The sequence below is a fragment of the Corvus cornix genome, chromosome 9 (genome assembly GCF_000738735.6).
Source record: "Corvus cornix cornix isolate S_Up_H32 chromosome 9, ASM73873v5, whole genome shotgun sequence".
Taxonomy (NCBI): Eukaryota; Metazoa; Chordata; class Aves; order Passeriformes; family Corvidae; genus Corvus; species Corvus cornix.
Genome location: NC_046339.1, coordinates 2,740,129 through 2,812,217, shown reverse-complemented (window position 1 = coordinate 2,812,217; position 72,089 = coordinate 2,740,129). Strand labels below are relative to the sequence as shown.

General features: G+C 45.6%; 1 protein-coding gene across 1 annotated transcript; it reads left to right on the top strand.

Annotated features, from left to right (window-relative positions):
* Positions 1-38,594: 38,594 nt before the first annotated feature.
* SLITRK3 (SLIT and NTRK like family member 3) lies at positions 38,595-52,727 on the top strand. The gene is given in 8 exon segments (XM_039556872.1): positions 38,595-41,342; positions 41,344-42,037; positions 42,040-42,106; positions 42,108-42,375; positions 42,378-42,419; positions 42,421-42,573; positions 42,576-42,781; positions 42,783-52,727. Coding segments are annotated over 8 exon segments (2,826 nt in total). The 5' UTR covers positions 38,595-40,244; the 3' UTR covers positions 43,081-52,727.
* Positions 52,728-72,089: the final 19,362 nt, after the last annotated feature.

Genomic DNA, 72,089 nt, shown 5'->3' with positions numbered 1-72,089 from the left:
ACTTGTATAACCCTTGTTAGACCCCTTTAAGTACTCCCCGACACATCCCCACTGATGCAGAGCCATTTGTGATAAAAGCCCAACTCTTTTCCTGTATCAAAATGCACTCATTGTGCAGTAATTCAATGGCATGGCTCTTCCTCTTTATGAGCTCTGAAAAAAATCTCATTAAGAGTTTCACAAATTACCACCATAACTTCTGCTGACGCGCTCGTTCGTCCTCGGCTCCGAATAAATCCGGTTGACAACTTTAATGGAACAAAGCAGGGGTTTCCCAGGCTGTGATTCAGCACTCAAACACCTCGGTGTCATCTCGAGCCTGGAGGTTTGACAGAGCCAAGGTGTGAGGTGCCACTTGAGACAAGCTGGGATGGGAGCGTGAGGGAAGTGCGGGGATGTTTTTCCTCCCCTCTCTCGGATCTACGGTTTCAGCACTCTTCACCATCTGGTGGAACACTTCAGAGAAGAAAACAGTTCTGCAATATCTAATTTTGCCATGTTTTTGGAACATCATTATAATGATCTTTGTGTCATTTAAGTGTGATTACTCGTCCTCCAAGGCTTTTCCTGTTTACACTTAAATAGTACTGGAGCATGGCCAGATATGCTTGAAATGAAATGGTACAAAATACTACATTTTTATCATAAAGGCTTAAAAGCAACATTTACAATTAGGGGACACAGCCCGTACTTTGCATTCTGGTAGGTTTTTTGTTTTGATCTCATTGTAGTAGTAGATAAATAAAATTAATTAAGCAAGCATAATTACCAGTTAAATTTTACAAAATCCCGAAGAAATGGAAGGCCTAATTCAAAGTGGCGGTAATGGTGTAAATAATTAAGTCAAATTGTTTTCATTTTCATGCTGCATATTGTTTCCTTCAGCATGTAATGGTACAAGGCAAAGTGTACGCAGTGCTTGAACTAGACAAATAATAGATAAATTTATTCATAAACACTTTGTGGATTGTAATTAGAAGTTCACTGCTGCAGCGTCTACAGCACCAGTCTATTTTTTCCTTCAGTTTCTGTAAATATTTGCCTGGGTAAATTTTTGTTTTGAAGAATGTAGAGAGAAGGAGAATACATCACAAGAAGTGTTGCAAAATCATCTTTGCTTCTTGGTTTGAGTGGCATCCAGGGTCCCAGCAGCATCCAAGGTCTGTGTCCTCAGCATGGCCCAGGTGGTCCTCTGCCTGCAGCAGGCTGAAGGAGGCTGGGAGCTGGGTGTGAGATTATTTTCCTTTCTCTCACTGCTTGGTGCCCTAAATAGAGCTTTTCCAACCAGGAGACACAAATTACCTGGCAGATCCTGCCAAAAACCCCACTGGACCTCAGGGCTCCAGCAGAGGTTTCCTGGACACGGGGCTGGGCACACGCAGTGATTGTGCAGGTTAAACACACTGTGGGAGGAGAATGGGATTGTTTCTCTTCAGGGCTGGTGAACTTTTCCTCAGTGAACCCATTCCAGGGAGAGCTGTGATAATCCAGGATGGGTGGAAGCTCAGGAGATCCTTTGGGGTCATTGCTCACCGTGGCTCAGCTTTGAACACAGGGCAGTGATCTTGAAAGGAGCATTTGGGGAAAGCCCCCCACCAGCAGCTCCTGGGTGAAACCCATTTGTGTAACCACCCCCCAGCTTGTTTGCAGCATAGCACAAATTTATTAAAACAGTTTGGAAAATTCAAGGACACAGAAGGTGAAACCTACTGGATAAATCTGCCATCCAGGACCTCCTCAATGCATTCCAGTTGACTGAGATCAGGGATTGCATTAGGATTACCTGCACTCCCTAAGGTTTGAAGGACCTTATTCTGTCCCCATGCATCCACCTGGGTACTGTGAGTGTTATTAAGCAATGGAATAAGCAGCAGAAGAGACTGTGGCACTGCTTGGATCTGGCACATGCCAACACCTCGACCACCCGAGCACAGAGTGCAGCACCAGGCACTGCAAACAAATCCCCACAAAGCTCTGCCCGGGGGTCAAAAAGACTCCTCGGATCTGCTGATTCTTTCCATGTTCTTCCAGCTGGAGGGAGAGCTGAAAAATACCGTGGAGCTTTCCTTCACCTCTCGCTGCAGTGGAGCAGAGCTTCTGCATAGCACTACTGGCCTCTGCTGCCAGCATGGGAGAGGAGGCAAGGAGAGAGGCTTCCCACACCTCTGCCTCTCCGGAGGGCCTCCTGATCCCTGAGTATGAGCTGCAGGAAAACCAATCTTTCATCTTTGCCTTATTTTCATGCTTACAAATAAAGGTCAAGGCTCCCGTGCTGTAGCTGGTGCCGAACGAGCTTTGAACAACCACCCTGAAATGTGACTGTAATTAGTTTCCTTTCAATCTTGATGTGAACAGTGATCTTAAAATGCCAGGACTGTAGCAGTGCATATGATTAACAAGCACACAGAAAGGCAGTCTATGGAAAAATATGGATAGAAATGAACAAAATGCAAATGTTGCACTGCTTTAAATTTTATTATCCTCCCAGCTCTTCATAAAATACTGTAGGCACCGTTTGATTATATTTTTAGTCTAGGGAATTAATTTTTAACTAGGGAACTCGTTTCTGTTGTATGATTACTCTTCTCTGCAATGGCCTGTAGGTCTGAACTAAAAAAAAATCACAGTTTTAATTGCGCTAATGATGCCCAGAACTCAAATTAATCTCACTTACGTGTGTGCCATGCCATGCAATGTGTGCTGGAGCTGCAGGCAACGTGTGCATCTTTTCATGGCAGTGATTCCTCCAGGAGCCAGGTGTAAAGCCTGGCCAGGGGTAAGGCTGTGTCCTCGCGGTGTCACCATCTGGGAGACTCCTTGGAGGCAGCTGATTCTGTGCAGCCAGTGGAGGGGAAGGAAGAACAACAGAACCAGTGATATTTCCTGGTCACTCCTCTGATTTCACCTCACTTGGCTCAAGGGTAACTTGCAGCAGAGCCTAGGGTGAAGGGTGAAGAGGAGTTCTGAGCACTGTGCTCTGGTCACATCCACTCACAGCCCCTGGTCCAGCTCCTGGCTGCACCTGGGATGGGTGGGAACTGCTCCTAGGGAGGCAGAAATTCCCTCACCCAGCCAAAAAGGACCCTCAGGGCTGCTCCCCTGCTTGGAGCAGAAGGAATTGGAAGGAGAGAGAAACAGAAGAAATTACGTGGGAAGTATTTTGCTTAAGAAACCACCAGGCTGTATTTTCTACCTAGGAAAAAAATATTTTTTTTCTAACGGCCAAGTAAATTCATTTTGTCAAAATGCAGGTCTTTAAAAAAAATCAGAAGAATAGAGCTAGAAGGCCATGGCAGAGACACAGAGGAGATAAAACAAAGACTCTTCAGAGGAGGAACATGGTTTAACACTCTGTGGCTCTCCTACCCTTCAGGCTGACTTGTCCTGCAGCATCCTGACCCAGACAGGCAGCAGTGTCTCAACCCTGACATTGCTGTCTGAGCCAAAACTGCACTCCAACACCTACTCAAACATTATTTATTCTCTTCTCCAAACAATTTGAACTCAGATACCCCTATTTTAGAACAGCATGATACCTCAATACAGCTGAGAGTGCCCTTACTCAGAGTTTGTGGTACCCAACACCTTGAGAGCACAGCTCTGCTCGGTTACCTCATCCCAGTACCTTGGGCTCCCACTCTCCACACTGAAATCCACTTCAAAGAGCGCTGAAAATCCAATTGTTTGCTGTCAAAAAAGTTTCCATTTTGTGATGAAAGATGTGACCTTTCTTTTTGGATTGATTAGTAAACATGAGGTAAAATGCGGGAGCACGCCAGTGTTAACTTGATACCGCCACAGGCTCTGTGCATCAAATATTTCTGCTTTATTCTGAACGTCCTGTTAATGAGAAAAATATTCAAATCAAAGAAATGTGTTTCCTTCGATTCTCTTCAGAGTGTAATTTGGAGCTTCAGAATAGCATGCTCAATTATGTCTGTTTTATTCCTAAATTAGGGGAAAAAAGCATCAGAAAATTATTAAGTAAACCTCTTAGCAACTGTTAAGCAACATCCAGTATTAATTGTTTAATCACTCTTTTATTACACTTACTCAAAGGATTTCTTCCACAAAACACTTGGGACATCAAATTCCAAAGTCAGGCAGATTCCAAAGGCACGATGATGGGGGACATGGGCAGAGACTTTTCCTTAAAAAGTGCTGGAGAGGCTGGTGTGAGCAGGAGCAATAAGCAGCATTTTCTTACATGTTCTGGCACTTCATGGAATGTCTGGTAAAGGCCGAGCAGCAGGGATGTGCCGATGCTGCAGAGCCAGCAGCAGTGGGGGCTCCTCGATGCTCAGCAGCTCCCCAGGGTGGGCGTGGGTCCTTTGGGTACTGGGTTTGTTTCACCCAGAGCTGGTACTTCCTGTCTGGATAAGGATTTATTCATCCTAGCTCCCCTGGGCTGCTGGGCAAGCTTCCCACCCTGCCATCCCACGCTGCATTTCAGGGAATCTCGCCAAGCCAGGGCTTCCCCTCCAAGGGCTCCGCAGAGCGTCCTTGGGGGGCCACCAGCCCACGCCCGGCTCGTGGACACAGCACAGGAGCTGATGATTGCTGAGGCACCATCCCAGCCATCCCCACTTCTTCAGGAGACTGCCCGAGGTGAGGAGGCTCCTGAGGCTTCCTGGGAAGAGTGAACAGCATCAGCACAAACCCAGCTCACGGAGCGAGCGCGGGCAGAGGGCTCACCCAGGGGCGTTTGGGGGGCAGGCAATGCAGGCCTGCTTCCCAAATTTCCCAAGAGCCATGAGGAATTAATTCCTCAAATACAACACATGTCAACAGTATCAGCTAAGATGGCACATACCACAGGAAGCACGCAGTCAGTGCTGTTCCTTCCTTCTTCTCTTTTGCACAGGTTGAATTATCCATATTTGCTCTGCATAGGTTGCATTTTCTATAGGTTGGATCTCAGGGAAAGGTTCTTCCCCCAGAGGGTGCTGGGCACTGCCCAGGCTCCCCAGGGAATGGGCACGACCGCGAGGCTGCCAGAGCTCCAGGAGCATTTGGACATCACTCCCGGGGATGCCCAGGGTGGGGTTGTTGGGGTGTCTGTGCAGGGCCAGGGCTTGGACTGGATGATCCTTGTGAGTCCCTTCCAGCTCAGGATATTCCATGATCCTATAGCAGCTTTTTTTCCTCAGCATCCTCAGGGCAGAGTGCTGAGACCACCACGCAGGAGGCTGTGGACATTTGAGCCGTGAAATGAGCCCATGTATTCCCGAGGTGCACCTTCCATCATCAGCATTACTGCTGGCATTTACTGCCATTCCCATAAAATGCATCTGGACAAATGTTGTGAACTGCTGATGCAGACTGCACCACAAATGCCTGAATGAGAAGAGTCTTGAAAATTCCCTCTGCAAAGGGTGGGAGGACAAAGGACCATGGATCCTATTAATTACTGCCATAATATGAACTTTTCTTTTGGCATCTATAGGTTTCTTTTCAGAATCCTGCAAACTATTGGTTTTGTTCCTCATAAGGAGGAGAAGCTTCAAGTCCACGTGCCAATTTGTTCACACTTCATCAGCAGCCAGATCTTCCTGAACTACCTTCACCACCACCCCTGAAAGCCTCTTTAATACCTGGAATGAGGATCTCTCATCCTAATTTCTGCCAGGACAAACTGTGCCCGAACACACCATGGCTCTGTAGCTGTCCAAGCCCTGTCCCATGGGTTGGAAATCACCATCTAGGTCAGGACTGATGTTTATAAAAATCCATCTATGGTAAGTTCTGCACCTCAGCTGCCTGGCTTATACTTGATTTCTTGTCTCCACAAGCATGCACATATTTCCTAAACCTTTTTTTCAGAAGTATTACCATAAAACAGTTCCTGCAAGAGCAATAACAAAGCGTCCATATTTTCAAGTCCGTCAAAAAGACTTTGTCACACTGCAAAATTTAGGTGTCTTCAGAGATAAGCCTTTTGCTCCCTAAATAGTCCCTCTCTAAACATAAATACAGAGTCCAAACACCTTCTTGTGTAGCTCACAATTCCTCTCATAGAAAAACTGTTTACAGCAATCCCATCAGCTGTCAGTTGACAGCACTTCTGTACCAAGTATGTGATTAATCCCTCATGTGAAAGTCACGAGTTATGTCAAAATAAATGACAACCAACCAGTCTCACTACTCACAGCAGGGGAGGAAATGCTGAGAAACAGGAGCTGGGGACAGCAAAACCATCGACAGCACGAGGACCAGGTACACGATAAGAAACTTTCAGATTTCCACCGGATGCTGTTCCTCGGTGAGTTCACATCCATCTGTCAGGCTCATTTGGGACCACGCGCCCTGATTTGAGCTGATGGCAAGGATCTGAGTCAAATAAGTGAATATTTTTGCTAAATGTTGTCTGTCATATCCTGTTTACTCCGCTCTGGGTTCCCCGCCATAGGTCCACAATGCGGTGTAACCTAGCGTGATGCAGCAGGGATGATTTAATGTGACATGACAGAGCAACATTGCCGCAGCTTCTGGAATAAACACCTGATTTTAGCAGTTATTTCATCTGTTGGAAGTGGTTTCTTAAAACAGATAACCTGGGTCCTACTACATTGCACTTTGCTCTTTGTATATCTCTAATATTTTCCATAACACTTTGGTCGTTTTCTTTTATTCCACTGGCCACATTCCCTTATGGGATTGGGTTTTTGTGGTTTTTCTTTTCAATAGAAGTTAAAAATAAACTTCCAAAAATTGGGGGGAAAAGAACTGCTCTAAACCATGATGGAGACACGTGGGAAAAGTTCTTATTATGGAAGGAAAACACTGCACTCTATTAACAGCAAAGAACACATTTAGCCACAGGTAAAAATAATAACAACAGGAGCAAAGTTTAGAAGACTTGTTCTTCCTTCAGAAACTTCAGCAGAATGTTATAAGTGAAAACTGGGTAAAAATCTTCTCTCCTTGGAGAAGTACGGACACAGAAAAGGCAAATATTTAACTGTTGATTTTGTACTTGCAGATGTGGGTTTTATGAATGGGAACATTTGCAATACAAAAAAAAAAGCCAAGGTTTGGGTGACCCTTTCTAGAATTTTGCTTCATTATCCTTGACCTGACTGACAGAAATATTAGCAGTGGGGAATAAAACTGCTGGTTTAGTTATTTAAAAGATGAAGTAATTTATTCATCTTGAATATATTTTCTCCTTCTAAAAATCCTTCCATCTGTGTGTGAATGTGTGAGAGCTAATTAAATTGGCAGCCATGGCTCTGTACTTCTCATTTGGAGGACCTTCATCTCAAGCTAGAAGAGCTTCATCCTCCAGGACCTCGTTAGAGAAGAGGGAAAGGGAAGAAATACAATTGCAAAATTCAAAACAGAGATGGATTTCAGAAAAAAAACCCCAAAATAATTAAATTTGGATCACCCCAGTCTCCTCAAAGGGAATACAGCTGGTCCCATGAAGCCCCACAGGTGGCTTGTGCACGCCGGAGCTGGCAGAGGGATTTGGAATGTTCTTTGAGTACCTGGCACGTGTGATGGAAAAGCCACAACTGTCACTGGGTCCCTGTGAGGATTCCACCACCTGTCCTTCCTACCCCTTGCCCAGGACAAGATGCCACCTTGAAGTGTGACAGGCAAGCCTAAGATTAAATTTCAGAGAGGGATCACAAACCTTGTCCTTTGATAGGACAAATGGAAATGGCTCCAAGTTGCACCAGAGGATGTGGGCTGGATGTTCAGGAGAATTTCTTCACGGAAAGGGTTCTCCAACCCCGGCACTGGTGGAATAACCACCCCTGGAAGGATTTAAAAGATGTGTAGAAGTGGCACTTGGGGACAGGGTTCAGCGGTGGCCTTGGCAGTGGTGGGGGAATGGTTGGACTCGATGGATCTTTGCTAATGTAAAAGATTCCATGAGTCTATAATTCCATGATTCCATGAAATGCGGGCTGGGCTTCTGGCCAGCGAGGAGGAGAGGGCCTTGAGCCCTGCAGGGAGGGAGAAACAGGCTGATACTGCACAAAACCTGTCCTCCCATGGGGACTGTGCTGCTGTGTCACCCTGTGGTGGCCCTGGGGACCCCGGGGTTCCTCCCTGAGCACAAGCAGCCCCGGCAGGCAGCGGGAGCTCGGTGCTCCTCATCAGAAACAGGAGCTACACTGGGATGCATTTTCTCCAAATGCAAAGCACCTTTTGACCTTCAGTAAAAATTAAACACTCGGAGGGATTGGGCAAAGCAGATTTTAATTTATAATAAATCAAGGCCGCCGTTGCCTCTCTTTATACAAAGGCCCCGAAGAGCTCCGGCGCTATGCGAGCCCTTCGAGCTGGCAATGTATTTTAATGTATTTATTTGATGATGCATTCATTCTTTCATTCATTCATCTATTCAGTCATTCATTCAGACACTTGTTCATTCATCCCTGTCCTTTTGCAGGAAGAGAACATAAGCCAGCAGTGGCATACTTCTTCACTGTCCTGATTTACAGCCACGGCTCTGCGTTGGTATCAATAAATCTCTTTGGCCCTCCTCAATCCAGCATTATCCCTCATTAGTGACTGGGATTTAAAAAAGAGATTAAAAATAATATCAGATTATAGATAGATGGGTAGATATGTGTACTGCTTGCAGTGCTTTGATTAAAGTGCTGAGTTGCTGATGGTTTTTTTTCTCTTTTATTTAAGATCTCTCATATTCACAGTTCTCTGGACCTTGCAATTATTTTCACAAACAATCCCTGATATTTTATTAATTGGCCCAATAATTTTTCTATCAGTGCTGGGTAATAAGGTCCCCCACTGCCCTCCCAGTGATTGTTGATGTCGAGGGCAGCTCTGCTGAGCCTGGCTCTCACCTCTACCTTCTTTGCCTCTGAGAGATCTTTCGGAGTTTTCTGGCCCAGGGAAATATTTATTTTAAAATATTTTAAAATAACCTTTGTGGGGCCATCCCAGCTCTGGTTGTGAGACTGTGTGGGTTGTGTCTAGAATCACTTCCCCATCACTGCTCTTCTCAGCCCAAACATGCATATTTTATCTGCTTCTGAGTATGCCTTAAACATGGGAATATTTTCTCTGAGGAGGACTGAACTGAAGAGGAACTACTCTTCGAGTTGGGATTACTCACCCTCTAATAGCTGCTGGAACAATTTTTCTTCCATATCTCTGAAATACCCTTAATTAATCTTGCCAACAACTTGCAACATAATTGTGTCCCTAAACTGTTAACCTTGAAAAATATTTGACAGTGTATTACCATCTCATAAACTTGTTATCATAGGGAATAGAGTAAATCCATAAATATCCTGGTTTCCCTTGAAAGTCCCAGAATAATTCTTTGTTGTCAGTCCTCTTTTTTTCCCCTTAGTTTTATTTTTGACCTGGTGGCAGGAGACGCAGCAGAGAAAAAGGGCACGTTAGAAAGAACAAACCAACAGCAGTTTGGAAGAAGAAAAAGTGGTTATATATTATGCATAACACAGTGGGTTTCACACAAAGGAGCTGTCCCTTGCATTTCTTTCTCGTTTGCATGTCTTCAGGGCACCAGAGGACAGAGACACTGGGTGGCACCAGCTGCCATCTGCAATCGGGTCACAACTGGTCCCTGGTAAACAAAACAGATAAAAAGACAACCCTGCAGTCCACAGAGTGCAGAGCCGAGCCGGCCCATCCACAGCTGCTGCTCCCTCAGCAAACAGCTCCTGCTCGCAGAGAATGATGATGTCACACAGGTTGGCACCGTGCTCAAATGCCAGGTTCACCTGGGCTGAGACACCAGAGATGTAAGGCACATGCACTGCCCTGACACCAGTGACCTTATTAAAGCCACGGCCATCCTGGAGAACTGGGAAACTTCAATTAAAGTGATTAACATGTCTTCTGTTGGTTACAAGCTCAGGAGCTCTGTTCTGTTTAAGTCTGGCACCCACTGTTGGTAACAGTGATGGGCCTCTCCCAGGCCTGTCTGCTGTTCTTACTACGCTGCCATTTGAAATCATCAGGAAAAAAAATAATCAGAAGCTTAAAAAAGCTAAAGCAGACAGGCTGTTTCAGATTATTTCAGTATGTGTGCTCACTGCACCAGCCCAGTGTTCCTGTTAAAACCACAGTCTGATTTTCCCCCTGAAAATCAGGTTATAAACAAAAGGATTAGATAGAAACAAACCCAGGCAGAGAATTTAGATCTGGGTTCATATATGAGCTGGAAATGATGGAGACGCTTTGGTTTGAGGCCTTCTCTATTGCAATAATAGTTCTTTCTAAATCTATGCATCCTTTATGTATTTTTATATCAGGGATTAACTGTGTAACTTAGAAGAAAACAGAAATTATTTTACAATTCAATTTGAAGGAATCTGAAGGCTGGGATCTGTAGGGAAGGCAAGCACAGCTGCGTTTCTTATAACTTTCCCATTAGAATATCCTAATTTCCACACTGCTGCTCCCTCATTTTCGGTGTGTTTGTAGGTATTCTCATTTTTGGATCTAGCAGCCCAGAAACTTGAAAAGAGGGAGTCTGGTTTTCACTAAAGGAACACCTTCTCACTTAATTCAGATACTCCTGCAGTTTGTGTTTGCCAATCTTCGTATGAAGTTTAAAAAAATGCTGCTAAATGACATTATAACATGCTTGTGATGTTGTAATATGTATCCCCAAAAGAGAAACTCAATATATCATATATTCATAAAACTGTACCTAAAAGGGTTCCAAGACAGATTTTGGACAAGGGCCTGGAGGGACAGGACAAGAGGCAATGGTTTCCTATTGACAGAGGGCAGGGTTAAGGGATATTGGGAAGGAATTCCTCCCTGGGAGGGTGGGGAGGCCCTGGAATAGAACTCCCAGAGAAGCTGTGGCTGCCCCTGGATCCGTGGAGGTGTCCAAGGCCAGGCTGGAGCAACCTGGGACAGTGGAAGGTGTCCCTTTAGAGGTGCTGGATTTCCTCTTTGAGGGGGGAGATTTGTTTGGCTCACTCCTTTTCACACATTAGAACACTTAAAAAGAGGTTTTTACTTCTCACTAAGCACAGTCACCAAACAAAGGGACTAAAATGAAAAAAAAAATCTAAAAAAGCTTTCCAGGTATTTTTACTTATTCAAACTTATTCAAATTAGCTTGTTCTAACGAGACCAATTCCATCAGCAGCACAATACCAATCCTATCAATATATTTACCCCAGGAATATCTTTCTCCCAGGGATCCATCACTCTGCAATTCCAGCTCCTTTGGGAGGGTTTAGTTTTTGCACAGAGTTCTGTTTGTCCTACATGTGCCACAGCTGCCTACTGAAGCACCAGCAAAAGCAAAAGCTTTGGGGAATTCCCAACAATAAAGTTGAAATCTCTTTCCTGGTTAGTATTCAGCCTCACTATAATATTTAGCAGACATTTTCCCATCTCCCAGTTTTCAATAGGCTGCATTTGTCAGCATGGAGTAGCAATCAACGTGTATTTGCTCATGTATTTATAAAAGTCAGCTGTGTGCTTCCCCGTTATTTCAATTCTTCCTTTAAAAACCCTTTGCTTTGTCTTCAGCAAGACAATTCTGGGTGTATTTGATGTGTGTATGGTTGGTGTGCAATAAATCCATGAGTATTAGCACAGGTATTCCATTAATAGCTGGAATGAATTATTGATGTAGCCCCTTATTCCATTCCCACATTTATTTAATGTTTGCATTACAGTGTTAGATAAGTTATCTTTAAAATAAAAGGATTGTTATTTGTATCTCTGCACTTAAAATGACAATTTCCTACTGGGAGATAAATTCTAATGCCACTGAATTCTTGAGAAAATCATATATTCTGCAAACCTCTGAAGGTGATCTGAGGCAATTGAGCTGTGAATGGACAGCTTGGCTTTTCCAAAAGTGTAACGAAGGAGCATTTTGGATAGAAATGACCAGAACAACCATGAATTACCCTGAGTGACCAAATCACTGATGTGATGTTCTGTCCCTCCAGCAATATTTTTCCAAAGTAAAAAATGCAAAAATGCCCTATCCTTGAGAAAAGCCTTGAGAATTCAATTCTGAGAAGTCACAATTCGATTTATTTACTGCTGCTTTTCTCAACCAGTTGATTGCAGCTCCAAAGGGTCGTGAAAGGCAATTAGAAGACACAAGGCACTTAAAATCTTATTGTCTCCCAAAATAAAATAAAAAGTCCAAATGCTACTCCCCCATTCCACTTATGCCATTATCCCCCAAGGTCACACCCACAACCTTCCCAAACACGCCCAACTGCACCACAGGATTGGGAATTATGGTCACAGATTGGAGGGGAATTTATTCCACTGGAAAGGGAAGGAGGCCTTAAACAAACTGTACATGAAATAAAGGCCCACTTGACTGGGAAGAGTGAAAAATATCGGAGTAGTCATTCAACAAATGGCAAATTATGCATTAATTTATCTCCCCTCCTTATCTCATTGGCTCGTCTCATCAAATAGTTAAAATACTGTGCTTCCAGACATTTATAACCAGCCACAAATTCTTTTTTTTAAATAATGTCCAATTCAGCAAAGCACTTTGGCACTTGCCCGGACCCCACTGTCTCCAACTTAATGGGCATTAACTGTCCCAGCTGAGTTTCTGGAATAAAATCCATTGATCTGTGTCAGTCAGGATCTTGAAAACTGAAGACCTGAGGTTTAAAATCCCAGTCTGCTCATATGCATTAAAATAAGCTGGAAGTCTTCACTGGACTTGGGCTCAGGCTCTGACAACCCCAACTCCAGCTAAAATTTCACTCGAGTAACCCTCAAAATAAAACTAAATATTTACCTGGTCAAGACAAAAAATTGCGATGATAATTCTGACATTATTGTTATTATTTTCATTTCTCATTAGTGTTGTTGTTATTACTATTGTTGATATTGTTATTACATAATCCTTTCTCTCTGTTCAGTGCAATATCCATCCCGCAGCAGCAGTTGGGGGTTTCTATTTTACAAATCAAACACCAAATGCAGCGAAATAGAGCTGCTGAGAGCTCAGGAAAATGATTCAGAGCTGAACAGATTTATTCAGGATGTTTTCCCTGTTTGTGGGCACATATGGAACATGTGGAGATCAGCTGAGCTGTAATTACAAGACAACATCAAGAATGATCTAAAATTCCCTGGGGCAAACACCCCAAGGAGGGGAAGGACCCACCTTTGGGGGGTAGGTGGGGTACAAGAATGATAAATGGGATTAGAGAGGAAATGGGATTGAATATTAAGAAGAATTTTTTCCCGGCAGCAAGATGAGCTAAACTGAAATAGTCCCCAGGGGAAGGAGCAGAAACGGGGCTGTTTGGTGTCTCTGATGTTGCAAACACAGCGTGGAGAACAATTTTACATCTGCACAGAGGTGTGAGGACATCCTAAACCAACCCCACTGAACCCCTGGCCTTTCCAACTTCTTTGCAAGGAGTATGGATCAGATCCCTAATTCCTACACTGTGATACCTCCATTTGTGCATGGTAGATCACAGCAGGTGTGCAGACTTAATGAAACACTATCATTAAATTTAAATTAATTTGTCTTTTTCAGGTATAGAAAATTTCCACACACCAAGTGGGGTTAAAAAAACGAGTATATTTGTTTAATGCTCCTCAAGAAATGCTTCTCTGTAGAGGCCAGAGTCATAATTAAAACTACTTAATCCAATCCCTTGAGATCTTTCCATACATGTTTCATGTCCCAAAGCAATTAGAAATATAAACTTACTTAAAGTAAATCTGTCAGGAGGGAAACTGGACCGGTTTTCCTGCTCAGATCCCAGTGGGACAGGCTGAGTCTGACTCCAACCGTGTCAGCTCCACGGCATCAAGGAAAACAGGGATGAGAAGGAGAGCTTTGGTGTCACAGGGGTGGGAAGCTGGAGGAGGAATCTCCCACTCTGGTGAGCTGTCCAGGGCCCAAAGAAGAGCAGAATTAAGTCTGGCCTTTATTAAATCCTGGTTATAATATGAACAGCCTGTGTCCTCGATTCCAGAAATCCAAATTCAGCCCCATCACTTTGCTGTGCTCAGCCACAAACCCTGAGACAGCAAAAGCCCTGCACTCCTTCTCCTGCCACTGCTGGCAACCTGGATGATATTTCTTAGTGGCTCTAACAATGCAACAGTCTCCAGTTCCCTCGTTCAGGGCTGACTTCTTTAGTGACTTCCCAACGCAACGTTTTTCCGAGTCAGTAATTACATTTCCATTTTAACAGCAGGATTGCAAGCCTTGACATTGGGCTGCATGGAGACAAGGCTTCAAAAATACTGAGATATCTCATCACATCAACCTGCATGTGCAGGGGGAGAAGGAAAATGCAGTTCTTCTTCATGAACCAGGCACCAGCCTCTGGATAAGCCGAGGGAGATGAAATTTAACTTGGTCATGACCCCACAGAGATTGTTCTTATTATTACATTCTTCTCTTCTCTCTCCTCTCTCACCCTTTTGCCTCTCCAGACAGACCAAAGGGTCCCCAGGACAAGAACAACACAGCAGTGCAGGGAAGAGCAGGTGTGATTTGGCATGGCCACACTTCTCCTGAGTCAAAGGAGAGCAGGAAAGTCTCAAATTCAGGTAAGAAGAAGAAAAACCAAAAGCAGAAGAGACAAAAACCACAGAGTAACGATATCAATTTTGCAAAGGAGGTGCCCTCACCAGAGGCACAGCCAAGAGGAGCCTTGAGGTTTTCCTGCTCAAATGAAAACTCCCACAGTCTTCAAGTGAGGGCAAGGATAAAAGTTCAGCCCCAGTAAATTACATTACTTCTGTTGTTATTAAATCTTAGGAAGTTTGAAATGCCTGAAGGCCCAATCCACACAGGTGTTGGTTTGCAGGTACGAATAATAAATGCTAGATAATGTAAACTGTGCCAATCCTTCTCAGACAAAGTGAATTACTGAGCTTTGGTACCAGCTCGTATCAGACCTGCTGATGTCAACATTGGCAATGCCTTGTCCTTGCACTGGAGGAGGTGCAATGGAGCTCCTCAGCTGGAGGAGATCAAAGGAGAACTTATGGGTTAAAAAGAAACTTGAGAGAACCTTGAAAAAGGCTGGAGATTTGCTGCAGTGCTGTATCCAAAGGAAAGCAAACACACATGGCTTCGTTACACAGCTCACTGCACCCAGCCAGGGAGATGCAATCGCTATTCCCTGGCCACATTCCCCATCTCATCAGCGCTTTCTGTCCAGGAAAGCCAATAAAATAAGAATGTGTGTTGCCAAGGTGAAGTTTCAAGAGTTACAATTTTAAATTTCCTATTAGGGATAAGGTAAGATTTACGGGTGATATACTGATTTATAAATATGTTTAGACAGCGAGTATTTCAGGCTTTAGGCTGGAATAAACAAGCTCAGTTTAAACAAAGATTTTTAAAGGTTTTATGGTACACAAAATAAATCCAACTTATACTTTCAAAGATCAGTCTGACTGTATAAAAGATGATGACAGTGACAGTGGGAAAAAATGTTGCTTATATCCACAATGCTCCATTATTTTCTCATTAACTGGAGTTTTAAAGGGAATCATATTAGTGCCTCCAGAGGAGGAGCTATATAAACAAGAGCTACAGATTTATCTGTGCATTAAAATGAATGCTATGGTAACAGGTTTGATTGCTTTGGCTGCAGTTTCAAAACCTAAAGGGTGTATTATCCTGAGATAATCTCACCCTTGGGTCCTTCTATATATTAGATCTCCTGCCTCTAATCCTGGGAGACAGAGCCTGGCTAATAATGCTCCCCCTGCCTTTGGTTTGTCACAGCTGAAACCTGCCTCTTCCAACTTCAGATAACACATTGCCTAAGTCATTTTATTTTGATCACTTGGAATCATTAGTTTATGGCTGGAGAAGGTGTAAAGATTTATCTCTTTGGACAGCAGGAGGATTTCCCCAGCAGGAGCGTAGTGCAGTGTGGAGCACCAGTGCAGCAGGACAGGGCCGTTCTTGGGGGCCAGTGATGGATAATCAGGGCCTTGGGTACCCCAGGCTGGACTCGATGGCCTCCACCAGGGAGATCTCAGCAGTTCATAGGCTCAGAATTCTCTGGACTGGAAGGGGCACACAAGGATCACCAAATCCATCCCCAGGCTCTGCACAGCACCACCCCCTGAATCACAGCACGTGACCGAGAGCACTGCCCTAACACTTCTTGAAGGCCGAGCTGCAAACCACCCAACACAATATTCCTTTGGCCACATCTTGGCATTCCAAGCCTTGCTGAGGTCCCTCCCAACCCATCAGAGCACGGGCACAACTTAGGGCTACTCAGGCTGTGCTGTCCTTCCAACCATCTGTGAGAAACTCAAGTGGGGCTGGTCTTCCATCAAGCTGGGGAGTTGTGTGTTTCAATCCTTCGTTTGAAGTCCTGTGGAGGTAGATTTACTGGATCCAGGGCGACTTTAGCCTAAACCAGTGACTTCCAGGTCATCACAGCAATGCCATTGAGGATCCCACTGAAATCTGAGCTGCATGTGGTGAGGGATCCTCTGGCTTTCGCTGGTAGGTCTGTGGTGGACCAGTGTTTGGACAAGTGTGGGTGGGTGAGGACACAGGATCCAGTTCTTTGCACTGCAGATTACGTGGTGCCTGAAAGGCTCAGATCCCCGTAAAACAAAAATCTGGGAAGCTGAAGGCATCGTCCATTCTCCAGCAGCCAAACCTCTCTCGGAAGAATCTCACACCTCACAAGAGCTGAAGGAAATCAACCCCTCAGCACATCCCCTCCATGCCTTGAATCGGCCACTGCTGCTTTTCCTGCTTTTTCCCACTCAACCACAGCTGTCCTCTCCGTGTTTATTGCAACACCATTAGTCCCTATTAGTCATTCTCCTGGACGAGCTGCAGCACTGGGGAGTGATTTACAGGTGATACCTCATTAAAAGAAAATGCTGCTGCTTTTCAAACTCGACAACAAATCCTAAGGGCTAGCAAAGACCCCCCGAGGTCTCAGCCAGCTCGAATGGCTTTTCTATTCTCCTCCCAGGATAAATTGCTTCTGAGCATGCCTTCACCTGTCACTTCTGCTCAGACACTTCTGAATGTCACAAACTCCTACATCTTAAAGCCAGCTGTTGAGAGGATCCCTATTATTATCCCCGACGTTGTCAGCAACAATAACAACAGTTAATAAGTGATGATAGGGACATAAATGTCTGGTTCCTGTGTACAGCTTGTCATTTGCAGTCAAATCTAACACTGCTAAAGGAGTCTTTGGAGTGAGTGCTGAAAAAAGGGATCTCTTCTGGGAGAGGGCTCTGTTAAAAAGGCATCCATGTTTAATTCCACTTAATCTTTTCCAACTTAAATGCGCTCATAAAAAAATCAGCCTGAGCATGTACACGTGTGTGCATTAAGGATTTCTGAATTTAAAAGGCTTGTCCCAGCCTTCAGTAGGGTGAGAACAGAGGCCTGGACACACTGGCTTGGGCAGTGCTACCAAAATCTCGCTTTGACTCTCAATTCAGAGGCAAACAACACAAAAAAGGAGAAAATTTGTGTCCATGTTGCCTCTGCTCTGAACACAAGATCACACTTCTCCAGGGCTTTGTTGCATTGTGGTGAACTTGTTCTCTGTTTTGAATATTTACCTCAAAAAATTGTTTATAGAGTGGTTTCTTGCAGCTCTCATGCAGAAAAAAATTAAAAGTGGGCATGAAAAGGAGCTGCCTGTCACACCTGAGTGAGACACATCCCTGTGCTCTGCCTTACCCCTGTTCCTGGGCTTCGCGGGCCTGTAAATATCCATTGCAGGAAATCTCCGTCCCTTACACACACTGAGTGTATTTGGCCTCTTACAACATATTAAACATCCCCTGTAAGAAAAGTGGATGAATTATCAATACTGTCCGGGGGAGAACAGGGGGAACAGAGAGAATACTCCATGATGTGGTGCAGCCAGCACACATTTCAGTGGGATGCCTGGGTGAGCAGCTGTGGAGGGAACCCTGTGGTTCATGGCTTGGGGCATTTTGGGTGGATCTCAGGCACTTTCTTGCTCAGTGTGGTTACCTCACCCAGGTTTTGAGCCTAAGCTGATACAAAAGCTTCTACAAATAATTTAAGTGAGAAGTTCAGCTCTGCCTTTCAATGGAAACTGAAATTCCTTCCTTGTTGTAAATCCAAGCCAAGGGGAGATACAGGCTTTTCCTGCTTCGTTTGGATCTCTTCATAGGATTCATGGACTGATCAATTTTTTCCAATAAATTATTCCTTTTGGCTGGGATGGGAGTCCTTTGCCTTCCACACCAGTCTGGACTTTCCCACCTCAGATAATTTCATTTAGAGCTCATTCCTGCATGACCTGAGGGCTTTGTACCGAAATGTTGCCTCCAACTGACCACAGGTAGATTATCAAGCAAGGCAAAAAGTCAAGGAAAGCAATAATTCTGTCCACTTGGAAAAAAAATGGCAGCTGCAAGATGTGGATCTCCCTCTTTTTGTATCTTTTTCTACCTTTTTAGAGTTACTTTTTTGTGTGTGTGGATGAAGGGCAAAGCCCATTTTGTCCAACAGCGCTGACTTTTGTGCTTTGTTTTGTGTCAACTCTGTGTTATCAGTTCTTTTCCTTTGACTGAAGTGGAACATCAAACTGAAAATCACTCCTTCATCTCTTACACTGTGAGTCAGGGAGAAAAAATCTTTACACTTTTTAGGAAATAATTGGGCAATGCTCTAACAGGACCTCCTGAGAAAATCATGGTAACAGGCTGTCATGGGCTTTGAGAGCAGAAAGGGGAAAATGGTTTCATGAAAGCCTTTAAACAGTTGTATCTGCAGCCTTCAGGTGAACGGATTTCATGTGGGCAGCGAGGAATAAATCAAGCTCTTACATAATTTTTGCAGTCTGTATTGTTCCTGTCCCGAGCTCTACAGTTTTGCAGATCATTTGGAGCATTTCAAAACTTGGAAGTTATTTTTAGCCCCCAAGAAGTAGCTTCTACATAAGTAGTTGTTGCTAATGTATTATAAACTAGGATTAGCTTAATTAGGGACTTCACAGGAAAGTAATGACTATTTAAGCCCTGAAAACAAGCTAATTATTTTGTATCACATTGTTGCTAACGCTGTCCTCAGTCCTTCTTAAGGTGACTGTTCAAAAAGATGGATGGCAGACATGCTAATTAACAGATTTCTTGCCATCATGTTACCACTTTTTATAAGATGTTAAAATTCCTCTTTTATGTAACACTTCAGATATATTTTTATATATATATATACATTGCTGCTCAGGTTATTTGACAGCCTGATTCAGTGCTTTTTTAAGGTTACATCACCATCAAAGTTGCTGGAAGAGCTGCACAAGATCCAGCAGTGATTTCTCCCCCCTCTGTTCTGCTGGAAAAGCCAGTATTTTCAGTATTTCTGCCATAAATTGTCATAAATTCCTTCGATTTCTATTACTCCATCACAACCCATTTGAAAGTGTTAAATGAATCCAAATTAATTAGGGGAATTTTAGGATCCAAGCTTCCTAGGGGCAAGACCCCTTCAACAGCATCTGAAGCCCCTCTGGAGCATCCCTTCCCAGCTGTCCTTTTCCTGCCACTCCACCTGTTGGGGCTTATGTTAAATACCAGGGGTTAGGGATGGGAAGCCCATAAAATCCACAATTTATAGTGAATAATTAAATTTAATTTATGGCAGCTTTCTTTAACTAGTGTTTGGAACAACATGGAGTATCCAGCATTTAATTCTGAGCTCTACTTCCCCTTTTTGCTAGCTGCTAGTTGCCTTTTCTTTAAAATCACCTTTTACTTTTCAATTCCTCTATTCACACCTTTCATAATTTGTACTTTTTTCACTGTGGCAGCCTCTGCACATCCCATTCCTTCACCAGCTTCCCATGCATTCCCACACATCATCTCCACATTCCAGGATCCCACTGGTGGGTTTGCAATTAATGACTCAATTTATCCTGCCACACCAACTCTCACAAAGTGACGACAAATGGTTCCTGATTAGAGTCCTGATTTCCATAAAAGAGCCCTGGAACTGCAGCAGATGAATTCTCAGCTCTACTTTTAACTGGCACTGGCTCCAGCTCATCCTAAATTTCCCCTGGTGTTAGTCAATGGAAATCCTGCCTCGGAAAGAGAATAAAATGGATAAATGCAGAGATCCAGAATACAAAGGTATTCATTTCAGTAAATACAAATATCTCTGTTTCAGCCTGAAGAGTGCAAGCCCACGGATCCTGCTGCAGAGCAAGGGGCTGACAGGAAATGATCACAGAGCTATCAAGCATCCAGGCAGTGGCTGCTCTTAGACATGGCCAAATCCAAATTATTGAGCTTCACCAGAGAGCTGCTACCTCTAAAAGGAGTGAAGGCCCTTCACTGAGGACTGAGAACATTCCAGCTCTGCAGCGTCCCTGCTCCAGCTTTTTCTCCACCCGAAATTTCCCATGGTGTCACCTGATCTCATCGTGGCTTGGTAATGCTGCCTCCAGAAGGAATCTCCCATAGAAAATGGGAGTTCCTCCATCTGGAACTGCTGGAAATGCTCGTGAATTATGGCCCCAGCCAGCACCCAGTGGCTCTGGCTCTGCAGGAAACGCTCTGAAGGGAGAGAAACTCCATTTTTATTTTCATTTCATATCAGAGGAATCCTCAGGAGTGTCCCAAGCACTTGAAGGAATATTAAAGGGAGGGGGGTGTCACAAAGAAATCTTTTTTTTCCTACTCAGAGCCATGGCCAGGCAGCAATGACACCTCCTGTGGCAAGTGAGCACAGAGACAGCCCTTTCTTTGTACCCTGAGGCCAATTCTTCAGGTAAATTTACCCCTGAGGTCAATTCTTGCAGGTGAGAGCCCCTGAGCAGCCCTTGGAGAAGTTCTCAGCGGTGTGTGCATGCAGGGAACTCCACACATGGAGCACACTCCTGTTTTCCTCTGACATTCCCATCACTGAGTGTCACTGTCACTTATTGCTGCCATAACTGGATGATTCTTAACTTTATCTTCAATATTTTGATCCTAAAGCAGACCCCAACCTCCATTTCTTATCAATATCATCCCCAGGTTCCTCCTAAAGTCAGCTCTGCACCCCTGGGACCCCTGGCAGACCCCCTTGGCTATGGACCCTCCTCGGATGTTTCTTCTGCTTGATGAAACACTTAATTTTTTTAAGTCTCTTATTGACATTGTGATCCCAAGAGCACAGTGGGAGTTAAAGATTTGCATGTTATAATTGAACATTTCACATTCTGGAAGCAATTTCTGGATTTTATCCCTGGCACCATATTCTGCACCAGAATTGAAACATCGTGATGGAAGTTAATTACACTTTAGGTATGTCTGAATTACAGATGATCCCAAAAAAATCAGTTTACATGTAGTTTTTGGAGAAAAAAATAAATGTGGTGCTGTGATCTCTCTTGTAAAATAACTTTTCATGTCATCACAAAAGTTTTTTTGTGACCTAAAAGTCCCGCATGGCAAAACCATGGCTACAGAATGTGGCCTTTCAAAGAAACGTTAGATGAGATAAAAAATATCACATCAGGTTTCAGAAGAGAAATCTGAAAAGAACTTGGAAAAATAAAAGCATTTCCAAGTCAAATATTTGAGATGAAGTGTTACCCATGGGAGCTTTCTTCATAAATACATAAAAGCAGCTTTTGGGGAATGCCCATAATTGCAGTATTACATATTCCTGCACTTGGCAAACTGATGCTTGAGTTTGAAAATAAATCAATTTGGGCTTTTGCAAGCGAGAGGGAGAGGAAGAAAATATGTTTGTGTTGGGCTGCAGTAATTACTGGAGTGCATCAGCAACTTTGGGGCTTTAATAAGTTCACCGAGAAGGGTTTCTGTCCCTGCACACAACTGCACCCCACAGCCAGGACAAATGGGACACGAGGAAGGCAATTCCATGGGATGTGGATGTGCTGCTGAGCTATACCTTGCTCAGGGGTATATATAGATCTGTAGGGGATGCTCTGAGGGATCACAAGGTGAGCCAGGAGTGGAACTGGAGCTGGATGCTCACCCCAGAGGGGACACGCGGAGAGCACGGCGCAGTTTGATGGGAGGGGAAGGGAAGGAGAACAAAGGAACCACAGGGACAGAGGTCAGGTCCTGTGGCCCTGAGGAGGAGCAGGTGTGGGCTGGGCAGCATGGAAGGAGCAGCTGAATAAAGGACAGGGAGCATAGCACGCCCAGAGCAGGAGTTACTTCAAAGGGAAGCCTGTCCTCTCATCCTGACAAAAGATTCCGTGTGTGCAGCCCTGCAAAGGGAAGCGCTGGGAGCTGATGGATGGGGCCCGGAGCTGGGCAGGAGGTCACCCCAGCAGCAGCTGCTGCCAGCTCCTGACCTGCCCCTGTCCTGCCCCACTCCTCCTCCACACCTCCCTCCTGCTGCTGGAGCAGCCTCGGTGCTGCTCCTCACCCAGCTCACCCGGCCTGCCCTAATTCCACACGGGAATATTCGGCTGGTGGGAAGGGGTAGGGCTGTGTCAGCTCTGGCACTGCTTCCCCCCAGAAGTTACAGGTGATATTAGTCACATATGGGCAGTGTCTGGGGGGTTGTGAGCTGATCATGGCATCTTGGAAATATCTATTGGATTTGCCAAATGGATCCTGACCTGTCCTGTGAAAGGCTCTTGGAGTGCTCAGCCTTTTCCCCCGTTAATCCTGCACACCTGAGGCACGGGGCTCCTTTTAAACTGCTTTGCAGACACAATTGATTGATCCTGTGCTGTTCCTTCTTTGAGTCACTCAGGCAAATTCCAAACAGAAAAATCCAGTTTCAAATCCAGTGAAATAGCTGATTTTTCTTTTTTTAAAATGATGTCCTGCCAGACTGTGTAATAATATCACCCTCCTCCTTCTAAATCTCCCCAGTTTTGCTCATTCCCTTCCAGGCTGGTGTGGCTAACCCTGGTGCAGATGCCAGGAGTCTCTGATCATGTGCAATGCTGAGGTTTCTTATTAAATCTCCCATGCAGGGTCATCCCTTTGTGAGAATTCTGGGAATGTTAAGAAGAAATTTCAAAAGCTACTGAAAAAATAGCTATTGACAACCAGCACAATTCATTGCATATTTGTTTACAGTTTTGTACCTATATGTGAACTTTTAAACTCATTTATTGGCTTTAGTGACATGAATAACCAAGGACATGATTTATAATGATTTGTCATCTGGTATTAGATTATAAAAAGTTTAATTAATTTTTTATTAGCCACAGTTAATGATGGGCTTGTTAAGCATCTTGAGGTGAAGCCAAGAGCTATTAGCTATATTAAGGACCAGTTTCAAGAAAATTACTCCTTTTATAATCCCCAAAATGAGTTACAATGTTATTTTCCCCTTTCAGAAAGCTGGTTTAAGCTATATAGATACATTAAAATCTATACAGAAGACAGATTTTGAGGCAAGCTGATCACATAATAACAATTATTGACCAATTTTTCCACCCATTAAAATGAGATCAAACTTCTTGAGGATGCTTAAAATACAACACATTGGTTCATCATGTAGCAATGAACTGAACTAGAATGGGTGACTATTTGCAGGAATTTGCTGCCACAAGACTTCTGCTTATTGTCTCAACTGTTTATCTTATGAAAAGATAAATTAGGGTTTGAAAAATTAATTGAAAATATAATTTGGTGGAAAAATTCCTTTGTCCTGCTCTGGGGCATGTGCTGGGTGGGAAGGCTGAGCATGGCAGTGGTTGTTGGGGAAGGATCCATGACTCAGAGAAAAGAATAAGAGATACCTGTGAGTAATCAATGTGGAAAAGTGTGGGGGGGAAAAAATGGAAATTTAAATTATTTTCCTAGCAAGCTTTCTTTTGATTTCCAGAAAGAGGGAATACATTAGAAATGAAATGAAAATCTTAAAAATAAGTGTCTAAACATAGAGTGCTGCGAGATGAATTAAAGCTTATTTTAAACAGGTGGGAGGACCAGGCTTGTGGAAATCACTGGGAAACGTGCACTGAAGCTCCAAACCCTGTGGGTTTGAACAGGAGATCAGAAACCTCAATTTTAGCCACCTTTGACCACAATCTACATTTGGTAGAAATGTATTTAAGCGATGTATGAGGGTGTTGGGGTACGGCTGTGGCTGCCCCACCCCTGGGAGTGTCCAAGGCCAGGTTGGACGGGGCTTGGAGCACCCTGGGATAGTGGAAGGTGGATGATTGGCTGGTGCCTTCCAGTCCAAACCATTCTCTGATCCAATTTTATGATTCTGTGATATTTCCTGAGATTGGGAATGGAATTATTTGCCGTGCCAAGGGGCCGGAATTAGATGGGCTTTAAGGTCCCGTCCAACCCAAGCCACTCTGGGATTCCGTGACACAAAGCAGACAAGCAGCAATATGCGGATGCTCACTGATCCTCCTGTTTCCCTGCATTTCCCCGCGTGAGGATGACCCCAAGCAGCCCTCTCAGCTCAGCGCAGCTCCCGGCAGGTGAGCTCAGCACACAGCGTGTCCCTGCCCGGCTCCATTCTGGAGAGGCAGCGTTTCGCTGAGAGCAAGAACAGGCACTTTAAAAGCATAAAGAGAAGTGCAAGACCCTCTAAATGTCTTGCCCGAGGCAATCTGTTTCCTTTCACAGGATCGTTCAGGAAACAGGGCTGTTCTTAGCACTTCCCATCGATGAGGGCACAATTCTCACCCCACATCCATGCAGAGAGCCCAGAAACTCTGGTGGCTGCTGCAGTCCCATCACAGCCGCGCCTCCTGCATGTCCCAGCCTCTCTGCCCTTCCCATGGGATCGTGCAGACATCCACCATGAGCTCTGCCAACCCCACCCCGAGCTCTGCCAACCCCACCCTGAGCTCTGCCAACCCTACCACAAGCTCTTCTCAATGCTCAGTGCGGATCCTACGCCTCTCCAGCACCTGCTTTACCAAATCCCGCCCCAAAATTAAGGGCAGGAGCCACCCCTGAGTCCCTGCAGGGATAGAACTCGAGATTGCAGGACCCTGGAGCACCAGGCACGGGGTCCCCTCTTGGCAGGGCATCCCTGTGCCTTGCTGCTCCCAGAACTCTCCCTGCCAGGACACACCCTGCTTAGATTTGCTTCTGGAACAGCCACCTTCAAATTATTCTGAAATGATTAAACATATTTCTCCACCTTCCCTTTGATTCTTTGAGCTGATAAAATCAATATATCTGTGTCTGGCCAATACAAACACGTAATCAATGTAAATTGTAAGGCACAAAGCATCTGAGTGGAAAATACAGTTTGCTCCTCACAGCTCTTCAGCACACAGGTACCTTGGCACATGGGACTGGAAGGAGCAGAAGCTGAGGCGCACAAATTACCCTGACCCTGGCCTGTCTCACCATCTCTGTGTTCGATGACACAGCCTTAATAACCCTCCTTTACCTCAGGACTTGGCAGGAGTGGAGGTGTTGCTGAAACTCTGCAGGATTAGAGGGAAGACTTGGTGACCTGTCTTATTGAAATTATAGGGTTGTATTGCTCCTGTTGGCAACAGTGGGTGCCAGTCATTTGTTAATCAGCCTTTACTGAATACTACAGTGGAAAGAAAGAAATTGCAGATTTCACAGCTGAGCAGAAATAGGGGGAATGTGATGGAGCCTCCTGGGTCTGTACTGAGCTCTCATGGGCGTGGAAAGGGAATGTAGGACACAGCACCTCTGCAAAAGCAGCAGATCTTCGCCTTCCATGTGTCCTCTCCAAACTTCCTTGCACCTCTGCACCCCACAGCTTCCATGGCCCAGCGGGAAGTTTTTCTGGTGCAGACGAGTAAATTCAACAACTCTGGCTGCTTCAAAGAGAAATTGCTGAAACTCTGGTGGAAACAAATTCCAGCTGGTTCTAATGAAGTGGTGTTCTGTCCAACAACGTTGGGCAGGAGCTGTGCCCGTGCATCCATTCAGGGAACAGAAGGATGCTACACGACAGCTCAGGACTGACTGGATTGCACAGATGTCAGACACAAACTAGTACAATGTCCTCAGGGAGGGGGAAATCATTTTATGACCTATAAACCACATGAAAGAGCAAAATCAGAGGCCATTGCAGATGAAGATGGAGAAAATGTGCACTGCTAAACTCCCAGCCTGATGTGCTGTCTGCATACTCCAAACCGGAGGACTAAATTTAGCAGCCCTGCCAAAACGACAGCAAAGAGATTGGAAACACGTCCCCAGTGCTGGGGATGTGTTTGGCACTGTCCCTCTCACACGACCCATTAGCTTCCGTGCCCAGGGCCCCTGCTGGGGTCAGGGCCATGGTGTGCCATGGCCAGCGCTTCCCAGAACGTGTCAGGGCAGTGAAGGATGGGAGGAAAAACCCCGGCAGCAGCAGCAGCACTGCTGTGGGGATTTGTCACGGTGACACTGGCGGTACGGAGAGTCCTACATCGTAATGATTGGTTTACAATAAAAATTACTTCAAATGTTGGATCAGGAAAAGGATGGTTCAGTCCATCAAATCACTGTCAGCTGCAAATTAGGCTGCCCATCCCTAGGCAATGGAGAACATAATTGGCTTTGTCCATGGCTGGGTTTATTTTTATCTGTTCTGTTAAAGTCAGGCTCTTGCCTCGCTTGTGCTGGCACAAACAGAGAAAAAAGGCCTTGGTGCAGAAAGGCTTTTCTGCTCCTTCCACCTGCAATAAATGGGGCAACTTACCCTTGGACTGCTAAAATTAGCCAAGGATTCTTAGAGGGACTACTTTGTGTCGGAGCCAGATTACCTGTGTGGGAGAAAGTAGGAACAAATGGCGTTTTGGTGAGAACAAATGGAATTCCAGGAGCCTTAGACTGAAACCACCTCCCAACCCGAGCAGCCAGGGCTCTAACCCAGTCCTCCAAGGGAGGCTGGAGGAGGTGGGAACCTTCGCTAGTCCTGTAAGACTGACAGTAACTCCAAAACCTGCGATAATTGCCTGCAGTCAGGATGGAAATGCGCACACCTCCCGCCTCCCTTCCCAGGACTGATCATCCCGGCACCGCCAGGCGCTCCTCCCAAAAGTGCTAACGTGAGACGAGGTTAGGACTGAAATAACCACCAGCAGACTTCCCTGGGACTGCATGAGGAACTCAAACCCCTCCCTATTCCCAAAGTGCCAGGGATTATGGCTTTTGCTGCTGGGAACACCTGTGCCACAGGAAGGGAGTGGAAGGAGTCTCCATCCCTGGCGCGACTGCCAGACAGCCGAGACTTTCCAAATCTCCCTCAGATTCCTAAAGTTGAATATAAACTCCAAATATCCCTCTCTGCTCCACTCCCTGTGTACAAATTGAAGACCATGCCTTCCCTGGGTGGCAGAGCTTTGTTAACACATTTCCCTGACACTGCAGGGTACAGAGAGACTCCGAAAGGGAGAAAATCCACTGAAAAAATAAATATAGCTGACTAAGTAGGAGGGGGAACAATGTCTGTCATCTTAACCTGTCTGTCATCCTAACCCAGAGAATTCTCTGCTCTACTTACTTGGCTCTGCCTTTATTCCCCTCCAACTTTAGGGCGTTGGAGCATCACCTGGGTACCTGGGAAATCCTCCGCTGTGCTAAAGGCTTGGCTGAGAAATAAAGGAATGCAGACAGAGGGAAGGTTTAGTTCAATTTCATGTTGCACCAAGTACAAAAGAACTGTCTATGAGTAACTCACAGGACTGTGTTCATCAGCAAAGGCCAATAATTCAGAGTGACAGCAAACAGGAGACCTCTGTAAGGTACAAATGGCTGTAAGGAATTAATAATTATTTACTGTCCACCTACTCCTCTGGGTTTGCGTCCCAGTTTGACCACCCTTGCCTTGCTGAATGTGCACGGATGGCAGAAATTATGGATGGCAGAAATTATGTCACTGCCAGGAACTGCTGCAACTTCAAGTGTGAAACAAAGGATGAAAAAAAATGTTTAAGAAGATGCATGAAATAATGATCAAGGCTTAGGAGGAGCTAGGGAAAGGTAACATTGCTATTGTAATTACTGTTGTTGTTGTTGTTCTTGGTGGTAGTGATGATGATTGTTGTTGTTATCATTATTATTATTACTATTAAGGAGGTGAAAATCACACAGAGCAAGAGGTTTGCATCTCATCCCAGGCAGGGAGGCAGCTGTGTCTGTTGCTGGCGCCTCAATTCCCTCTCAAAATAATAGAAATAATTCTGGCATACCAAAAACCCTGCTCTAACCTCAGCAAATCCAGCATCCTGAGGTATGCCAGGCCTGGGAGCTCTGTGGCTCAGGGCTGCTGCAGATGGGCTCGGGTGGGTTTGCCCTGATAAGGCTCTCACGTGACAGCGCCTTTGGGTTGTCAGCGAAAGTCCTGCAGATTAGTGTCCCCTGAAATCTCCCTAAGCAGCTTTGATGCCCTCAAATGTGCCTGCTGAGGCTCACTGGGAAGGCTGCACGAGACAAAACATTAATTATTAGTGTAAAAATAGAATTTCCTTTTATAATTCCGATTACCGTGCGCTTCTCCACTCGGGATGAGCCAGTGAGAACTTCACTCATTTTTCTAAAGTCTGGAAAGAAATTCAGAACGTGACCCTGCTCAGAACTGCAAAATGAAAATCAGAAGCAAAAGGCTTTTACCCTTCTCTGTAATTGAATCCAGCTGGCCTCCTTCTACCCTGCCTTGCAGTCATTTACAGATATGCAAATGGAGGGAAAAAAATGGTGCTGTTTGCATCTGCATTGCACACCACAAAATCAGACAATGCCTCTGTTCTCACAGGTTTTCAGCAGTTTTGCCATTCTGCTGCTTTTTTTTTTTTTTTTTTTTTTTTTGATCCAGTTCAACATTACAATGTGATTTAGTGACATATTTAAAATAAAGAAATCAGTCTCTTCCTGGGCAATGCTGGTGTCCCTTTGACAACCTGAAAACTTTAACATCTACAGGGTTTTCAGGATGCAGAAGAGCAAAGGGAGGTGGGAATGGAGCCCTGGCAGGGACTTCCAGAGGGCCTCATCTCCCTTGTGTATTTAAGCTGGAAAATCGTTCAAGTTTGAGGGACTCTTCCATGGCCTTCATGTAAGGCTGGCCCCAAATGGCTCCATGAGGAATGGATTCTCCCTAAAACTACTGCTTAAGTGGCAAAATAAAAGATTACATTTCAAGCAGCACAACTTCACAACTTAACAGTACTATCTTTGAAAATTAAATAAGCAAGAAAAACGATTTTGCACTAAATCCCGCCTAAAGTCCCTAAAAAGTTGTTGCAGCGAGGAGCTGGTTTAGCAGATGGGGTACAACCCTGAAACCAGTTAGGGGATTATTTGGGGCAAATATCAAACATCAAGTGTTGGATCTGCCTCTATGGCTCCTTTAGAAAAATAATGGAAATGGCCTGTTAGAATTAGTAACCTTTGGGAGAACTGTATAAGACATGAGCTGAATTTATTAGGCACTGACATGGAGTTGAAGGTATGAAGAGAGAGAATCACAGGTAAATTCACACTTTGGTCACTGCTTGGAAGCTTTTCTATGTAAAGTTTTTGTTTCTCCAGTGCCCTGCATGGAGGGAATCCTTGGCGCTCCCACAGTGTAAATTATTATTATTATAAATCCTTATGTTAGAATATTTCCACCTTCAGAGTAACCTCCATGGGAAAGTGCAGAAGCTTGCTAGGTGGTGAAAACAGCTGCTGTAAGCCTATTTCCATTGATTTCTTTTTTTCCTAAAAAGGTTAACACAGTTAAACACAATTAGCCTTGAATTATCCTGGATTTGTTGTATATTTAGCTTGAAACATTAACATTACCTTGGCTGCACCCTTCGCAGTGGCATCATTTCACTTCAGCCTTTCACTTTACCCCTTGATATCTCTCAGCAAGGCAGGAAGGACAAACCAGACAGCACCAGCTTGAAAATATGCTCCGAATTCAGCAGCCTGATCACTGCTGACCACCCAGAGGACAGGTGTGACACATATTTATGGGCTTGATTTTAAACCAATATCCCTTCATTTCATCTATGAGCCCGTTGCATGTTTTATTTTGACAGTTCCACCGTGGTGTTCCCGCAGTCTTCTGGCCATAAACTGCTCACAGTGGGATGTGGAGTTTATTATTTGGTGTGTAGGCACAGAGCACCCCACAAGCTGATGAACTATGGACAATTTATTCATTGGGTTTTAAGCCCAGTTAAATCAACAGCTAAAGGGGAGCCTCGCTCACACTCCCTGGAACTGCAAACATTTGGTGCTATGAAAGTGGGGAGGAAATTGTTATGGATTTTACATTCCAGCATTACACTCATACCCAAGATTTTATCTCTATTCAGGAATCCCAATGATCAGAGCTTGTTGTAAATCTGCTTATCTGAGATTTTTTCCTCCAGTTGCGGTTTCTGGAAGGTGATGTCCCAAGGAGCTGGTATTTCCCAGCTGTCCGGCCAGCCAGAGAGAGATGGATGGTGCAGAAAGAGAGAAAATGAATGGGAAATAAAAAGCCTGAACACAAGAACCTTCAAAAACTGGAGGTGTGCAAAGTAATCCAAGAATGCAGGTTTTCAGGCATGTGGGTGTTCATTTACCCATATACCCATGTATTTACTTCCAAGATGGTGTTTTCAGCCAACTCCATGAATTCAGGGCCTGGATATAAAATGCCCAGCACATGACTTAGCCATGTTGATCTAGAAACCTTCAGTTCTTTCACGTTACATTTTTTATGTCATTGTTTCTATTGGAATCTGGTTCCAAATCTGCTTTTAATCAGATTTTTCTCCTGTGTTTGTTGACAATATATTTATTTTAAGGAGTGTAGTATATGGTCACAAACAACTTGGCCCTCAACATGAACAGCCACAGGACTGTGGGGTTGTGACCTCCTTAGCCAGTCTCTGCCATCCTCTCCATCACAAACATCTTTCTAATATTTTATATCAATCTTTCTAGTTCCAAATTGAGACCAACTTCTTGTTCTCTCTCTGATGTTATTTGTACAGAGAAAAGTGTTCCTTTTTTTTATTCAACATATTTTTGTATAATTCAAAAGTACTGTCATGTTCCCTCTACTCTTCCATTCAGAACTATCCCAATTTACTCTTTCCTGATGAGTCTGACTTCCTAGACCTCTGATCCTCTTTGTACATCCCCATGTAATGACTCCTTGGATGCAGTGATCAAAACTGGCAGTTCCCAAAGTTCCTGGTGAAAGAAATGTGGTCTTTTGTAAAAAGGTAAAAACCTCAGAATCTGAAAAACAGCAATTTTCCTCTTCAACAAAATTCTACCCAAGAAGGAACAGGGAACTGCATGTAAAGTAACCACAGTATTTGATTCTGATGGCAATTTCCAGAAGGATTCCTGGCTGGTGGGAAAGAGGGAGAACAGTGCTCTTCCAGAGGTCACTTAAGAGCTGGAGGCTGAGGAAGACACTCAGGTACCTCAGCTCGTTCTAACTCTCACCATTTCATAATTTTAGCATAATAAAAATTATATCTTAAGTGCCTGCTAATGTATTAATTCATCATGCACTGGAAACCCAAGTGTTGCAGTATCTGATGTTGGGAGAGACCCATGAGTTCATGACCCAAAATTCCTCGGCCATTTTTACAGAGGTGCATTAGTCCACGACTTCCATTAGGGATAAGTGAAATGGGAGTGAGTCAGCTCATTGAACTTCCCAGCTGAGCCCATTTCAGATGAAAGATCACCTCTCATTCCCAGCTTGGGGCTGCTGTAAAACTTCTCTCATTGGGAGTAAAACCAAAGGAGGGCAAGGCTTGCAAGAGCAGAGCAGACATCACTGGCACCATCCCCTCTGTGGCTGCTGAACTCCTTCTTCCATGAGATTAAAATCTCTCTGCCTCTGAACCATCAGGTCTGTCTTCATACCTTAACTGTCCTCAAAGAGGAATCATGGAATCCCAGAATGGTTTGGGTTGGAAGGAACCTTAAAGCCCATCCAGTGCCACCCCTGCCATGGGCAGGGACACCTTCCACTGTCCCAGGCTGCTCCAAGCCCCATCCAACCTGGCCTTGGACTCTTCCAGGGATCCAGGGGCAGCCACAGCTTCTCTGGGCACCCTGTGCCAGGGCCTGCCCACCCTCACAGGGAGGAATTCCTTCCCAGTATCCCATCTAACCCTGCTCTGCGTCAGTGTGAAACCATTCCCTCTTGCCCTGCCACTCCATTCCCTGTAAATTGTCTCTCTCCATGTTTCCTGTTGGCCCCTTCAGGCACTGGAAGGCCACAATGAGGTCACCCCAAAGCTTCCCTTCTCCAGGCTGAACAATCCCAACTATCCCAGCCTTTGCTCCTGGTAGAGCTGCTCCATCCCTCTGATCATCCTGGTGCCTCCTCTGAACCGTGCAAGGAGTGGTGCTGCCAGGGATCTTAGGAAAAGAGGAGAGAGGGAAGTAGAGAAGCAAGAGCAGTAAACAGAAAATTCTGGCACCACTGGACTGAGCGGAAGTGACACCACTGACATCACTAAAAGTAGGCTCAAGTCTGATCTGAAAAGCAATTTAGAATATGAGCTTTTCTTTCCAAATGAGCAGTAAGTGCCTTCCTTTACCCAGAACTCGGTGCTTTCTATTACATTGTAAATTGATTGGCTTTATGGCCCAGTCCTGGGGAACTGCCCTAGCATGATCTCGTCTGGCTCGTGTTTCTAATTCTGGCAACTCTAAATCCAGATGCCCTGAAAATCCATGCTGTTGCTTACAGCACACACTGGAGGCTAATCTCCATTTTTGTGTACCCAGGCAAAATACAGGAATTGGGATGTATGGAAGATTAGCCCACAAGGTGAAAAGGAAAGAAAGCCAAAGGAGAAACTGCAACAGAAAATGTTCACATGCAGAGTGTGGAGGTGTCAAAATAAACCACAGCCATTATTCCACAACAAGAATTCTAACAGTATTTTTGCATTATTTAAGATTTTTTCTAATGGGAACAACGAAGTTGCCATCTACAGGTGTGTCCTGCCACTGGGGTCTGCGGGCAATGGATGGAGAGATTCAGAAAACACAATTCCAAGTCCACGCTCTTCCTTTTTGTGGTCCGTGTTCAGCCTCATTTAGGACATTAAAACCTTCACTTGGGCTCCCATGTGATAGGAATTCTCTCCACTGAATAAAAAGGGTTAAAAAAGGTGCAGCACATTGTCATGGTGGAGGACAGGAGGCTGTGGACAGGTGGAGGTCAGACTCTTCTCTCAGGTACCGGGTGATAGAGCAAGAAGAAACAGCTTTTAGTTGTGCCAGGAGAGGTTTAGATCGGATATCATGGAAAATTTCTTCACCAAAACGGTTGTCAAGCACTGGAAGAGGCTGCTCAGAGAAGTGGTGGCATCACCATTCCTGGAACTGAACAAAAGATGTCTTGATGTCCATTAGGGACGTGGTTTAGTGCTGGGTTAATGGTTGGACTCGACGATCTCAGAGATCTTTTCCAAGATAAATGATTCCATGATCCTGGGATGTGGCTGCAGAGCTGCTGCTCTGAAGGATGGGCAGGGCTGGAGGAGCCCTCTCAGTGCTGGTGAGTGGCTCACAACTCTCAGTTTGGTGGGAACACAACACCCTAAGGGCATTACTCTGCCCTGCATCCATGAAATTCCAGCTGCTGCCAGAGGAAGCTGTGCGTGCCCTACCAGGGCTGTGAATCATCCCAGGAAAGGCCGAGGAGAAAGTCGTATATAAGTGGAGTGTGGAGTTTTTCTGACACTGGCTGTAATAAATATGAGCACATTCAGAAAAAATTTGTGGGCTTACGTGCCTGAAGTGAGAAAAGAGCTACAGCTGAGTGTGGTTCACTAGAAGGAAATATCCAAGGCTGTTGAAACATTAGATAAAAAACTGATCTTGAAATGTCAGGAATCAGTGAGGATAACAACTGTCAATTCTGTCCAACAAAACCTCCCTTTTATTTTGCCTGCTTTTCTCTTTTATTTTTAATAACCATCCATTAAAAATGCTGCACTCACAATTTGCTGGTATTTGCTGTTCTGTTTTAATGCTGTCTATTAATTCTTCCCTCCTTTCCTTTTCATATTTACACATATCATCAAATGCTGGGCAAAATTTCTCTGCCGGAAAAAAAAATCCCATGAGTGCAAACCAATTACAAAGAACTTGCTACTGAGGGCATGGCTGGGCTCTCTGTGCAGCTCCAGTGTCCCACTGAGTTTCAAGTAGCTGAGAACACTTTTATGTTAGAAATAATCCACGTTAATATAATTTGGTGCATTGTTATTTCTTAACTTCATCAGGAAATTGCACAACTGTCCTGAAAAAAAAATCAACAGTTGTGCCTTAATAAATAACTGACAATGAGGTGACTGAGAGAAATTGTGGCCAGGAGCATCAGTTTGACAGAAGCTTCTCCAGCCTGAAGGATTCCAGCTGGAAAAGAGAAGAGCAGGACAATGCTGGATGTATTCCTCAGCTTGCAGGTTGAAAAGTCAGAGACAAAAGGTCCCCATCAGAAGTACAAAAGGATTAAGCTGTTGATGCATCAGCAAGAGAGGTTGTGGTCCCTAAAACACCACTGGGACAATGTGACAGAGATTTAACAGAAACAGTCTCCTCCAGAGAAGGACTACAGGTAAATTGCAGCTGATGATTATGTTTCTCTGTCCGTGTCTGATAAATTAATTAAGGAACAGAGAGGGAATAAGAAGAGTGAAGCCTCATGAACTGCTTCACTAACTGCTGCACAGAGAAGACTCTCAATTCTGATTCCCCTCGATCAACACTTTAAAAACACTGAAATGCCTTCTTGAATAATTTCTAATATAGAAACCCAAGAATATTTGAAAGGGGGAGGGGGACCTCAATATTGAATATGAAGACACCGTGCAATATAGAAATCTCAGGGGGACAAGGAGAGGGGTCATCAGAGCATGGAAGGGATTTTAAGCTGAGCTTTGAGCCCAGACTAACAGCATGAGCAGATGTCTGCCCCTTGCACCCTCTGTGCGCTGGAGAGTTCAGATCTGTGTTGTGCACAGCCCAGCGCCCCGGCCTTCCCTAAATTCCAGGATTTCCATGTTCCACCCAAGGCAGGGAGAGCCATGGGATGCCCCCTCTGAGCCCTGGGCCTTGCCCTGCCCCTGGAGCATCTCTGCCTGGAGCACCTCTCAGCTCTGCCACCCGGTGCGTGTGGGGTTTGCGTCAGGGATTAACGAGCAGCACATCCCGCTGGTCTCTCCCTGCCACCCTGGGCTTCCCACAGGTCCTCCTGCCCCCAGAGCTGGCAGCTGGAGGCCACCCCTGTCCCGGGGAGCTGGGGGGGAGTGCCCAGGGCAAGCTGGCTTGGCTTTTGGGCAGAAATGTAGCTGGAGCTGTGTCCAAACCCTCCCAACACTCGGACCCAGCACCTCCAAACTGCTCCTGACCTTAGCAAAGCACAGCGAGCCGGGAGCAGCTCCCATCTGTGATAATTACAACAGAGTTTCCCTTGCCCTTGCACTATTTACTCCTTTTACCCTTGCCATGGGCTGCTGGAGACAGAGAGACTATTAAAGCTTGGAATATTTATTTCTGGACAGGCAGGGTGAGCTTTGGGAGAAAACTCCCTCTTTTCTCTCCACCATTGCCACTTCTGCTGGGAAGGGGAGGGAAGGGAAGGGGATGGTTCCCACTGCAGGCTGCCTGGAGCACTCAGTGCCTGCTGAGCAGCGACTGCGGCAGGGGGAACGCTCGCCTCCGGTGGCAACAGAGCGATTTAAGGATATTTCTGCAAGGTACAATAATTGCCCAAGTGTCCTTCTCTAAGTTGGGTCTCTCCCTTTTTCTCACAAGGCTGTCAGGGGGGAAAGGTGTGTTTCAGTGATGACAACTGAGGCTGGTAAGAGGCAGATGAAGGGCACCTGCCAGCTCCCACCCTGCTGACAGCATCCCCGCAGCTCCAGAATGGGCTTTCGCAAGGAAATCTCTCGCTTGCCAATAATAATAATTATCATTAATAACCGAGTGACGTCCTAATCTTGGTTACATCAGCCGTACCCTTCGTTGGAGCTGCTGCCAGTCACACTCACACCGGCCCTGTCCCCAGCAGCGCGTGTGGAGCACAGACAGAAGGGCCGGGAGCTGCTGTGGCTGGAGGGAGGTGCAGGGGATGGCCCGCGGTGACTTTTGCCTCCCGGCTCAGGGGACAAGGAGACATGGCCTGGACAAACCGTGGGAGAGCCGCGTCTCTGTGTCGATTTGAGTCTCCTCACCCCTCTGGGAAACTGCAGGGACATAAAGGATGGAGAGGGAGGTGCGCGGCGATCCCCCTCCTCCTCCTCCCCTGGGCCATCCCGCGGGGCTGCCCCGTGTCACAGCCGGGCGGAGGGCGCAGGGGTGTTCGGGGGTCCCGGGGCCGGCCCTGCCTGCGGGGGGGACCCGGCGGGATGTCCGTCCATCCCCGCAGCGCTCCCTGCTCCGCATTCCAGGGCTATCCCTCCCCAGCCCCCCTCTCTCTCCCGTCTGTCAGCCCCTCTGCACAGCCCGACGGCAGGAGCCCTGGCAATGAAAGCGAGCGATATTCGGTGGCATTTGGGAAAGTTGCAAGGTCAGGGCTCCCCCTCACATCCCGACCCTGCCCCACGGGCGGCATCCATGGGGAAGGGGAGGGGGGGGGGGGCTGGCCCCCCAAAACCCAGCGGGGTTTGCTCCCTTAGGTCGCTTTCCTGAGCTGCTGCCAAACCCGCTGTGCGAGCTTGTTGCAAGAACAAACTGTTGTGATTCCCCCTTTCGCCCTTTTTCTCCGCCTCCCCACATTCCGAACGGGGGGTGTCAGTGCACGGAGCCTGCCGGTACCCCATGTCGTTCCCGCGTCAGAAAATGAATGATGCAGCAATTTAATTAGGAGGGAGCGGTGCGTCCATATTGCACCGGTGGAGGAGAGCTCGGGAGCCGGGGGAAGATGGTGCGTGTCCGCGGGCGCGGAGGCTGCGCCCCTGCCCGCGCAGAGCGGCCCCGGGGCGGCGGGACCCCGCGGGCCCCCCGGGACCTCCCGCCCGCTCCCGCGGCTCTGCCCCTGAACTTTTTGCTACCGAGCCGCGGTTCCAGTTAAGTCTCTCCCGGCCGAGCCACCCCGGGGTGCGGGAGGGGAATTCGGGTTCCGCGCGGAGCGGGGGGTGCGGGATGCCCCGGGAGTTACGCGGAGATCCGCGCGGATGTGTGCGCGGGGATGGGCGGGCGCGGTGTGCGCGCTCGGGGATGGGTGCGCAGGGACGCGCAGCAGTGTGCGCGGGTGCGGACAGCGGGGATGCCCGGGGCTCACCTCCTGCCCTGCCCTGCCCTGCCCTGCCCTGCCCGCAGCCCTTCCCTCTCGGCTGGCGGAGCCCCGGGCACGCAGAGCCCCGCAGCCCCCCGATCCCCCCGGCGTATCTCACCCACCAACTTCACCCGCGGGCGAACCCGGGCAGCCCTCCCGCTGCGCCCCCCTCCGCGGATCCCCGCGCAGCCCCGTTACCTGCGGCGGCTCCCGGGGCGGGCGGGCACCGCGCGGTGCTCCGCGGGCGCGGCCCCTCCGCCTCCGCGCACACGCCGGGAGGATGCGGGAGGTGCCGGGTGTCTCCCCGAGGTGTTTGGCTCTGCGGGAAGCTGCGGGCTCCTGGCGAGGCTCGGAGCGGGAGCGGCCCCGGGACGGGCGGGCAGCGGCACCGAGCGGAGGAGGCGCTGGATGCGGGGAGAGCGGGGCGGCCGGAGCGGGACCCCCGGGCTGCTCCCCGCCGCAGCCCTCGGCTGGCACTCGCAGTCAGAGTAGCTTTGATTTCCTCCAGACTTGGGCTTTTTGTTCCCTTTTTTTTTTTCCCTCCTTTTTTTTTTTTTTCTTTCTTTCCTTTCTTTTTTTTTTTTTTTTTCAGGAAAGGGGAGGGGGGTGTGCAAATTCTGCCCCATCCCGGCGGCTTTTTCCTCTCTGATTCTTCTCAGGCTTTTTTCCTCCCCCATCTGCTCGTTTCCCACTTCCCTTCCTCTCCGCCAACCAGCCCCCACCTTCCCTCTCTAAAAAAAAAAAAAAAAAAAAAAAAAAAAAAAAAAAAAAGAAAAAAAAAAGGCAAGGGAGAAAAAAAAAAAAAAACTGTGTAGTCAGGGCTTCCCAAATGCGCGCCCCCGACCTGGAGCCGAGCGCGCCCCCTTCGTTTGTTCCCCTTCTTGAAGCTGATTTTCATGACGTGGAGAAGCCTGATCCAGGGCAGGAGCGGCAGCGCACACACACACACACACACACACACACACAGAGCCGCACACCCGCGCACACGCGGCCCCGCACCCGCCCCGCACCCCGCGCACACCCGCGCGCACGGCGGGCGGGCAGCGCACCCGCGCTCCGCCGCCGCGCCCCAGCGCCCGCTCCGCGCTGCCGCTGCCCGGAGAAGGCGGCGGCGGCGGCGCTGGAGCCTGCAGCAGCCCCTCTCCTCCCTCCTCCATTGAGTGTGCCAAACAGCAGCTCTGCATCCTAAAGAAGATCATTGAGGGGCTCATTGCATTCCCAGCACGTTTCAGGCTTGCTTCTTTTTTTTTTTTTTTTCTCCTTTTTTTTTTTTTTTTTTCCTTTTGCCTCAGCTTCAGCAGGAGTAGAGAGAGAGGGAGAGAGAGCCACAGAGAGGGAGAGGCAGAGAGAAACCAGCAATCTTTAAACTCGAGCTTTTTTTTTTTTTTCCCTTCCTTTCTTTTGCCTTTTTTTTTTTTTTTTTTTTTTTTTTGTAACGATGTGCTAAAATCTCTCCTGCAAACCGGTAAGTACAACCTTTCTGGATCCTTTTGTTTCCGCCTAGGGTCAAAGACACCCCCCTTTTCCAAAAAGAAGATATAATAATCCTCCTTATTTATTTTTTTATTTTTATTACAGCCCTTGCAGAAGAGAAAGAACTTAAGTGGCTAATATTTTGCAAAGGAGACAGATTGATACTGCAATATAGCTCTCATCTCTCTCCCTTCTCCCCAGTTAGATGCTGGTTTTAATTGCAGAGGGTATTTCTCTTTTCGTGCTTTCAACCATCTCCTCTTTCCCACAGGGGAGGGTTTCATTTGCAAGTTGATCCTAAGGATTTCTGTTCCTCTGGCATTTCTCTCCCCTAAATGCATCTTTCTGCTCTTAAGTTTGCGGATGGGGGGCAATTTTTTCTAGTTCTTACACGAGGAAGGCAAAAAAGGACCTTTTTATTGGGAGATTGAGACTAAAAGCAATGATCGCTCCGAATCATTCTAATGGGCATTTCAGGGATTCAAGGAAGGCTGCATCACCGCCGGTATTATTCCCATCCTTAGCGTTTCCCTGTACCCATACATTTAAAATATCTGGTGAAAGGAAGGGTGAAACCATATGTTGAAGGAGCTGCATCTCATTAGGGCAGTATTATTTTCATCTGATTGGAGAAGAATGGTGTCTTCATTCGGAATCGTGTATAGTAGGATAGAGAATTTATCGGCTGGTAAGTGTCAAGGTATTTTTTTCTTCCACTTTCAGCTTTTTAACTGGGTCTCCTGCTTGGTCCTGGGGGCACAAAATGCCCTAATCCAAGGCAGGCTGAGCGTTTCAATCCTAGGTGCCTCTTCAGCTGTCACTTCCCTTTAGATCTGCTGATCGCATGGGCATGTGCTTTAGAAAGATTAATCATCTCTAAATGCTTTAATCAGCTAAAATGACTAATATGTGGCGTGTATTTACCTGATAATAGACCAGTTGCGTTAATTCACCGGCGCATTTGCGAGGGGAAGATTTCCTTCCCAATCAGGGTCGTTAACCATTTACTCCGGTAAAGATACTGTGGGGATTTCTGGGGGGAACCGTTCTGCCAGGGACATCAGCAAACCTCACACATTCCTCGGAACTCGCGTGTGGAATATATCAAGCCGGGAGGGAGGGAGATTTGAGGGTGGAGGTTGAATAACTTTGGGAGTTTGCATGGATGAAGGATGTGGTGCGACACTGAAGATATGTGCCCACTTGGTGTGTGTTTCCCCCTTCCCCCCCCGAGTCAAGGCGGGTTGTGATGGCTCCTGGGCTAAAATTGCACATGGGGATGAGATCGGGGCAGTTCCGGAGCCTGGGAAACGTGGAGAGACGCAACACGTTCGGTGTGCTCGTGGTGCTGCGTGGGGCTGCATGTGCTGTCCTCTTTATAGGTGGCATTTACCACAGGGAGGGGAGGAAGGCAGGCTGCTATCGCGTGATGGAGCCGTCTAACATCTCTGAAGTATAAATCAGGGCAAGGCTCACCCAGCCGACACCCCTGGAGTTGGTTGGGAACGTCTGCCCAACAATTGCTGAACTTTGCAGGAGCCTGACATGAGTCCAGCAGGTAGGGGCTTAAGGAAAGGAGAGGGGCAGGGCGGAAATACTGAAATCTGCGTTTTTCTTCCCGTTGCAGTTTTGTAAACATCAACAGATTATGAAACCTTCCACGGCAGAGACGCTTCATAAAGGAAGGATGTTGTGGATAATTCTTCTAAGCACAATTGCTCTAGCATGGACTACACCTATTCCCTTGATAGAGGACTCGGAGGAACTGGATGAGCCCTGCTTTGATCCATGTTACTGTGAAGTGAAGGAGAGCCTTTTCCATATACATTGTGACAACAAGGGATTTATAAATATTAGTCAGATAACAGAGTCGTGGTCAAGACCTTTTAAACTTTATCTGCAGAGGAATTCCATGAGGAAATTGTACACCAACAGTTTTCTTCACTTGAACAATGCTGTATCTATTAACCTTGGGAACAATGCACTGCAGGACATTCAGACGGGGGCTTTTAACGGGCTCCGAGTTCTGAAGAGGTTGTATTTGCACGAAAACAAATTGGACATTTTCAGGAACGACACTTTCCTGGGTTTGGAAAGTCTGGAATATCTGCAGGCAGATTACAATGTCATTAAACGGATTGAAAGCGGGGCATTTCGAAACCTAAGTAAATTGAGGGTCCTTATCCTAAATGACAATCTTATCCCCATGCTTCCCACCAACTTATTTAAGTCCGTGTCCTTAACCCACTTGGACTTGCGCGGGAACCGCCTCAAAGTCCTTTCATACCGCGGGATGTTGGACCACATTGGCAGGAGCCTGATGGAGATCCAGCTGGAGGAGAACCCGTGGAACTGTACGTGCGAGATCGTGCAGCTCAAGAGCTGGCTGGAGCGCATCCCCTACACCGCTCTGGTGGGGGACATCACCTGCGAGACCCCCTTCCACTTCCACGGGAAGGACCTGCGGGAAATCAAGAGAAGCAAGCTCTGCCCCATGCTGTCCGACTCCGAGGTGGAAGCCAGCCTGGGCATCCCTCAGCTGTCCTCCAGCAAGGAGACCGCGTGGCCTACGAAGCCTTCCTCCATGCTGTCCTCCTTCCACTTCACCGCTTCCTCTGTTGAGTACAAAACATCCAACAAGCAGCCCAAGCCCACCAAGCAGCCCAGGGCGCCCCGGCCTCCCCCGACCCCCCGTGGCCTGTACCCCGGGCCCAACCAACCCCCCGTGGCTGCCTACCAGACCCGGCCCCCCCATCCCCATCATCTGCCCCACCGGCTGCTCTTGCAGTTTGCACATCAACGACCTGGGCCTGACGGTCAACTGCAAGGAGCGGGGGTTCCACAACATCTCCGAGCTCCTGCCCAGGCCCTTGAACGCCAAGAAGCTGTACCTGAGCGGGAATTTGATCCAGAAAATCTACCGCTCCGATTTCTGGAATTTTTCCTCCTTGGATCTCTTACACCTGGGGAACAACCGGATCTCCTACGTGCAGGACGGGGCGTTCATCAACCTGCCGAACCTCAAGAGCCTGTACCTGAATGGGAACGACATCGAGCGGCTCACCCCGGGCATGTTCCGGGGCCTGCAGAGTTTGCATTACCTGTACTTCGAGTACAACCTGATCAGGGAAATCCAGCCGGCAGCCTTCAGCCTCATGCCCAACCTGAAGCTCCTCTTCCTCAACGACAACCTGCTCCGCACGCTGCCCACCGACGCCTTCGCCGGCACCTCCCTGGCGCGCCTCAACCTGCGCAACAACCACTTCCTGGCGCTGCCGGTGGCCGGGGTGCTGGAGCACCTGCACGCCATCGTGCAGATCGACCTGAAGCTCAACCCCTGGGACTGCACCTGCGAGCTGGTGCCGCTGAAGCAGTGGCTGGAGGCGCTCAGCTCCGTCAGCGTGGTGGCGAGGTGCTGTTGCGCCAGCCCCGAGCCGCTGGCCCGCGCGACCTGCGCTCGCTGGAGCTGGCCGCGCTGTGCCCCGCCGCCCTGCGCCCCGCCGCCGCCGCCGCCGCCTCGCCCCCCGCCGCCGCCCCCGCCGCCGCCCGCCGCCACCGGCGCGGCCGCCTACGAGCTGCCCCCGGCCGCCGCGGCCGCGGCCGTGCCGCTCTCCGTGCTCATCCTCAGCCTCCTCGTCCTCTTCTTCTCCGCCGTGCTCGTGGCCGCCGGGCTCTTCGCCTTCGTGCTGCGCCGCCGCCGGCGGAAGCTGCCGTTCCGCGGCCCGCGGGCGGAGGCGGCGGACCTGGGCGCGGTGCCGCTGCGCTGCCCGCGGCTCTTCCCGAGGGCGGCGGCGGCGGGGGCGGCGGCGGCGGCGGCGGCGGCGGGGGGGCCCCGGGAGCGGTCCCCGGAGAAGGCGCCCCCGGCGGGCCACGTCTACGACTACATCCCGCACCCGGTGACCCAGATGTGCAACAACCCCATCTACAAGCCGCGGGAGGAGGAGGAGGCGGCGGGCGGCTGTGCCGGCGGCGGCGAGGCGGCCGAGCTGCTGCGGGCGGCGGCGAGCGCGGCTTCTCCCACCCCGCCGCCTCCGCCGCCGCGCCGGAGCCGGGCAGCAGCTACCGCACCTTGCTGGAGAAGGAGCAGGAGTGGAGCCTGGCCGTGTCCAGCTCGCAGCTCAACACCATCGTGGCCGTGCACCCCCAGCACCCCGCGGGCGGAGGGCTGGCGGCGGGCGCGCTCGGGCGGCGGCGGCGGGGGAGCCCCGCGGGACCGCGACCGCCCGCCGCCCTGCGCCGTGGGGTTCGTGGACTGCCTGTACGGCACCGTGCCCAAGCTGAAGGAACTGCACGTCCACCCCCCCGGCATGCAATACCCGGACCTGCAGCAGGACGCCAGGCTGAAGGAGACCCTGCTCTTCACGGCCGGCAAGGGCTTCCCGGACCACCAAACCCCCACAAGCGAATACCTCGAGTTAAGGGCCAAACTCCAAACCAAGCCGGATTACCTCGAAGTCCTGGAGAAGACCACGTACCGGTTCTGACCGCCGCCCCGCCGCCCGCCCGGCCCCGCCCCGCGAGCAGAGGATACAGCTGTGCGCTCTGCCCCGCCAGATGTGCGCGCTGCGGGGCAGGGCCCTTCTCAGATCAGTTGTCGACGAAGTGCCTTCGCAGACTTTTGCCAGCAGATGTTAATCAATCATTATTTTTTATACTGAAACTGAGACTTTGACTGTGCCATGTCTAAAGGTATATTATTATTATATTATTATTATTATTATCGGGGATCTTTGTATTGATCCTGATTGAGTAAATTCTATGTGTGTCTCCTTCTCTCTTTTTTCTTTTCCCTTTTATTTTCTTTATTCTTGTTGTTTGTTTTGTTCGTTGGTTGGCTCTTTTTTTTTTTTTTTTTTTTTCCTCGTTGGCAGTAAACTTCCTTGATATTTTCCCTTGGAGGGGAGGGGGAGGGAAGATGGCATTTTGTGGCTTGCTTTCTTCTTGCCCATCATGGCACAGATTCTGTACATTTATTTAAAAGAGAAAAAAAAAATGCAAAGAAGCAAACGAGCGCAGTTTGCTGCATGCCTGGAAACTGCAAGAGGGAAGGGAGGGGAGGGTCTTGCTCGAATGTCTCACTCTTGTCTCTCTCCCTTCCTCGCACGCACACTCACCCTCACCCTCCGCGCACCCCCCGCCAGCCCGGCCCCTCCAGCGGGGCCCGGGGGCCGCGGGGGAATCCCGGGGGCTGGGGGAAGCCACCCGGAGCCGAGCAGCCCAAAGGATGTCACCACGTGGCGCACCTAGGGGATGCTCACACCTAGGGGATGCTCAGTGACACTTCGTCATGACGCCATGGTTTCTTGGAGGACATCCGCACTTTCCTAATAAAAGCGACATGCAAATATACAGAGAAAAAGAAAAAAAGGAAAAAAAAAAAAAGCTAATGGGCACCTCTCACTAACAGCTTTGTAGGAAGCACTTTTAATGTTTTCTCTCATGCACCCATACACGCACACACGCGCACACACACACACACACAAAGGTACAACAATGTGCATATATTTATTCTGTAATTTCAAGTGACTATAAATTGTAAAGGTAATGTTTAATCATTGTACAGTGATGCGTCTGGTATAGCTTTCCTAATAAAACGTTTTGAAAAAAAATGCAGATTATATATATATATATATATATATACATCCCCAAATATATATATATATATAGGAATACAAAGCTTAAACCTGAAACTTCAGCTTCCCTCCCAGAGATTTCCTTCCCCCCAAAACCTTGAACGCTATTTTATTAATAACAGTTCGATGCACTGTGATGTTAACAGAGAAAAAAAAAAACCTGTACAGCGTCTCTTGCCAAGATACCACCCGAGACTGTCACAAATGCGATTTGCGATCTGTATCCCTGCCGCACTGTCCTGACAGTTAAAAATATCGGGAAAATTGGGAGCGCATCCCGCCGGAGCGCTGCTTCCCGGCCTGCTGGAGGCACTGGGAGGCATCGCAGGGATGTTGCCGGTGCTGGCAGCGGGGAGAGCAGTCAGAGGGCTCACAGCCCTCCGGAGCGGGGATTTAAACCGCATTTCCAGTTTGGAATGGGGGGGGATGCGATCTGGGAAAGCATCCCAGCGGCCGCGCGGCCCTTCTCCCCGCTCCGGCTGCAACCGGAGCGAGACCAAAGACGATGGGATTTCCCTGCTCGGGCAGGTCCCGGTTGGTATCTTTGTCCGCGTTGGTGTCGTGTCCCCGTGTCCCCGTGTCCCGTGTCCCTGTCCCCGTGTCCCCGTGTCCCCGCTGGTGTCCCCGTGTCCCCGCCGCTGTTGTGTCCCCGCGGGGCCGGGGCCGGGAGCGGAGGCGCGGCCCGCGGCGGCCGCCAGGTGGCGCCACAGCCCCAGCGCTGAGGCCGCGGCGGGGCCGGAGCGCCCGGGCCCGGATCCCGGACCCGCTCCCGGGATTGATCCCGGAGCTGATCCTGGACTCAGTCCTGGATTCCATCCCGGAGCCGATCCCGGTCTGGATCTTCTCCCGACGCCGCTCCCGGGCCCCGCCCGCCCCCGCCCAATGTAGCCCCGGGCGCCTTTATCGTGGGGCGGGCGGGGCCGCCAAGGGCAGCCCCGCACAGCCGGGCGCCTGCGTGTCCGAGGCGCTCCCCTGAGGTCCTTCAGAGTGGAGTTTATCTAGAAATACCCAATGTGTCCATCAATGTCATCTGTTGAACAGAGGTCAGGGTGCTTTATCCAGGTGAATTGAGGTTATTCCCCCACGGAGCTCCAAAGGTGCTGCTCGGGCTGTCCCGAGGGGACCGGGGTCTGTCCCCTCCCGGCGAAGGGTCACATTCCCGAGGTCACCCACCTGCCCTCTTTCCTTGGGGAACAGCTCGGTTTCATCCCGCACAATGTGTTTTAACAGAGATAAACCCATAAATACTTGTTTTCCCCCCATGTCGCTATTTGCAGCTCCAGCCAGGATGCTCATGGTGAGCTTTCTCGGGTCCATCTGTCTTGGGGAGTCATTTCCCGAGCCTTGGTAGCAGCTGTGTGTGTCTGGAGATGGAGGGACAGCTCCGAACGTCTGTAAATCTGGCATCACGCTCCATGCCATCAGTAAAAATATTACACGTTAGAATTTCCTCTGTTCAGTTGAGATTGTGTTTTCTCACTGCTGCCTTCAGCTCTGACCCATTGGGGTTTGCTCATTTGTTTGTTTTGCTGGGTTTTTAATGGATAGTGGAAGAGCATGCACGTGCCAAGAGTATTGAACATGCAAGTGCAAAGGCCAGATCCTTCTTATCATAATTGTAATAATTACATTGATAAGCCTACATGCAAGTGATGCGTGGAGTTGTATAAATCAGGTTAAAGTACAACGCCCAGTGAGAGTGGTGCTGTATACATTTTGCAATGTCCTCAAAGCCCCAAGTGTTCATACTTGTATCCAAATAGAGTAAAGCTGGCTGCAAATAATGTTTATATTTTAATTAAACTGCAGAAAGGCAAGAGAATTTCATCCTGACTATAGGCAGTAATCTCACCCGTGGATGGTGAGCAGATCTATTTATTCAGTGGAAATAAATTTGTTCTATGAGAATGGAATTTTGTATTAAAAGAGATAATTTTTGGCTTATGTTGAGTTATTTTTCTTTCCTTGCGTAGGAAACTTCCTTTCCCTTGTGTACTGAGATGATTTGGGGATGATTTGCTCTGGAAGTGTTGACAATGTCTAAGTGTGATGTCTAAAGGGTGTTTTGATGACTTATTTTGCTTTTTCATTGTGTTGAGCTGAGGCTGAGTGGGAGGCAGCATTCCTCCACTGCAGGAAACAGAAGTGGTTCCATCATCTCTGACCTACAGTGGGTGACTCTTTGCATGCTCCAACCTGGATTCCTCCTAAATAATTGGGAGTATTAATGATAATTCTGTTTTTATCAGCAGTAACATTGGTAGCATTAATGCTACTGGGAAGGAATCAAATAAAATCAAATGATCTGCAGCTTTACTAGAGCTGTTTGATGGGGTGCTATTTGAAATAAATATATTTTTAGCTCATTTCATTGTTATACAAGTACCTGGTATCAGCTTGAGCTGTGGAGTGCTGTAGTAAAGCCTTCAGCAAGTGTTTGGTTTATTCCCTCACTGATCATTGAAATTCTTCCTACAGGTGGAAAAGAACAGCAAGGCCAGGTAAGCCCCAGTCCCAGCCAACAACTGCACACAGGGAAATGGAAAGGATGATCCTGGTGCTCAATTCTTGGTGCTTTTTGTATTTCCTGGATGTTGTCATTGATGTCACCATCACATTGTACCCTGGGTTCAAGGATTTGTTTGGAAATGGCTTCATGGAGTTCTTGAGTGTATCAACAGCAACAGAAAGATGTTAAATGTTGTTATGAATAATCTGAATTTTGGAAAGCCTGTTGCCTGCTGCTCTGGTTAGATGGTTATTGGAGAGTGAGAATCTCATTCCTTAGGAGATTCAGAGAACATGAGTTAAGCTGTGGCAGCTCAAGATTTTGTCAGAGACCTTTCCAGGCAAAACCACCTTTGAGTGTGGCAACACAGCTGATTTGGTTTTAAGCTAGAAATGTGTGGTTTTGTCCAACTTGTGTTCTCTCTGTGAACTTTGAGAGAACCAGGAGAGAAAGGTCTCTCCAAAATGTGAGGCTGCATTCCTGAAGCGCTCAGGTGTGCCAGCAGCACTTGATGAGCTCTGTGCTGCTTCCACTTGCTTCAAGTACCCACTTCACACAAAAAAAGATGTGATGGTTTGGGTTTAGGTTTAAGAGAAATGCTCATGTGAAGAAAAGTGTGCAGAATTTGGCCTTAAGTGTGGGAGTTCATTGCTCTGGACATTACTCAACCACGGGGTGTGACTTCTGGCAGCGCTCCAGCCACTCCGGTGTGAGCTTGTTCCAGGATTGCTCTTCTTCCAAATGCTTTTACAATGTGGATTTATGGACACTCGGAAATCAGGCTGCTGTGTGCTGCATATTCCTATTTTCTGAGCTTTTCCAAGGCTTGGTTTTCAATCCGTAGCGGAGTTTCTCAGTGAATTTATGTATGTATGTATTTATGTGTGGGTAACACAGTACAACACAGTTGTTCTCCATGGAAGAAATGCAGATCCACCCAGGATGGAGCTCACAACAGCTCTTTGTGCAATTCCTATTTTTTAATTCTGGTGTGAATGGAAATACATCTTTTTTTTTCCAGTTCTGGAAATATTTCTGGTTTGATTGGGCAGTGGAAGAATTGGAATGTGCTTGGAACAAGCCCTTGAGTGGGAATGGACTGGAGGCCCAATTCTGCACCCTTGAAAGCCAGTGTTGAAACACCACATTATGCTCAGTTTTAGTCAACAGACTTGAATGAAGAGCAAAATCTGATCTCAGAAAATTACATCTATTAAGTGGATTCAAGTATTTTGAGACAAGTACTCCATGGGACTGTTTCAGAATAAAATGAGTGATGGTACAGAGATAATGGGTTTGCCACAAATTCAGTAATTTTTATGATTGACCTCACTCACAAATTAACCAAACATTCTTTAAGGCTTTGGATTTTAAAATAAGAACATTTGCATCAAGGCAAATTAGTTTAGATCTAATGTCATTAGTGACCAAGAATATTATTAATGTAACAATTGCAAAGTATTTGGAAATTAGTATTATCTTTTTCTTTGAGACCAAGAATTTGAAGGTCCCTTCCACCCACGCCATCCTGTGATCCTATGATTGACAGGCACTGACAACTGTGCTTCATACAACTTCTTTAAAATGTCTTTTCCTTGAGCCTTATGGTTTCCCAGTTGTAAAATTCTGTCATTATCTCATTTTTGTTCAGGTTGTTGGGGCAGTTTGGGGGGTTTCTATGAAAGCATTGACTTTGCTGCACACAGAGTTCCCCAGGAGTGCTGGCGTGACACTTGTAGGTTATTTTTGATTCCTGTGAAAGTGTTTGGAAACACTTCCCTGTGGTGGCATTTCAACTGGTTGATATTGTGATGGATTTCAGAATGGTTCCTTTTTATGGGAAAATGAGAGGAAAAGGCTCAAAGAGCAGAGCTATAGGAACTCTCTTCCCACATTCATGCTGGGTGGTCTCTGTAGGGTGGATGGTGCATCAATCCTGATATTTCTGAATGTTAAGGACAATAATCTGAAGTGTGGGGTTATTTCTGGGCATTATTTAGAGGTATGGACATGCAACACTCAGCTGTTGGATGCCTCAAAAAGAACAGATACCAACAAAGAGCAGAGCACAATATAAAATATTCATGACCAAGTCCTATGTCCTATCCTGAATCTTTAATGTCCATTTACTTTTCCTAACGTCTTTATTTTTCCACTAGAATTTTCTAAATCTCTCAAGAATATCCTACATATTCCATGCATCCTGAAGAGATAGTTCAGGTTAGCCAAGGACTGGCTCTCTCTGTACTTGGGAATTCCAACAAATGTCACTGCCTGTGGAGGAATATCCTGCCCATGGCATGTGGCACAGCAATTTGGCTTGTCCTTGGAGCATGGTGCCAGGGAGCGAGGTTCTCTGCAGTGATGAGATTTTGCAATCAGCCTTGAATGATTCCAAGCAGAATTTCCTGAATTGTGATAAGTCACCATTGGAATGGGAAAGACTTCATTTGTGCTGCTGCTTCTGGCGGCACTGCCATCCCTGCTGGTGCTGGTGGCACCTGGCACCATTCCTGAGGAGGGACTCTTGTAACAGTTACTCTAAAAAAAAACCACCAACCAACCAAAAAAAAGCTGAAGAAAAGTTTGGGAGTCTTTATCCAACAGGAACCATCTTATCTGAAGTTAATGACTCTCCCCAGATGTTACAGTGGCATTAATATACTGCTTATGGGGCTTTTATGCATTTTTTTCTTGTTTTCCGTTGCTTTTCCACAGACAGTAGCTGGCTTACACATTAAAGAATTACAGGAATGTATTTGCTGATCATTTTTCAGGCTCTACTTGTTTAAAACTAGGTCAGTCACGACAGTAACTGTCCTAAACTGAGTTTTCTAGAAAGATACATAAATTTTTGGTTTTATACTTGGTCTCTAAGTTATTTTATGTGTATAAATATATATATAAGATATCCATTATCTGAATAACCCTTGTACCAAAGTTTGTCATTGAACTTTGGAGGCTTTGGCTTTGCAAATCAAAGTTAATTAATGGTTTGGGGTTTTCTTTTCTTCTGGGATTGTTTGGTTTGATTTTATCAGGAGTATGACCAGAGAGAGGGAAGAAATGCAGTGTGAAAATTGTAATCAAACTGTGCTTTTAATAGGACTTAAATTTTAATTCTTGTGCTTCTTTGGGAAGTGAAGGAGCTCTGCTCCAAAGAGCACAGGAATTGCCACTCAGAGCTGAAATGTGTTCACTCTGCTGTGTCCTGAGAGTGCCCAGCATGGTCTGACTCAAAGGGAGATGCTAGAAATTCCCATTAGTGAGATTTCAGGGTTGGATGGGACCAGCTAATCTTCTCCACCTGAGAAATCCAGTCCTCCTGCACCACTGGAGGTACTGGCCCAGCGTGCACAGGGAGCACTTAGAAAACTCATGTTTAGTGTTTTGGTGAAAAATGAGCTTTACAAAAATTAGGCATTGGTAATGGATGCTGGCCAGTTGTCTGCCTTTTTTAGGGAACACATCCAGGTTTCTCTGGTGCTGTTAAACTGCCATGAAAGGGCAGGACTGATCCATTGTCCTCAAAGCACTGCTGGAATAGATTGTAGCTAAATGCATTCTTCTTAATCAGAGAGACATTTCCTGTGGCATCACTTCTGTTATGTTTTCTTGCAGTGACCCAAAAACCTGGCTGCTTTGGAAAGTGGATAGTATTGGCAAGCAAAGAAATATGGCAAGTAAAAGTCTTTTTTAGATCCAGTTGATGTCAGTGTTTTCTTCAAAGGAAGGGCATGTCACAGCCCTGAGGGGTCCTGACAAGGAGTAAAGGCACTGATTAAGGCAAAGATTTTTTGTTCAGTCCGTGCTTAATTCTCCCCTTCAGTTTTAAACCAACAAAGAATTGTGGATGGATCTAATTTATACAGAAAATATATATGTGTATTCCTCCTGTTGGCAGTGGGGGGCTGTGACTACAGCCAGGGAGGCTGATGGAAAGAATGGCAATTGTTAAGCTGTGACAAGTGGGAGTTTTGCCAAGGCTGACAGTGAGAACAGCACCTGAAAGTGAAGTGCCTCTCGCTGGCTTAGAGACAGCCAATAACTACATGAAATTCTTGTTGAAAACCCTTGTTTTAGAGCAGGTAACAAATAGAACCCAGACCCTATTTTTCCTGCTTTTGGCCCAAGCTCTCAACAGCCTGCAGGTCGCTGGCATTCCCAGAATTGCTTTTTTCCCGTCTGCATGCACAGGTCCTCCTTGGGCTGAGGACACACCCTGACCCCTCTGCTTGTGCCTGGCGTGGAGACCAGCTGAAAACACGGTTCTCTCTGTTGGGTTTTTCTGTAGAGTGGTGTATTGCACCTCAAGACTTCCCTCTGCCCTGCCTGGAGTGCCCTCAGCTTGCTGGCAGCCTCGCCAGGTTGGCCGTGGTGGTGTCACAGGCCTTTGCCAGCCCCTCCGAGCCAACCAGAGTCTGTCCAAGCCTTCAGAGCACAAAGCCCTGATAAGAAGGATCTCTAACAGGTACGCTTCAGGGATAAGGAGGAGATGTTCCTAAAATTAGTTGCTGTCAGCTCCAAGCAGGAGTGAGTGCCTCGTGTGTCACGGAAACGCTGAGTATGTGCAGAATATACTGTGTGTGTATCTAAGTATGTACCTATAATTACACTATTGAAGTGTAAAATTCAATCCTTGCAAACTTCTGGGAGATTCAGGAATGTGGCTTGCTTTGGACTGTAATTAAAATACGGGCGTTTTGATTAAAAATAGCTCCTTTCCGACCTACATTCCCGATGTAGGTCAGTGGAGGCACTTCTCAGACATATTAGCATTTTGGACACTTAATCTTAGCAGCATATTGCATCTCCTAGAATAGGTTAGGAGAGGCAAGGCAGGAGGAATTGCTGCATCTCGAGTCACCCACAGAGGTTGCCAAGTTTCTCAGGCACCAGAGAGGCAGAATAATGAGGATTATATTTAATTCGGGCTGGAGAGGCAACCGTGGGGTGTTGAGCAGAGGCAGCTCAGATCATCTTGTCTCTGTGGGGGAGGGAGAATTTATAACTCTAGCTCACTCCAAAGCAAGCTGTGTGTGCATTTGTGTGTATATATATATTTATATATATGTATATACAAATCTGGATGTGTATATAACACCCTGTGTATATATGTATGTATGTATATGCCTACAGTGTACAATACATGTATCTATAGAAATGTATACATTTATATGAATTTATATTTCTCTATATAAATAGTCATGCAACTATGGAAAATCACATTTCCACAGCGTGTCCTTTTCTGTAACACCCCCCCCCCCAAAAAAAAAAAAAAGCTGCTTCCATTAATGTCATATTGCACAAATGTCTTCAATTTTCTGTTTAGAAAGGAATGGTGCTTAGTGGCTGAGTGCAAGCCTGGAAGGTTTTTACTCTTCCAGAGGACTTCCAGTAAATCATGGGTTGCTCCAGAGCTGTTCCACATTTGTGAGATAAAGTGGTGGCCAAAATGACTCAGGGCTGGTTTTACAGGCAAAGGAAAGGGTTGTTGACTGTGCACTGGAAGCCTCTGTTATGCGCTCAGAGTTTTGAAGGTGAAATATCTGCACTGATAATTACTCTGGTTGCTGTTAATTTCCCAGCTATTGGCTTGAACAGGGGAAAAAAAGATGAATTTCCTGCTCTAAAGTAAGTTATCTGAAGTCTGATTATGTTGCCTCAGTGATGTATGGATTTCCATTTAGGGTCAGGATGTTGGGCTGTAAATCAAGAATCTGAGCTCAGTGAACATCTAGTTTGGGATGTGTCTTTTATGTTCTAATTGATTTTAAATAATTTCAATTCATTATCAGAACAAGCTATACCTTAATTCATGATAAGCTCAAAGAATTTCTCATTCATATCAGGGTGAATTTTGCACTTGACTTCGGTGGGGTTGAATGAGGTCAGAGCATTTCATTCAGCACTGGCATAAAAACAATCTTGTAGTTGTGCAACTATTAATTAAAATTGTAATTTTGTAATAAAAGCAGCCTAAAAATGATTGCTAGTTATGTATTCTATGACTATAACACCTTCCTGTGGTTGTGTTGGGCATTGGTTTTGATTTTGTGTCGCTAATCCTTACTCTGAGTTTGGCCCCGAGCAGAGCCCCTGGAATAACAGCCCATAACACGCTGCATTTGAGAGGAAAAGCTGCAAAGTAATGATCCCTCAGCATTCCTTAAGCTGTGTGCCCGGAGTGGTGGCTGATTGCTGAATTGCCACATCCATTGTGCAAATATTCCCAGAAATGGAGGTCACGGTAGCGTGGATTTGTCACGGGGATTTTGGCTCCCTGTGGCAGAGCCTGTGTCCAGTGCTTCAGAAAAACCTCCCTGCGCCTCCACCCTGACCATTCCCAGGCTGTCCTGGTCCCTGGAGCAGGGTGGAAATGTCCTGCTGCTCTTCTGCCATAGTTTGGAAGCTGGGAAGTGATTAGGAAAGAAAAAAGGGAGAATGGATTATTCCTCCCTAAGTCCTTCGCTTCCTTTAGGGGAGAAGATAGGCAAACAAACATAAAATCATCATGGAAATCAAAACAAACACCCAGAACACATGACACTGAGTGAAATGTTTCTCCTGAGTTTCTGGATTGTGCTTTGCGTTATTATTTCATCTGGGGGAAATCAGCACGTTATGGGAAAGTGCTTTCCAGTCTCTTTTGCATAAATGTTACAGTGAAACTTCTGTGATGTATAGCTGCCTGTTCAAGAAAATGGGTCATTTCCATACAAATGTCATATTTCTATGCAGAAAATATGCTGAATTCATACCCTATCTTCTAGTTAAAGCAATCCCTTTGCTGGTTTTGTGATTTCAGCATATTTGCCTGAATGGAGACAACCAGAAGAGGAGCAAAAAAAAAAGATTATTTTTTAATTAACTCATGCAGGCCTAATGTCAGACTAAGCACTTGAGTGGCAGTGTCAGTGGGGCACGCACAGGAAAATCATCCTCCAATGGCTGATTTGTCTTTTGAGCAAGAAGCATCAGACTTTGAGCAGAGTGACTCACAAAGCTCAGAGAGCTGCTGCTTTGCTGAGAGTCTGGAGACTTGGGGAAAGAAGTTTTTCTGCTGTCACTGTTAAAGAAGATGCCTGGATGTCTGTGTGCTCTGGGGAGCAGCCATTCACACAAGCAACCCACAGGCTGAAGCCAGCAGAGGAGTGATGAGCTCTGCAAATCTCCTCGTACTCTGCAGCAATCTCTTCCTCGCAGGATGAATTTCATCTAAAATGAACCTGGGCTCCCAGCACTGCTGCTCTAAAGAAACAACAAACCCACCCTGCCTCTGGAAAGTTGAATTTGGCCATGCCACTTTGTATTTGGGAAAGGAACAGTGGATTTTAGGATCGGAGTTACAAACCAAGTGGATGCTAGACATGGACAACCAAAGAAATGCCCTGATCCAAAGCCTGTAGGTGCTTGCTGTAAATCCTTGGAGCTCCACTGCTCCCAGCACAGCAGTGCTGCTGTCCCTGTGCTGCTGAGGGGACTCGAGATGTTTGGTACCTGCTGCTGGAGCTTTCTAAACAGCCATTAGAATTTCTTTAAATAATTAAGATGAATCTGCCCAGCTTCTCAGCTCGTGTGAGCTGGCTTCACCCAGCAAAGTTCTTGGGCTGCTTCACTCTGTAGGAGGCATTTTTCTCCCTTTCACCCATGGGAATGCAAAGAAGTCACTGCTGTGGTATGGCCTTTGGTGGCACCAGTGTCCCCAGGCCCCTGGACAGGCTGTAAATTCACAAGAGGTTTTCAGGCTCCTGTTCAACCTCTGCACGAGCTTCTACACCCACTAAAAAGACCTACACTAAAAGCTGCTCCTGTACTTGTGTGCTGGAAAAAAAATCCCTAAGGAAATCTCCCTTTACCAAATCCTGCTTAAACCAAATAAAGATATTTCAAAGTAATAATAAGGATAAAGCTCTATATAACACATTTTATTAATAGATAAGCAAGTATTGACCACCAAGGCTTTGTCTGGAGTATAAGACACAACTCCTAATTTTTCCTCTGACAAAATATTTTCCTCCTCTTCCCTCTGTAAATCATTTTGGTGCAGACTCATCCAACTTTACTGAGATACAGTTTGTTCCCAAAGCAGAAAATAGGAAAGGAAAGTGATCTTAAGAGGTTTGTGTCTCAAGGAGAGCAAAACATTCCCAGAGAGAGGCCTCTCCCACCCACTAATCCTACCTGGAACTGTGGGGCATTGTGTTGTATCTAAACATCTTCAAATTAATTAGAGTTTAACTGGAATTAAACTTCTGTTCCCATTTTCCTGTCTCCATGGGGAAGACAGTGAAAATTTCTTTTCTCATAAAAATATTATGAGTAGAATGTGTGTTATGAAATGTCCAGATCCTCTATTTAATGGAACTTTGCATATGTACCAAAAAAGGGGGAAAGTTTGTTACTGGCATTTCTTTTCATAGGAAGGGATTTTAGGAATTAAGTAAAAACTAAACAAACAAGAGATTACATTATTAATATCCAAATAACAATTAACATATCAAAATACTGCACTATGGTAATAAATCACTGACAAATCTGGATAGAGATGTGTCAGGATTAAGCTCTGAACACTTAAGGCTGTGATTAAGTTGCTGAAGAATTTTCATCTTCAAAAATTCTCCATGAGAATCTCCACAGAAAATGTCTGCTTTTAATTGGAAAACAAAATCCTCAGGCTGACTTTTATGATGATTATTTGGTAGCTGAAAAAAATGTGACTCCTTGAATGTTACTTCAAACAAAAACCTTTTCAAAATTGTTTTCATCTTAAGAAAAGCCCCACATTTTTCATCTGAAGAAAATTCCCTTTTGAAGCTTAGAGAAGCTTTCTGAAAATAATACTAATTTAGAAGAAAATATGATTTTAACAAACCTTTCTACTCATAGAAAGTGCAATTCTTTTTTTTTTTTTTCTCTTTTATTACCAAACTTTTATGCGCTTTGGTTTGTGTCAGTTTTGTCTGTAGGGAAAAAATGGTACTGTGAAAAAAAAAAAACCACTCAGGCACATGAAGATTATCATTTTTTAAATCTAAAAGAATATCTTAGTTCTTAATAATATATTAAACTTCAGTAATCGACTGTTTTAAGGGACAAACAAAAGATGTATCCCTGGAAGTGTCCAAGGCCAGGTTGGAAGGGGCTTGGAGCAACCTGGGATAGTGGAAGGTGTCCCTGCCCATGGCAGGAGGTGGAACGGGATGAGCTTTAAGGTCCCTCCAACCCAAACAGTGTGGGATTCTCTGATATTAAGTATAAACAAAGGAATGAAGTATTGAATGGAAGAATATTAAAGTAGCAGTGGCAAAGGGTTTAAAATTTAAAAAACCTGAGTTTCCACTGCCAGAAATGTGGGTGTAATCAACAGGGGCTTGGGAATGCCTAATCCTTTGGAATTAATATCCAATAATTTTCTCACTTCTGGTATTACATTAATCCAAATGCAAATGATGGCTGAGTTCATGATCTTTGTTGCTGCCACCAAGTAATATTTTTAGCAGATGAATAACTGAGAATAGGAGAACCCAAAGAAAAATTGCAATTCCTTTTTATTTTCAGTGACAGGCAATACTACACCCAAAAGTTGTGCTATGTATAATCAAATTAATGAAGTAACTGCAAAATTGAATGACTAATTGTGGAGAGAATGGGGAAAGAGGCCAAATGTGTGTCTTTAGTTGGCACTGTAGCATTGAGCTGTGTATGGGCAGGTCCTTGACTGGTTAACACCAGAAATAAGATGTTTTTTCTGAAGTTTGACCCTTTTACCCATCCTATTTTTTTTTCCACAGGAAAATGTCACTGCAATATGAGGAGAATAGTCTCAATGGCCTAATTTATATTTATTTTAGCTTTGGTGCCACAACTCTTGTCCTGAATAACCCAATGGTCCTTGAAGGAGGGCAAACAAACAGGTTTTCATCTGTTTATTTGTGCATGAACCAAAAAATGTGCAGAGAGGCTGAAACTGTGTGTGTGCCTAGGACAGGGCTGGCAGCACGATATTCACGGATAAAGGAATTCTTGCTGGCAATGTCACAGGCTCAGAATGCTCAAATTAGCCCCTGGGAAGACAAAGGCTGTGCTGTACACACCTGCAGCTGTGGGTAAACGAGAGAACAACGGGCATTGTTAAGGTGTTAAAGCACTGAATTTCTGTCTTACCTTCATTATTGGCTGACTTTCAGTGCCTGTAATTAATGTGCCTGGAGTGGGTGGATCTCTTTACATTCGCCTGTTTCTTTTCACAGCTTAATCAGAGCACGAGAAAAACTTAAGATTCTCTTGTGTTTCCCAAGTTGTCCAGTGCTGTGGTGAGCTGGCTGGAGAGAGCCCAAACAGGGAGATGAACTTCTGGAGATTAATTGATGTTTGATCCTGAAACTTTCCAGTTGCTTGTGTTTTGGGCTGGTTTCCAATTCTTAACTTTGCGGCACCTTGTAATGAGGAAAGAAAACCCCAATATTCAGGAAGTCCCAAACTGTGGAGCCATGCAGCTGATACCCAGCACATTTCCTAGGAAACCTGTGTTAGGGCCTCACCACCCTCTGAATAAAGAATTTCTTCCTAATATCAGAAACTGCAAGATCAGCCCTTGAGTTTCTATAGGTTCAGGTGAGTGTAATTTAAAGCAGAATTTACCTCCAGTGGTTTGCTGAAATTAAAAAGCAGTGTTTTAGATTTTGGTTTAAGAGTGAAAATTGATCACACTCAGCAGCTCAAGAAGGGAAATAACAAAAGCTGTTTCTACAGTGGTTTCAGAAACTTGCAGTGGCTCGTACCCCACAGAATTCCATCCACAAGTGCACCCTAGCAGAAAAAATCAGGCTGTTCTTTAGTGCTCCTCTTTGGCTTTAAGCAGAGAGGGATGATGCTGAGACCAGTCTTGGAATGTGGTGAAAAATTGCCGAGGATGGGGACATTGTGTTTGTATTTAGCAGTGCATGAGATACATCCATATTCCATTGGATCAGCTGGCTTGGATTGCCTGGAGCTGCCTTAATGGAATGAAGACCAGGTATTCTTTTATCCAGACAGAGCTCTTAGAATTTATTGTAACAGAAGTATCAAAACACATTTCTTGTGGTGTTTTACCTCAGCAACAAGAAGGGAGGAGTCTGCAAAGAACCTGTGGGCCCTGTCCTTGATGCAGCTCCTTCCCTTCATTGCCAGCAGGCTCAGCATCCTCAGCAGAAGCAACCTCAGCCACTGTCACGTTTATTATGGCTCTACGTACTTCACATTTTTGTTATTTACTGTAACTCTGCCCACAAACGACTAACAGCATTATTGGGAGCTGTCCTTTGCATGCCTGATGTCAGATGCAGCTGCAGATCACATTTACAACTCCAAACACATGCAATGGAGAGTCATAAATTATACAGGAAACAACACGGAGTAATGAGAGACGTGTCAGCTCGAGTTTCTCACTGCGGAGGCAGCAGTGTGGCAGGCAAGATTTATTTACTATTCCAGCCACTGGCTTTTTTGCTGTCAATAGCTCGTCACTTTTAGTCTGCAAATAGGAATAAAGATGTTTTGCAAGAAGGAAAACAAAAGACAGCAGAGCAGCTTGGCCTCTGGGGTGACTTACTGGAATTTTGGAGCTCCAGGTCTCAGTCTGCACCAACTAGGTGGGGAAATTCTGTAGTTTTTGCACGTCTCCCTCTCCTTATCTATTAACACAAAAAAGCACCAATTAGTATATGGAAAGCATAACGTGAAAGCTGGGAATTAGTCCCATTTTCCCTAAAGGGGACACACTGGTCCCCAGGAGCCAGATGCAGAAATCCCATGGTCCTGAGTGCTGCCAAAGGGCTGGAGAACAGCAGTGGGGAGCAGGGATGGAGACACGCAAGCAGGGACTGGTGACACCGAGGCCATGGTGGCTCTGCAGAAATGCTGGGAAACATCCCCCAGTAAAGGTGGTGAGAAAGAGGATGGGGGTTTCTGCTCAAACCAGCTGGGGTGGGAAATTAAACGGGGAACAATATTTTGGATCTAATTTTTTTGCCTCTCTTTAGGGGTTTGCATTGTGCTGATGTGCAATGATCAGACATAAAAAAACCCTGTTTTCCAGCCTAAAATTAAATCCAGGTGAAAATTGTTCCCTCCCACCTCAGGTGCAGGTTGTATTTGGGCCAATATTTCTGCATCAGCTTTTCCACCCTTTCCCATCCTATGGGATTTATCTCTGCAGCAGCTGCGTGTTTTTAGTAGTTAAAGAGAAGGGCTGGGCCAGCACAGGCACCTGCAGAGCCAAGGCATGGGGACAAGGCTGGACACATGGATCTGCTCCATGGCCTGGGGACAAGCTGCACACAGAGATGTGCCCCATGGCCTGGGGGTGCTGCCACAGAGGATCTGCTTTGCTCCGGCGTGCTGGAAGCCGATGCTCATCTTGGAGCGAGCAGATTCCATCCCTCCGAGTCACGGCAGATCCGTGTCTGCAGAGAACACTGATCAAGCTGCATGCAACATGCATGTTTGGAGCCTAAACTTAGTTACTGGGAATGTCAGCTTGCATCATCAGTAAACTCAGAATGGAATTAGGCCAGAAGGGATTATGGATAATGTGTTTTATTTTGAATATTTTGTTCAGGCAAATCTGAACTGAAAAATCACAAGAATAGCCTTTAACAAGAGGAACACAAAAATAATGCGTTGCCTCTTTTTTGTTTATTTGGGAAAAAATAACCACCTATGGTTGGGAAAGAATTCTTCTGATTGCTTTTCCAGGGCATGGTTCCTCCCCTGACTTTGTGTGGGCACATCCCTGTGGACACATGGAGCCCAGCAAAGCGAGCTGGCAGCTGCATAGAAATTCATGGAAACAGAAAGGTCCTTTCAATGAAAGAAGTTTCTTTCCAGCCACTAAAGCAGTTTGCAACACTCAGTAGAAGCACTGAAATGATTTCCTGGTGGACTCCCTCACCATTTTATCATGTTGTGCCAGATTGTGCATGTTGCTGATGAAAAGCAAAAAAGCTCCCAGAAGTTATGTAGGCAAAATATCCTCCAAATTCCTCGCTGTCTTTTAAAGGCTAAAAGTCCAAAAAGTCAGGTTTCAGTTGGGTTTGTCTCTTTTGTAAGAGTACTTAGTGTTATTCAATAGAATTTCCCATCTGCTGGGCTGGAAAATCTCAGTAGAGGAGATGGATTTGTGTGTGATCAGAAATTCCAATGAGGGTAACTACAGTCAGAGGAAGGGCTGATGCTGCATCGATCATGAAGGTTTTATCTCAGCAGCTAGAACAGAAAATATACTGTGATTCAAGGCATGTACTCAACAGAAAAATGTATAGAATACAAAACAGGGAAGAAAAAATAAAATTTTAGTTCATGCAAAATCCCCACATTTGTTAATATTTTATCTGAGTCTAAACAAAAAATTGAGACAACTTGATTGATTTGACCTTGACTTGAAAATCCAGAATATTAAAGCTTCCAAGGAAATAATATCAAATGTAAAATCTATGGAGTCCTTTGGAGCATTTGGATGCTCTAACTGTGTACAAGTTGTGTTGGATGTCACGAGTTTGTGCATTATTAATAAAAGTTGGAGCTTTGCATCTTCCCAGTTATAATTACTTCTCTAAATATCTCCAGGAAACAGAAGCATAAACTAGCAAGCATTTAGAAACCCTGGGTAAGCATCTTTTGGAGAATGTGCCTATAAAATGAGTCATGCTTCTGTTTACAGTTTGAAATTGGTTTTCAAATCATAAAAAAAGCGCAAGATTACAAAAATGGCCAGATCAAGGCTGTGACTGGGAGGTCATGGCTCTGAGTCGAGAGGATCTTGCTGACCTAGGGATAAGAATCTCCACTAGGATTGGTGGATAATTCTTGGTTATTGGTGTAACTCAACAGAAAAATATGTTAAAATCATCTATTTCACAAAAAGAAACCACATAAACTCCAGACATGTCAGCAGCAGTTTTAAACAAATAAAAAGTCACCCCTTCAAATGCACTCATTTTCATATGTGAACCATGTATAAATACCCTAGTAATTTCATTTATATACACATGAATATTTTTAGATATAAACCATACACACTGCAATCATTTTTGAGATGTCCTCAGGACTTCCAGAGATCTGTGGGTCTTGAACTCTTCTCCAGAATGATCAAAATCTGTTAAAAATATCATCTGGCTCATCGTAACCACAGAGACACAAATTCTGCTCGTTGGCCTCTGATGAGATTTGTCATTGTTTCATGAACTCCCTGACTGGGGATTTTGTCTCCCTAAATAAAATCCTGTCTAGGGCTGATCATGTCCTATTTTATTGCCTTCAGAACCACGCTGTGCGCTCTGTATTTTCTTTAAAGGAAAATACTTGTGTGGTTTTACTCTTTCTTAAATATCGTAGTAGGAACGTAAACCCAACTTAAGTTCTTTTTAAAATAGATTTCTTTTTAATTCCTTCAACATTTCTCTCCATTGGATTGCATCCCATACAATATCATTGTCATAGACTCAATATAAAGTTGATAACAGTAATTCCATTTTAATTTATAGAGATCTTGTAGACTTTGCCAAAACACCCTAACGAGCTGAGTTGCTCTGATGTTAATTTTCAGGAGATGTGACTTTGATGCAGAGCTCTGAACTGTCAGGAGAAGATTCCCAATGTACAGGCCTGGTCTATAAACAAGAATTTGTTCCATCAGATGCTCTCTACATTTACAACCTTGTATTGTTTAATATTTTTCCTGGGAAATAAACAAATGTTCAGCTGTGGTTAGCCAGAAATAGAAAGGAGTTAGGAGGAAATCTGATCCCCCACTTGAAAATTACCTTGAGGAAACACCCCCAAATCTCTACCTTTTATGCAAGATGATCATGCCTAGAACATACCGGGAAAAAAGACCCAGATTTTTAGTTAAAAATTGGTTTTAACACGAATTTAAAACGTGGCAGGGATTTAGCCTTGAATTTGGGCATGTGGATTTCAGTGCACTTGGTGGAAATATCTTGGGTTTAATTATATGTTTAAAAAGCATATTCTGTATTTAAGTACCAACAGTCATTTGCTTGAGAACTCTCTGAATTTTGTGTAAGTGCCACACAAGCACAAAAGTGAATGTAAATGAGGTTCTAAAGCACAAGGAGCACATATTTCATTCAATAAAACACTCCCGGGCTGGAGAATTTGGGCAAGTACAGAAGGATTGAGACAGGGGTCTGTGTGGGGATTTCCAGCTGCAGCGATAAGTTTTGGGGGACCCCAAAAACACAAAAAGAAGCCCTGAGCCTAAAAGATTTCTACAGTTCCCAGTTTCAAACTGAAGATGTGGATCTGGATGGGGAACTGTAAAATGTCAGGGCAGACAGTGAAATTCTCCCAAAGCTGAATCTCCAGTGTCTCAGTCAGGGTTGGCTGTGCAGGGAGGACACAGGGAATGCTCCTGACATGGAACAGTAACTGACTGGTCCTTCCATATTGCAAACATTTCTTCTTCTTCCTTTTAGTCAGAAGATGAAATATAGAAGTTTTTTGAAGACACAGCAAGAACTTAATCCTTTTGGAACTGACAATATTTTTTTTTACTAGCATAAGACCCAACTATTTGCCTTTTTATCAATTATTTTATTCCTCCTGGCAGGGGCAAATATCCCTAATAGACACCCAGGAGTTCTGGCCATTTACAGGGTAGATCTCCAGCAATGTTCCCAGCTAAACTGCAGGTGATTTTCTGAACACTGACAGCGTACACCTGAAAAATGGAACTGGCTCCTCATTTAGAGCAGGAGCTGACCGAGCAGCCACTTATTAAATCAACAGAAATAACTCTCCCACCCTGGGCTACAGACTGTGCTGCTCTGTTTGCATCTGCTGTTTTCCCTTATTTCCAAACGCTTCAAATGCCAGCTGAGGAGCAGACTTGATCTTGCTCCAAGCCTCCAAGCAAGGTTTGCTCCCTCATCTTGCTCCCAGCAGCGATTCCTGCGGGGGAGGAGCCGGGATCCTGTCTGAAACCACACGCACGAGGAAACTCCTCCTGCTCCGGGAACTGCTGCTCTGGCAGACCTGAGCGAGCCGGGAGAGGCAGCTCCTGCAGGGCGTGAGAGCCGCCACCCTTGGGGATGTCCTGGCATGTTCCTGGTCAAGGAGCAAAGACACAATGTAAAGCTACGGGCTTGGAAAGTGCAGATCTCGAGGATAAAAATCCCATCCCACCCTATGTGGATGACAGCGGCTGCTTAAGGCAGGTGATGGAAACTTCAAGAGCAAGGTGAAGGAATGATTTCACAAATTTCCAAGACTTTTTTCAGTATTATTTGAGTTTTAAACAAAGCATCTGTGGCCACACGGTCCTGGTTAAGAGTGGATGAAAGACAAAACCCTACCAAGAGATTACCCCTGATCAAACTGAAACTATCATAGGATGGTTTGGGTTGGAAGGGACCTTAAAGCTCACCCAGTGCCACCCGCTGCCATGGGCAGGGACACCTCCCACTGTCCCAGGCTGCTCCAAGCCCCATCTAACCTGGCCTTGGACACTTCCAGCGATCCAGGGGCAACCACAGCTTCTTTGGGCACCCTGTGCCAGCGCCTCGCCACCCTCACAGGGAGGAATTCCTTCCTAAATCTGTAAGTTGGCCCAAGGAAAACACCACTAAAAGAAAAGCAGCTGAGGTAGGAGTTGCTGAGGAAAAGTTTTCTTACTGTCTCCTGGATGTCACATGAGAAAAACAGGAGATTTTCCCCGTGACCCCAGTGGTTCTCCACCTCAGCTCTTGGTACTTGGAGGGTAAATGAAATTAATTTAAATGAATCAGGCGCACTCCCCCTCCTGTCTGACAGTGCATCTAACCAGCTTTGACTTTCACTCTTAGGGTAGGATTTATTTTAGAAAACTAGAAAAAAAAATTGTCCGTGTTATTCTTCAGACAGGAAAAATTACACGTTAAGAACCAACAGTTCATTGTCTAAAAATAATTTGCAATTACATAATGCTTTCCTCTTTCAGAGCAAGATTCGTGTTAATGTGGCTGTTAGCACGGTTTTTGGAATTTAAATTGTTTAGAATTGGTCAAAAAGTTGTTCTGGTTCCTTGTCTGTGTGACTTGAAGAGTTGGCCTGGATCAAATTCCTTCTACCCCAGTACCTGGAATGTCATCATCACTTGGAGGTAGCTGGTGACTTTGGAGTGATTGCCCAGGCTGGAGGTGGAAACAACACCTGAACTTTCCCTGCTTTTCCAAACCATCCTTCCCAAGGCAGGGGTCAGGCACCTGGGCCCTCCACTGTGCTTTCTGCCACAAGTAGATCCATTTCTCTGATTTAAGTAGTTTTGGGACAAATTACTGAATATTCAGGTGTTTTAAAATGTTTGTAACTTTCCTTGGAGCTGATTTGGTTGTGCATTCCCTCCAGCAGCCAGAGTGTTTAGGGAGGATGTCAGGACAAGCTGCAAGTCCATTTTGTCCCAGGGCCAGGCACAGTGTGGGGTTTGAGCTGAGCAAACCCCCAGGAAATTCCATGTGCTGATTTCACCTCGCCCTGAGGAAGCCAATTTTTCACTTGTTCCCTTTACAGTGGACAGGAGAAAGGGACGAGAAAACAGCAGCTCCAGAAAAAGAAGAGATCCATCAATGTCACCATGGCAGGGCCAGGTCACTCCAGAGCAGGAGCTGTGCCCACAGGTGTGACACTACAAACTGGGGCTGCTCCCTGGGGAGTGCAAGCAGCTTTGTGAAAGCTGTCAGACAGCTGGAGCTCCAGCACGAGCACCCAGAGATGAAAGCGTGAGAAATGTCTGAGTCCTTACCTGGAGCAAATAGGAAATGTGAGGATAAAGCTGAGCCCTCTGTGTGAGAGGCAGGGACGGGGACAGGCAGGAGCTTGGTGACATCTCTCATTTAGTCTGAGGCACAGCAGGAGGTTTCTGACATGGGGTTGTTTCTGCAGAGGCTCAGCAGCAGCAGAGAAGCCGCAGAAAGCTGTGACAGCAGCCCTGGAAATGGAGAAATCAGGAATCTGTGGAGCAAGGGCACCATGGATGAGTGGCAGCACAGGTGACAGGAACCACTTACCTTATCATCTTCCCAGGAAGAGGGGAGATACAAGCACAGGAGCCCAAGAAATAATCTCACTTTTGGTTAGATTGTCAGCCCAGGGGGCTGCAGCTCCTGGTTGCTGCCTTGAATGGAATATTTTAAACTCCCAGTAGTTTTTTCCAGCAACAACTCAATAAGTAGCCAAATGTAATATTAAATATTTCCTTATCCTTTCCCCTGTTTCTTGCTGAAGCAAACCACTTTAAGGGTAAAAGATATGTAGCATCACTTGTTTTGTTTTGTTCTTTTTTAAGCTTTCTTTCACAATCTGTACAACAACAGACTTTTTTATACTCACTGCTTACCTCCCCTTATTTCCTGGCTTTCCCCATATTCCTTGGGGGATTGGAAAGCATCTTAAAATCTTTCTCCCCACTGTCTCTGACAGCAAAACGTGGTTGTGCCTAAACTTCTGCCTCTTTTTGGGCAAGCAGAGCTGATGTTCCTGCCTGGGAAATTCTCTAAAACCACAGCCTGGGGTTGTTAACAGCCACACTCCCCAGATTTTGTGTCTCTGCTCTGCAGAAACTGCAAATTGAAACACACCTGGCCAATATGAACTCCCACCCTCAGGGCATGTGGCTGACCAGGACTGAGGTCCTGGATGTTGGTAGAACGCTTTGACTTCTCTACCTGTGATAAACGCAAGGTCTTGAGTTGGAAGACTTTTGTAGATGTTCAGGTTTACAGCTGCCTGAATAATTCTGAATAATTGCCCAAGTGCTGCAGTTCTGGGAACAGCATTCCAAGGGCTGTGCTGCTCCTTCCAGGGACCTGTTCCCACTGCTGGTGATGGAAATGTGCGGTCAGGTCCTCTCTGTGGTGACCTTTGATGAGTCCCTTCATGTGGAGGAGCTGCAGCAACTGGAGATTTTGGTGGCAGCCATGGAATTAGGAGCTGTCCCAACAGGATCTCCCCTGGGATGTGAAGGCTGATAATGGTGCTGGCAATTTTGCTGCTGTCACTGAGGTGACACGTGGGGAATTTATTGATTGGGAAAGAATTCTTGCACTCTGGGTACTCATTTTAAGAAAGCAAAGCAAACACCCCTAAAACGGTTGGACCAGATGATCTCCAGGTGTCCCTTCCAACCCCTACGATTCCATGGAAAACCAAAATGTGTTCAGTCCTAGGGGATCACCAGGGAAGTAAAAAGACGGGGCTTGTTTGGAAAACTGCCTTGTCAGAAAGGAGTCTCAGGCTTTTTAAATCCCTGTCCCCACCTGAGGACAATCCCATCTACTTAAATCCCTCTGGGCCCTTGCCATCAATGACAATATTCTCCTACCCTTTAAAGGGTTTTAAAGGTTCAGCGAGAGGTGGGTTAACTTAATAACCATTTTTTTACCAATTTGTGATCCAAGAATTTGAGACAATGAGAATTCTCCTTGGAAAATGGGAAGGTTGTGTAGCAATTTCTTCCCGTTTGGCCATATGATGGATTTTTCTCCTTTAAAGCTGTCCTGTATTTGTAGTAGAGGTACCAAAACTCTACCAAGCCTCTATTTAACATGATTCAATACTTTACCCTCTGTTTTTCCCCATGTATTTAGGATTTCCCTTCAATCCTATTGGTTTCACTATAAATTGTATTTTCTTCGTGCAACCTGCCTTTAATATGGACCTGACTTAGGCAACTTGCACCTGGGGATTTTGAGTTTACAGCACAGGAATTAACAGTTTGTAATCATTGTCTGACCCACACTCATCACAAAGACAGGGAGCTTGGAAATATTTGTGTTTCTCTTCCTGAGGTGCTGCTTGTAGGTAAAGACATAAAATTGTTGCTGTATTTCTGCGTTCCTCACATGAATAGGCAGAACCAGTGGTTTCTGTATCAAATGGTATCTTAAAAACCACAGCGACTAAATAAAACAGCCTATGGTTTGCTGTTTAATTTTAAAGAAGTTTAATTTTAAGGAAGTTTAATTTTAAAGATTGCAGTTTTTATCTGCTGCCTATCCATGGCCCCGAAGAGGAGGATGTGTTGGGTTTGGCTTTTCTTTCTCATGCAGAAAGAGGGAACTTCTGTCTTATCCTGAATAACACCTAAAACCCAGTGAAAGGATATTGTTGTTTTTTTTTCAAATAAGAACTGGAATATGCAAAGAACCAAGGCAGGATCTTGGGTTTTTTCCTCTGTTTCAATGGAAGTCCCAAGCAGGACATGGCCCCCCAGAAAATATCACAGTCACAAAGCAAGTACAGAGCTGATTCTGTGTGAGATACGAGTCTTCATCCCCACAAATCCTGATTAAATCTCCTTTGTGTTTTGGTTGTTTTTATCTTAAACTTGGGAAGAGGGACATCTGAGGAGTTCTGCTCAAGAGTTAGGTCTCACTGCCTTAATATCAGTCTCAGTGTCACTGGAATGAATGAAAATTTGGTCCATGCTTGGTTTTGATAAAGATGTAATTGGCTCCTTTAGATGGGGATTTGCTCATTTTTATTCATTATGGTGAGTTTCTTTTTTTAAGTTGCTGTAAACTAAAGGGCTTCTCTGATATTTTGGCAGTTCTGCTGAAAGCAGATAGCAGTTGAAAGGGAAAAAAATATTTAGCCCTACATTTCCTGAAAAATTGCCCTTAAGGAATTTAAGCAGCATCCCAGGAGCATTTTACAGAAATGTCTCTTCAGATATTAGTGTAATATTTCATTGAGAGCAGTGTCACATAGAGCATAAAAACAACTGCTTTGAGTAATGGCAGGGCTGAAAGAAAGGATTCTGTAATGTCCTCCTCTTTCTAAAGGGATCTTGGTCCGTCTGCTCCACAGGAATTTATCAGAGGCAGCAAGAAACCTCTACTACGAGGCTACACCAGGAGTAAAGCTGCTCCTTGGTGAATGTGTTAAATCCAGGGAGTTAATAAAAGATGGAACCACGTTTTTAGGGAAGGATGGATAAGGAGCTCTGTCAGCTGTAGGGATAACCAAGTTCCCACAGAGCTGCTGCTTTGGCAATTTTAGGGGTATTTTTTAGGGTGCTTCTTGCATTCTGTGCACTATGAAAGTATTTGCTCTCGCATACTGGCCAGGGACAGTAAAATACCAACTTTTGGTGGTTTAGTTTGTTTGTTTCGGGGTTTTTTAATTTAAAAAAATGCTCCTAGATGTTGTGCTTGGGAGGAAACCTTGAAATGAGCATGATCAGAATCGGTAAGGAGTTCTGAGGAATGTCTGTGTAAACCAGAAGCATCTTCAGGGCATTATTTCACATTTCAGGGTGTTAATCCTTCATCAGAGCGAGGCAAAGCTCAGGGGTTGCAGTGCAGGTTCAGTGGCGCGGGAGGGAGCGTGGGAATGGAGATGCCACACGGAGCTCTTGCATATCTACACTTTGGAAAATATTTAATTTAAGATCAGATCTGTTGTCAGAAGAAGACAAAAATCCTCTGCTTCAAAAAATAAATATTTCATTTGAAGATGAAGTCTGTTGTGAGGAGAAGACCAAAGCCGGTGACATATAAAGATTTCATGTTTCAATTATCGCTGAACTTCTTCCCTGGAAACTCTTTTTCCATGATAATCCTTCACCTTTTCTTCTTATGCATTTGACCTTTATTTTTAAAGTGCCTTTCAATCTGTTCATGTAAATATAAAAATTGGTAACTCCTTGTTCATTCCTTTCTCATGAATTTGATTGTCTTACAACTATTTCATAGAACAAATCCCAGAATGGTTTGGGTTGGAAGGGACCTTAAAACGCATCTTTTTCTGCCCCTTCCACTGTCCCAGGCTGCTCCAAGCCCCCTCCAACCTGGCCTTGGACACTTCCAGAAATCCAGGGGCAGCCACAGCTTCTCTGGGCACAGGTATTCCACACTTTCTTAACTAAAAAGAGCCAATTTCTCTGAATTTAACTCTGTTTTATGAGGTTAAATGCCCTTAACCAAAAGCTAAAAGCAGTGGTAGCTGCCAGTGTGTGTATTGATCTGACTGCTGAGATTAGTTTTAATTAGTTTGATTGCTGGTGCACAGTTCAGTGTTGATGGTTCTGGGTTGCTCTCTGAGCCAGCACAGCCCCTTTGGCTCAGCACTCCTTGCTCCACTCTGCCTCACTAAAAAAAAGGGATTTGGGAAAACCATGAGGTTTTACAGCAGTTTAAGGCTGGGATCCATCTAAATATTTTCCCCTATTTCAACTTGGATTTCAGCAGCAATCAGTGCAGCTCTGGAGGCTGTTCCTTCTGCTTTCACTGAGCTGCACCTCTGGTGACATCTCAGGGGCTTGTGCACAGGATCTGTTCTCCCACCTCGCAGATAAGACATTTACCCTGTTACCTCTGTCTTGCCTTTCCCACGTGGCTTGAACATCTTATCAGAGCTCCTTAGAGGTTGTGGTAAATTCATTTTTAACAAATCAACAACCTCAGCAGAATATTACTCCAAAAAGAGGAGAAAAAAAGGAGAAAAAAGGCCCCCAACATAATTTTGTTTCTTTTCCTTTTCAGGAATTTTAGTAACCTGTAAGAAACTCCATAGTTCATCTCAGGAGAAAATTGTTCTCTGTGTGTAAAGTGCTTTGCAAGGAATAAAGTACATTTCTCAGTGCTTGCCCACTGGTGTAACAGTGCTGTAATCTGCGCTGGGTGAATTGTCCTGAATTGGAGATTTATTTCACGTGGTCCTTAGAGAGTGTTTGGTCTAAACCCTGAGATTAGGGGGCACGATTTAAACTATGAACTATTTATAAATGTTGCTAATTTAATAAATTAGGGATGTAATTTACAGAGCTTTCAAAGCTGTCACTTTCATTTTCCTTTTGCCAGTGGGGTTTCTCTAGGTCTGGATGGGCAAGAGGAATTTAGAGGGCTGGAGTTCACCCTGATCACCCTCTTCTGCCTGGTGACAGACACATCTGTGTCCTCTTTAGATTTTAGCATCAGAACACCCCGATCAAGGATCAGGAGACTGTGGGAGCAGAAAAACTGTGTGGGAAAACCCCTATAACCATAAAACCCTGTATTGGTTCCTCAGAAACCACTTCCTTCCAGGGATGTGATACAGAGCACCTGCTTTACTTGTGTAATTCCATTCACACACAGGGACTGAAGCAAAAAAGCTTGGAGGTGAAAATGGCAGAAAAATAAAAATTACTGCTTATACAAAGCAAACACCTCGGTGTTTTAGTAACACTGCCCATCCAGACCAAGATCTGCAGATTTTTTCCTGTTTCTGTCATGAGCAGGAGTTTCCCTGAGCAAAAAGCACAAGTGCAGATGATGCAAAGAGGCAAATGTGGGGGAGCGTGTCCATCTGAGCCCAGGGCACATCCCTGCACTTCACAGTTCCAAACAAACAATTCCCAAATTGTAAAGGAACATCCCCTGTAAGTGACTCTGGATGTAAAACATTTAATGGACTTTTGCATTGAATTCTCTCATCCCCTTTAGGTTCTAATAAATAAATAAATAAATAAATAAATAAGCCAAACCCCCCAACCCACAGGTGTCCAAGTGCCCTCAGAGAGGGGAAGTGCCAGGATGAAGGTGCTCATTAAATCACCCAGGAATGATTACCTGTCACGGGGCTGGGCCATGTGGATTAGCAAGGCTTCGAGTTTAATTAATTAAGGGTTACTTTTTGCTCTTCTTAGCATTGTTTTCTTGCCTGGAATCCTCTGTAATGATTGATTTGCAATTATAGAGGGCACAGAGGATGGACTTGGCAGTCAGCAGTGCCTGACTGATGAAACAGGTACAGGGAGGTGGGTAAGATACCTGTGGGACCATGTTGAAACAATTCTCTGGGATATTGTCTCTGGAAAATTTTCCTTAGGCCTTTGTTTCATTTCATAAAAGTACATTGTGGTCTCTAGAGAAAAAAATTACAATGGTGCACCAAAGCCCTTAATTAGCCAGGTAATTAGAAAGCCTGTGAGCTTCCATCATTATTTGTCACACTTGAGCCCCCAAAAGAGAGTCACTCTAATTATCTGTGTGTTTATTTGTTTAAGGACCTCTTTAGACATAAAATTTTAGTGGTGCAGTCATGAGATGATGATTAATATTGCTATAATGAACAAATAATCATATATAATTATGTATTAATAACTACCTGCAGTTTTATCACCTGAAGTGATAAAAACCCTTAAAATTCGAAGTGTAAAACCCTTAAAATTAATGTCTGTTTGTGTAAAGTTGAGAAAAAGTTGTGCTACTCTCCCTTTGTGTCATGTCTGTTAAATGTCACAAATATCACACAAAAATATGGCAAAAAAAGAGTTTCTACTTGAAACTACATGAAGTGAGTGGATAAAATGATACTCCTTTGAAACTGTGTATGATGTCTATAAGCACCAAGGTATTTTGGCGTCTCAAGGTAAGCAATTTTCTCTGCTTTCAGGGAAAGGCTGCGTTCCTGCAGATCCCTGTAAGCTCTGGGTTTAATGAAGCTGAAAATACCCTTCAAATCTAAGGATCAGCCTCATTGCAGTTGCTCCCTGCTTTAAATCTGCTTTAACTCACAATTGCATCCTATTTAGGAATGTTTCATTTAAAAAGTGATGGCTGATGGAAACTCAAGCCACTTCCAAGTCTGATGCCTTTGCCAAAGAGAAATAATCAAAATCTAAGAGGAAAATGAACATTATTAACTACAAAAAGAATGAAATTTAATATTTTGAATGCTTCCATGAGTTGTGGGAGACCCTTTCCCAGGATATTTGATGTTGCTTAGGAAATACAAAGTGGTTCAAGCATTCTGGTGGACTTGGCTTCCTCGGGGGTGATTTATTTTATCACTAAGAAAGACATGACCAAAATACCATTATTCTGCTCAGCTGAGAGGAAATACCACATTTTAGTGGTGGTGTGGGCTGTGGAAAAGATCCCTGTGGATGTTTCCCACCATCCATCAGGAGGAGATGCCCACTGAAGCCTTTTTGGCACCATCAGGGACCACAGGAGGAATCACACCTGAAACTTCCCTGGCCAAGCAAGTCCAGAGTCTGCTTCTCTGTCACAGCTTTCCCCAGTACTTCACGTAGAAAAAAGGAGTGAAATTAAGCTTGGCTTAAAAATTTAAAACCCTCATAATCTTTATTTGGAAGAGGAATTGTTTGTCTCTAATGAACGGGGAAGGTAAAAGGTGCAAAATTAAATTAAGAGAAGAAAAGTTATTAATGGAATTGACTTTTGCTGTGTGTTCTGTGAACGACTGTAAAGGGGAACCTTGGTGTGGTCTGTTTGTACAGACACATTCACTCATCTGGACAGATAAATACACACATCTCTGAATCTATTTTCTACACCCACTTCCTATTCCTTAAAAGTTT